Source organism: Magnolia sinica, chromosome 6 (assembly GCF_029962835.1).
Source record: "Magnolia sinica isolate HGM2019 chromosome 6, MsV1, whole genome shotgun sequence".
In the NCBI taxonomy this organism is placed as follows: domain Eukaryota; kingdom Viridiplantae; phylum Streptophyta; class Magnoliopsida; order Magnoliales; family Magnoliaceae; genus Magnolia; species Magnolia sinica.
In genome coordinates, this window is record NC_080578.1 from 16,998,674 (window position 1) to 17,070,762 (window position 72,089).

Consider the following 72,089-nt stretch of genomic DNA (forward strand, 5'->3'; position numbering starts at 1 on the left):
TTCAAGTACTAAAATTATTTGTTAAAATGAATGGACGGAGTGGATAAAATAAATAAATCATGGTCGACCTCACAGAGTTTAGTCAGTACGACTAAGCGTATCATGAGTTACTCACCACGCAATCCGCGTCCTAACACCGGACCTCACTCTACGGAGGGGACGTCACCAAGTTCTGTGGACCCCATTATGATGTATGTGTTGTATCCACAACGTCCACCTATTTGGAGATATTATTTTAAGCCCTTATCTAGAGAATGAGACGGATCCAAAGCTTTAGTGGACCCCACCACAAAAAATGGGAAGATTGATGCCCACCGTTGAAAACTTTCTAAGGCCCACCATGATGTTTTTTCAAAATCCAACCTGTTCAAAAGTTAACAAAGACATTAAAGAAGGGAAAATATAAATATAGGCTTGATCGAAAACTTTTTGTGGCTTTTAGAAGTTTTTAACGGTGACCTCTTCCCCACTGTTTTCTGTAGTGGGGTCCACTGGAGCTTTGGATGTGAGTCATTCTTTGAATTTCACCTTAAAATGATCTGTCCAGATGGATGGACGGCGTGGATATAAAACATATATCATGGTGGGGCCACATATTCAGTAGCAGTCTCCCTACTCAACTCGTCAGTAGCCAATCGGCACCCAGGACGGAGATTTCTTGCGAACCGAGCTCTCATTTAAGGTCGGTGCGGCCTTGTGCGCAGGAGACTGGGACTCTATATATATATATATATATATATATATATATATATATATATATATATATATATATATATATATATATATATGCTCGACATTGCATCACTTTGTGTGAAACTTGTGTGAACTTTTTGAGAACTCATCATATGTGATGTGAGTTCAAAATCTGAACAGTCCACATGATGCAGAATCCCAAGAAAGCTCATATGACACGTGTGCAAAGGTGCACACGTGCGCAGGTGAGCATGCTTCTCTCTCTCTCTCTCTCTCTCTCTCTCTCTCTCTATATATATATATATATATATATATATATATATATATATGGATTGTACTTTATGTGGCCTATATTCACTAATTAAAAACTTGGTCTACTTCTCGCATGATGTGGACTATTGTGCTATTATACACCGTTGAAGGAATGCATATTGAAATGCTATTATATATGAATTGTATCTTTATTATGATTTATGAGATTATTAGAATTAAAAAAATCTAATGCAAGTCAATATGGTTGGCTTTTCACTAAGCAAGATTGTGAAAGCTTATATATTGCAGCAGGAATGAAGTCCGTTTGATGATTGCGTGGACAACGAGCTAATGATCGTCAATGTATGAATTGTGCCACATGTACTTGGAAATGAACCACGAACAAGTGGGGAATTAATTTCAATCCAATTACTATGGTAAAATGTTAGTCTTGTGGGCGTGGTTCTTACATCATTGTTATTTTAAGCTATGTGACAAAGTCACGATCAAGTAACACTGTTTTAGCATCCATTCTCAAATTCATGCACAAAATCAGCCAGGTGAAAAGCATGCAAGGAAAGCAGCCAAATCAAAATCAGGTCACAAAGATAAGCGAAGAGAGTGTCGTAGATGTTCACGTAGTGGTGATAACGCACATGAAACTTATCTAAGGTATAGAAAAAATAGTTTGATTTTATTATCAGCTATTAAATTTTTTTTTTTATACATATTATTATATTAATATTAACTTTTGATATATCAAGTTCGTAAAGATAAAATCTTTTTAATTTCAAAAGTAGATAAATGTGATTCATAATTAATTTAATTGAGTTCGATCATATTAATAATCTAATCAAGCAGTTAGAGATTAAAACAAATAATTTAAGAACCAGTTGTAAATTTGGAGAAACGTCATCCCTAGAAAGGATTATAATCCTAAAAGTCTTAGGTTGGATCTAGTTAATTAAAGAATGGAAGTTAGATTTTTTTATTAGAAGGGTGGTAAATTGGTACACCTCATTATCATTATAATATACAAGATATTGAAGTATGAATGGCCATTAACAATCTAGCCATTGGATCTACGAACAGAAAATATATCATGGTCAACATTTTACATTCAAGTCCATTATTAAATTAAATTAATTTGCCCTAAAAGAGGACGGTCCACAACCTATCTATAGTGGGGCCCACTCCTTGAGGCCGATCCTACATTGATATATACAGGGAAAAGGTACTATGCGCTCGACCTCACCGAGTCATTCACATGAGGTCGAACTGTGTGGGCCCCACCGTGATGCGTTTCAAACATCTACCCCATCAGTCAGATGTACCATTCCATCGTGGGCCTAGGTCTCAAAAATAAAGTCAATCCGTGACTTGTGTGGGCCACACCACATACAAAAGTGGGGAGGGGCCATGCACCATCAAAACATTCATAATCATTTTTTGGGCCCACCGAGATATGGTTTGCAAATCCAGACCATCCATTATGTGTGTCCCATTGGATGAGGGTTCAGACTAAGTTTCAGCAGCATTAAAAACTCAAGTCGGCCTCACCAAATGCTTTTATATGTTTTTGGCATGTCTTCACATGATTTTAGATGGTATGGCCCACCTGAGTTCCGTATATGTCTGATTATTGGGATATCCCATAATTTAGAGGGGACCCATCAAATGCACGATGTTGATGGTAGACACACATCATGGTGGGGCCCACACAGCTCGACCTCACGGGAGCTTATCGTGAGGTCGAGCGCATAGTACCTTTTTCCATATATATATATATATATATATCGTGAGGTCGAGCTGTGTGGGTCCCAACATGATGCGTGTCGACCATCAACACTGTGAATTTGATGGGTCCCCTCTAAATTATGGGATATCCCAAAAATCATCCGTATACGAAACTTAGGTGGGCCATACCATCTAAAATCACGTGAAGACATGCCAAAAACATATAAAAGCACTTGGTGGGGCCCACCTGAGTTTTTAATTCTGCTGAAACTTGGTCTGAACCCTCATCCAAGTGAGACACACATAATGGATGGGCTGGATTTGCAAACCACATCTCGGTGGGCCCAAAAAATGATTATGAATGTTTTAATGGTGCACGGCCCCTCCCCACTTTTGTATGTGGTGTGGCCCACACAAGTCACGGATTGACTTGATTTTTGAGACCTAGGCCCACGATGGAATGGTGCATCTGACTGATGGGGTAACTGCCCCAGTTTTGGTGATCAAAACCAACAAAATGTATCATACCACGGATGGCGGACACTCCTACGGCATTCTAGATTAGGAAATTCTACTCGTCAATATGCTTCGTTTCTTCTGCACAGTTGTTGTATTTCTTACGTAATGTCGAACAGTGATCAAAGGCTGATATCTTAGGTGAATCATCGTTCACGAAGGACCCATCTTTTCAACGGTTTAGATCACCTAAGGTACACGTGCACTGGCTGGCGCATCAGTACACTATTCGGGAGCGGATTGGCTGGTGTACCACACACCAGCTATGTAGCTGATGTAGGTACGTGTCGTGCGCAGACGAGCGCTGACGCTCCTCGAGTTCCGAGTTGTACGAACGGTTCAAAGGAGATTAAAGTTTCATGGGCCAACGATGATGTATTTATTATATCCACACCGTTCATCCATTTTTAGAGATCATTTTATAGTATTAGCCAAAAAATGAATCATATCTAAAGATCAACTGGACCACACCACAATAGCAGTGGAGATAATTATTTTCACTATTAAAAATTTCCTAGGGCGCATCATAACGTTTAGTTTCCATCACAAATACCTGGATGAAGAGGAAAAAACAAATTTCATATTGATCCAAAACTCATTTGAACCCCATTCTACTTTTTTCAGTGTGGTCCACTTGATCGTTAGATCTGTCTTATTTTTTGTCATAATCCTTATGATGAGCTGGAAATATGGATGGACGGTTTGGATATAACATATACCTCATTCTGGGACCCACATAACTTGCTGACGTCAATACACAAGATTTATAGCTGACGTGTGGTACACCAGCCAATCCGCTTTCACACTATTCACCTTCCGGTCAAATATTACTGCGAATTTCCTAATGCCACGTTTTTTGTTTTTCCACGTTCACACTATCTTATTCCACTCTCTAGATGGAGGAATGCTCACCTACAGCCAGTTGTAGGTTATCTTAAGCTGCAACCTTCAAACAGGCCAACCTGTCGACTATGCAAAACATCACGGCCGTGCAAAAGGTGGGCCCATGAAGATCAGTGTTACCAAGTTGGGCTGGTCCAATCAACGGTTGGACCGGATTTGTTCGTTGAAATAGGCTTTTGGAACGTCTGATTTAAGCCGCCTAAGTAAGCTGGTCTGCATGAGTATTGAAAGAACCTGATTTTTACTTGTGGGATTCACCTTTTTGCACGGCTGGATTCAGTATGCATTTCATACATTGGCATGTGTAGCGGCACGTATCTCAATCTAACTTACAGCCGGTTGTACGAGTTCATTTCTCAATCCTCGAAGTCGTTCCCTCGTATGATATGTGGCATATGTCCCTCGTCTCACGTTTTCCGGGACGCGGATTAGCTACTGACAGGTTTAGTAGCGAGACTCGCTACTGAAGTGACGCCACTAAGTTCTGTGGGCCCTATCATGATGTATGTGCTGTATCCACACCGTTCATCCATTTGGAGATATCATTTTAGGATATGGTCCAAAGAATGAGGCGGATCCAAATCTGGTGTGGACCCCACAATAGAAAACAGTGGGAAGAGTGATATGCACCATTGAAATCCTCCTAAGGTCCACCATGATGTTTATTTGAGATCGAACCTGTTCATGTGTTAACACAGACATGAAAGATGAGAAAACACAAATATCAGCTTGGTTGAAGACTTTCACGTCCTTTAGAAGTTTTTAATGGTGGGCGTCACTCTCCTCGCTGTTTTCTGTGGTAGGGTCCACTCGAGCTTAGGACATGACTCATTCCCTGGATCTTACCCTAATATGATCTCTCCAAATGGGCGAAAGTGTAGGTACAAAACATACATCATGGTGAGAGCTACAGAACTTGTGATGTCACTTCCATAGCGAGTCTGGCTACTCAACTTGTCACTATCTAATCCACGTCCCGTTTTCGCTCCGTATACAATTATGTATTTATGTGAGCCGATGGGACTCGGATTGCAAAGTACAGAACATAGCACCGACTCCAGTATTGTGAATACGTGCAAAAACTCTTCGGGCCCACGATGATGTATGTGATTTATCCATGCCGTCCATTTATTTCTCCAAGTTCAAAATCTCTAAGTCCAAAATCGAGCAAATCTAAAGCTCAACTGGACCACACTATAAGGAAGCAGTGTGAATTGATTGCCTACCATTCAAAACTTCTGGGGAGAAGTTTCGGAATAGGCTTAGGTTTGTGTTTTCCTCCATCCATGCCACTAGAAACAATGATGGCCCTACCAAGTGGGTGTCATTATCCCCACTTCTTAGGATTTGAACTTTAGATCTATTTATTTTTTAGCTCAGGCCTTAAAATGAATGCACAGGGGATTAGGTATTGTTAGAGTAACACCTTATGAGGCATTTGGTGTAAGGTATTAGATGAGATTAGGTAGGATAAAATTGCATTTGGTTTAGTGCAATTCTTTACCCTTTTGAAGAGGATGAGAAAGGTTGAGATAGGTGGGATGAAATTACATTTAGTCTTGTGAAATTACATTTGACTTGGGATTTTCGTGGATTTTGAAATCCACTACACATGTGGCCTCCATATAGATGCATGTGTTTGCACCATTTATCCATATACGCTAGTTACATGTGACATTCTGGTTACATATATGTTGTGAATGTACATGTGACATTTTGGTTATATATAAACGTTGTGAATTTGATTCATTGATTACAATTCCATGCTCTACCAAAATGATTTTGCATCATATATATATATAGCAAAAATTTTATCCCATGCATGGAATTGGATGGCTACAATAGTTTGATATTTCTAGACATGTAATCATTATGCAATATTGATATTAGATTCATCCTATACAATTCAATACCATTCAATTCCAAGGGCCAAACATGCCCTTAGTGGGTGTTATCCGTACTGTGAGGCCACCTTGATTATGTAATGTATGTGTATACTTTTCATCTGTTTCTATAGACCATTTTAGGATGGGGTCGCAAAATTTAAGGAGAAACAAATCTCAGGTGGAATAAGTAACAGGAAACAGTGAAAATTGAGTGCCTCACCGTTAAAGATACTGAAGAGCTTGTAGTAAAGTTTTTGCAATGCTTATTTACCATCCAACGCTGATAATATTAAAAAGACCTAGACGCAGAGAAAATACAAATATCAACTTGATTTAAAACTGGTGTTGCACATGAAAGTTTTGAATGGTTGTATGAATATACCAAAAAAATAAATGAATTGTATGAATATACCATAAAAATAAATAAATCAAGTTGGGCCCACACAGTTAGAGCAACACCCATTAAGCTCTTTCTTAAGTATATATAATAAGGTACTGTATTGCATATCAGGCGAGGAAATACAAAGTAGAGCTTTGCTAACCGCTAGTGTACATGCCACACGTGTGCCTGCAGGATGGGATATACTTGCTGGATCTAATCCATCAAACAGGTTGTACATGTTTTGTCAGAAATAAAATTAGGTCCAATCATCATGTGGGCCCCAATATTGGAAACACGTGGATTAATTAGAATTTTTATTTTCAGAGTCAGTAAATTTTTTTATTTTTTATTTTTGGTTTTGTTTTTACAAACTGTGGCCTATCTGACCAGTGGGTCAACCTGACTGTTGGCTTAGGTTACCAATACAGTGGTGCGGTTCTGATGGTTGATTGACGTAGCGTGACATGCTGGCACACGTGGCGTGTACATGAGCTTTAGTGCACGTGCGTACGAGCTTAGCAAAGCTCTGCAAAATATACTCGAGTTTCTGTTCGTGCAGCACGGTCATGGTCCAGTGATCCAGACCGTTGGTCTGTTGGGACCATTGCTAAATCTCCGGACAGAAGATTAATTGTACTCATCAATCTCGGGTCTTTCTCATATGAATGTGGACCTGTTCTCTTCTTAGCCATCAATTTCAGGCCACAGATTGAAAGGTTAGGATTGACCCCTCCAAGAGATTTTAGGTGCATGTGCACAGGGGGCCCTAAAGACCAACGGTGGATCATCTTCTATTACACAATTTACAAACAAAAAAGATCCAAAAAAAAAAAAAAAAAACCCCGTAAAACGTGGGTATTTATGTCATTTCATTATTTAAGTCCCCTTTGACATTTTCAGCAAAACCAGGGGCTTTTTCATTATATGTACAGAAGACGATTTAATTGATACCCCTGGCATATGTGTACCTCAAAACGAACCGTCCAAATAGTGGGACCGCTGTTGATTTGGCAAATAACCCAAATCAGATTGATTATACGATTCAGATCTTAGATCAGTGCACATCTGTTTATTGAACTCATATCAATAGTTACTCCCATTTCTAACCGTCCATCAGATACGCACCAACTATCTATTCACTACATTTAATGAAGTTGACATTTGATCTCCAATCCATCTAATTATCCAGTCCTCTTTTGGACAATTTTGATTAGAGGAAAATAATTCTACATGTAGGATTTCTATGTAAATGTGTATGAAGTATCACACTCCGTCAGAGTAACAGATTCTTCTGTAATAAAAAACCAGAATTAAAAGCGAGGTTAGAAGGTGGCGTCTTTTGCCCTCTACGCACCTGAAAACACGCACACATATATACACAGACCTCTCCACGTTTTCAACCTCTGTAAATAAGAGAGAGAGAGAGAGAGAGAGAGAATCACGTGAGGGGAGGCAAGGGAAGGAGGGGAAGGAGAGAAGGGGCGGTTGGAAGTTGCTAGTGCTATCGCATGTTTGCTTCACGCAAGCTGCTAAAGGGTTAGCTGACTGCCGTGGCTTTAAAGATTTCAATCCAAATATCTCAAAAAACAAAACAACCAAACGCTACCCAACCCCAATCTTAGAAAAATAAAAACACCCCACTTGGGTCTTTTCCCTTCTCTCTCTCTCACTCTCTCTATCAAAACCCCACAAACCCAATTCAATCAAAGCAATGGTGTAAAAAAAGGAAAAGAATCAAACACAAAGCGTGCAAACAAGATGAGTGGGAATTCCAGCACCAGTAGCAGTTCCGGTAGCGGTGGTGGGCCATGTGGCGCGTGCAAGTTCCTGCGCCGCAAGTGCGTCAACGGTTGCATTTTCGCACCCTACTTCGATTCCGAGCAAGGCGCAGCCCACTTCGCTGCTGTCCACAAGGTGTTTGGCGCCAGCAACGTGTCTAAGCTGCTCCTGCACATACCAGCTCATAAGCGGCTCGACGCCGTCGTCACCATCTGTTACGAGGCCCAGGCCCGACTCAGGGACCCGGTCTACGGTTGCGTGGCGCACGTTTTTGCTCTGCAGCAACAGGTACGTGGGATTTTTTTGAGGGAAATCGGTTTCCCGCTAACATGCGCGTGGGGTGTTGGGTTCTTTTCCTGCACCCTATTCCGGGATGTCTGCTACCCTGCTTGCTATAAGCATGGTTGAAAATTCAGTTGTCGAGGATTTAGGGGTGGCTTAGTATAATATAACGATAATTTGACTAACGTGCACAGGGGTATGGGTGTCTTAACCTGCCCATAGCACGTGATTTTCCACCGTTTTCAATTGCCATGTTTGCTGCTGGATATAAACGTAGGTAGAGTAAATCTATCAGAATATTTTGACGAAGGGATTTATATCGACACCCACCCCTTTTGATAAACGCACCCTTTTCTTTCTACTTTTGGGTATGAGTTAATACAACTCTATAACGTCTATATGACCAAAGGTACGAAAAAGGGTGCATTTATGAATTGTAGAATTGGGTGTCCAAAGTGGCTCCTTTTGTGATTGTGAAAATCACGGGCCTTGGTTTTTGAGGAAACATGGGGTTTGCACTAACGTGCGCCTGATGTTAATATATAGTATGAAGCTACGATGGTATTCTCAATTTAATTAATTGGACTGGAATTAGGGGTGGAAATAGGCTAGGATGGCCCACGGGTCAAGTGGCCTGACCTGCTTTTGATGCAGCTCAGGTTTGGGAAAGGGGCCCATTTATGTAGATGGGCTGGGCTTGGGTTGGAACCTATCGAACCTGACCCGCCCATATAATAACAGGTTGGGCCAGGTGATCCAACCGTCCCAAATAAGTATAAATACATAAACATGATGTAGGTGTTTTTGGACCCCTTGATCCTTATAGGCTGTTCATATAGGTTCGTGAAACCGAGTGTAGTCATGCGGGTTGAATCTGGATCCTTTGCTTGTCACAAGCCGTGATTTTTATTTATGTATTGTTGCATTGTGGTTGGACCTCATCATCAATGCTGGCATGCAGTAGTGACGCTGCGGATTTATTACTAAAGCCTTTTTAAGAAAGTTCAGGGGCGGAATACACCGTCCATTTTGTGAGCTCATTTTAGCCCGTATAGCAAAAAATTGAGCCGAATCCAATACTCAAGTAGGCTGAAAATGTGAGGATTGAACTCCATGGTTAAAATATTCGCGGGGCCAAAAGAAGTTTTGAATTAGGATAATATTTGTGTTTTCAGTTCATCCCAAAAATGACGTTATGAACAGTATGAATGGCATGTGAACATCCATGTGGACCCTAGGGGGTTTCAACAGTAGGAATTTCCCCAACCACCCTTTCCTTTAGTACGGCCCACTTGAGTATTGGATCCTGATCATTTTTGGGCTCAAGTTCTAAAATGAGTTCACAAAACGGATGGACGGGATGAATGTCTCACAAACATCACGGTAGGCCCCACCTAGGTCTCTAGCGCAGTAACTTCCCGCTCAAGGCTTTCCCAGTAAATCCGCGTCTTGGTGACAACATCAGTGATCACAACACATTACAATAAGCAGAAAATCCCTACTTATGGCAAGCAAGGATCCAAATTCCACACGGGTTTGAACTTATTACATTGGTGTGGGTTGGGTGGTGCTGGTTGGATCAATTGGTTGAGCCTGACCTTACTACATTTAAGTGGGTCAGGTCGTGTCTTGGCAGAGGGGGTCATGGGTTGGGGGTCTGGTATGGGCCAATATTCTTGGTCTATTTAGTAAATAGGTGGGGCTCGGCCTGAAATGACCGAACCCAAACCCGACTCGTGGTGGACCTGTTTGTTGATTTGTGGCTTGTTTGGTCTTTTTAAAAAAGCGTCCATTTGCAAACCATGGATGCCCCATCGATCATCCAAAGATGGGGCCAGTCAAACGATTGATATGGACACAAGTCTAAAAAGCAGCAGGAATGGGCTGATTCAGTTGAATCATTGACAGATGAATCCGAGTCAAGATAGGAGTCCAACGACTGCACACGTGTGCTAGATCCAAACCCACCATCCTATAGGGCCCATTATGGATGGCTGGGTCGTAGCCTAAAATTCATGTTGAGTCGAAAATCCTAGCCATTTGATGTGTGGATTCAAACCCTTCCGTTAAAGTTTAAGCTGTCTGATTCAAACGAATGGTTCTGATCTCGTGCACGTGTGCCACGTGTAGCTTTGAGAAAGAAACCTGACTCCAGTGAAGGTGGTTTCCGTCTCTACATGCGAAATACGCTCGCGCGCGTGTGGCAGGTGAGTCCCACCAGGAGGAAGAGCTGGCCCAAGAATCAGAACGGTCAGTGCATCTGGCAGGTCGCACGTGTGCATTAAACATCGAGAACTGGCATTTTGTCGTGAGCCGTCATTTTCTTCGTAAAAGCTTGGCCTGGCTGATGATCTGGCCAGCTTGATTTCTTGCGCCACATCATCTTGAGAACTGGGGTCCACCTGATAAAAGGTGGAGTTGCTTTCTTAACTAGTTATTGGGTTTTCCCTTTGGAGGAAAAAAACAGAGGAGGAAGTGAGGGAAAGCAGCTGTTTTGCACTTTGGCCTCAGATATATCAGAGATTTTTAGCAACTGCTTTTGTTTTCTTGTAAAAAAAGCACAGTCTCTCTGGTAACATTCTCGTGAGGTGCCCACCATTCGGATTGTTGTTAGCATCTTCCGAACTGTCTATCTTGGGCTGGGCCCCACCATGGTGGGCCATGGTTTTGAATGAACTGTATTTACGTTCATGCATGACTCGTGTCTCATTGGGTGCAAATTGACGGTTTCTAAAGGTTGATAGAGCCGCGGTCTCCATTCAGTGATGGGTCAGATTGGACAGATAGGATTGTCCAATCACCACGATTTTTGGGCCATGGCCCTTGAATGTGGTGATTGGCTAGATCAATGGTTTTGATCACTTGCTAACCATCTTTGCCGTTGGATTAGAGCATCCAATCAAGGGCTGCCATAGCTTAAGAAGTCAATGATCAAGTGATCCAAACCGTCTAATCAATAGTTTATTTTATTTTTCATGGATTAATGTTCATAATCATAGCCTTTGATAATACTCATGGAACGGTTATAAATATTCGTTTGGTGCATTTTCTAAGCTGTTATCCATCAATCAGGTGTGGGGTACAAATCATTCACATTAGACGTGGTTTCTATATCAAGTTTGCTATATGGGCAAGACTCCTATGTTAATGTTGCGCAGTTTAAAAAATGGTGGTGACTCTTGCAGCACACATTGGTGCAGCGATCCACACCGTCCAAATCGCTGACCAAACTGTGGAAGGAGTGCACTGAAAAGATAGTCTTAACCATCTGATTTTCCCTTCGAATTTGCACCACTCACTATTATACTTTCAACCATCCATTTGATAGCTATTAATTGGATGGTAAGGATGAGTCCCCACCAATTTTCAATGGTGCAAAACTAACATAGAATCTTGTCCTGGGTATATACTATATAGATGTGCAGGTGAAAATTATTCTTATACAGTGGTCCAAATCTGCATACACCTTACTTTAGTGGACCTCTCATCATGTGGGTCCCTCAGTCTCTAGTAATTAAAATGGATAGTAGAAAGGAATATTATCAACTAAATAACTGAACCTGAAAAGGCCCACCAATCGGATGGACAGGATGGTCCAATCTGCATGACTTGAGGGTAAAAAAAGTGGACCCTTACGATGAACGGTTCAGATTGTGTCACATGTTCAAATCGACTGCACAAACTTATCTCTTAACTCAAGTGTTTTTGTAAATTTGCAACTGCAGGTAGTGAATTTACAAGCCGAACTGGCCTACATGCAAGCTCACCTATCGACATTAGAACTCCCATCGCCGCCGCTGCCGCCTCCGCCTCCGACATTGCTATCCCCACCGCCCCTTTCAATATCCGACCTTCCATCTGCTTCCAACTTGCCGACCACCTTCGACCTGTCGACGCTCTTTGACCCTCTAGCACAACCACCATGGTCACTTCAGCAGCGACAGATGGAGCTCCGGCAGCAGCTCGGTGGGGGGCGAAACATGCCTGAGAATTCCATCGGTGGTGGCGATCTCCAGACGCTGGCACGGGAGCTCCTTGACAGACGTAGGTCTGGATCGGTTCCTACATCGGAGCCACCGATATCAAAATGACATGGATACAAACACTTGTGTTTGATGGTTACAAGGACCAGAACCCGGCAAGTATGAAATATAGTTATAATTATCAGGTTTTGGGCCGATTTTCTCTGGTTTTTGTTGTAATCATGAAGTGCAAGTATTTTTAATTGATAATTGTGTCGACTAGTTAAGCTCATTAGTCCATATTTATTTCAAAGAATGCATAAACTACGTTAGAAAATGGAAATCGATGAAGACGTATTCATCAAAGTTCCTTGTTATTTATTTGTTTGTTTATGATTTAGGCTAATGGTTATTGGAATGTATACAATGTTACTTAGTAGTTCGAATATGAGCAAGGTAACGTTGGCACAAGTTATCTAGGTCATACTGTCTTGGATAAGTTATTTAGGTTAAAGTCATATAGTCTTGGCTCTTGGGTTTTATTTTTTGTTTGTCAAACACTCTTAAAATAAAGAGTAAACAAGACTATAGTATATGTCGGAGAAACTTAACATAGATGGTGGCGGATGTGGATTGCGTCCACGATAATCCGTTCGGGTAGGGCTCTGTGAGGCCTATCATGATGTATGGGTTTTATCCATGTGATTCATTCATTTTGTCTGATCATTTTAAGGCATGAATAAAAAATTTAGGCAGATCCAAGGCTCAAGTGGACCACACGGTGCGGGTTGAACACCTACCATTAAATGCTTCTTGGGAGCGGCTGACATTTTGGATCAAGCTGATATTTGTTTTTTTCCCATCGTCCATATCTATATTACCTTATGAATAGGTTGTATGGAAAATTAACATTGCGATAGTGAGTGCCAGCACCACTACTGCTTCTTGTTGTGTGGTTCACTTTAGCTTTGGATCTGTCTCATTTTTTATCGAATAACTTTAAAATGATTTGGGAAAATAGATGGATGGTATGAATAAAATTTATACAATAGGCATAGCCCCGGAAATCCCTTAGATGGGTTTTTGGTGGCATCCGATGATGGTACATGTAGCATTTATAGTACATATGCCCGGCGATATAGATGACACTTTTTTAGAGTTTGAAGCTTGATAATGATATGTGTGTAGGGGTGTACACGAACCGAGCTAGCTCGGTTAGCTCGCTCGACTCGACTCGAAAAAGCTCGATTCGACTCGGTTCAAAGTTGAGTTCGAGCTTATTTTTTGAGCTCGAAAATGAATTCGAGCCAAGTTCGATTAGGCCGCAGCTCGACTCGACTTGGATCGAATCTAGCTCGGATCGAACTCGGATCGATCCAGTTCGGTGACTTAGTTACTTTGCCATTGATGTTGCTCACCAAGTGTTTGATAAAACGACTCAACGAAGTGTGGCTGGTGACAGTGCCATCAATATGGGCCATCAAGTACTTTCATGTATGTTGGCTGGTGACAGTGCCATCAACGAAGGTGTGGTCATTATCTCCACCTTCCTTTCATGTATGTTGCTCACCAAGTACTTTACATATGCTGATGGTGCCATGAATATGGGCCCTAGGAAGGTATGTACATGAATCAAATACCATTTTTTCTTGGTTTTTATGTTGCTTAGAAGGTGTTCGATAAAATATTTGTAAAAAACCATTGCTTTTGTTTCACATTAAGATGGGTTTTAAAGGTGCAGTCCGGGTGCTCGAACTTTGCCTGAGCTGGCCCAAGTTGCTGACCGAACCAAGCCGAGCTGGCTAGTCAAGCTCGAGGACCGAGCTGAGCCGAGTTTGAGCTGAGGTCAGCCAGTGGCCGAGCCGAGTCAAGCAGACGCCAGCTCGACTTGGTTCGACTCGATGCACACCCCTATATGTGTATAGGGTTGAACTTGGATAGTTGCACATGTTACGCAATGTTAGCCGTTCTCACATACACCTAATTAGGCACGAGAGATTGTAATTATAATTACATTTTTTGTTTTGCAAACACATGTTACTAATTTTTGTTAATGGTCAAAATTTAAAAATAAATTATCCTTAATTTATAAGTTTTTGTGTATAAACGGTTTTAACGGACCATAGACAAACTCTTTATCCTAAACAGCTTATGGCAACACAATAGTGTTTGCATCCAAACAGTCGTATACGGATAGAATGCTTATGCTCATTGACTGTTGGGACTATTCCATCAATGGGCCATTTGTTTGATCGAACAGCCCTGAAAATTACTTTGGTTGAATCTTGTTGGTCATCTTTCTAGTCTGCTTTGGGATGATTTGTGGTACATGCAATGATGTTAAAATTGAATAGCTTGATCAAATGGCTAGGATCATTTGATCATGACAATTTTGGGCAATTGGTATCCACCAAATGATCCTGCACATCCAGTCAGTGGACATCTTTGTGGACGGTTATCCATGATTTTTATTGACCATCCAAAGTCAGGGTCTTAATCAATATTTTAGGAACGCCGGATTGGTGAGGTCTTTAACGACTAAGGGAGGTAATGGCCGATGGGTGGGGTTAGCCCATGGGTCAGTTGTCTAGACCCGCTCTTGGGCCAAGCTAAATGAATTTTGGGTTGGGTTTGAGTTAGAAAATAAGATGTTTAAGCAAATGGGTGGGGCTCGGCTCGAAGTAGTGGATACATTCAGTATATCCATGTGTCTATATGTTCTTATCTTTTATTAGCTTGTTTTGGGTTCTGGGCTCGGTCAGGTTGGGCATCTGGCCCAGCCCAATGACAACCCATATGGGCAGGTTGGGTTGGGTGGTGCTTAACCCAATTCATGAGGGCCCACCTAGTGGACAACCCACGTGGAGAAACGGCCATATATACCATATTCCGTTTCTTCAGGTTCTTCCCTGTTGCCTCCCTAGGTAGAGGCATTTCAAGTGCACTAACTGGTGCTTAGGTTCAAAATGCACTTGCCTTAAATGTGAAAACGAGGAACATGTTTGTAAGATAATTGGACAGGTGATAAGCAGTTAAGAGAATTTGAATAAAGGCCCAAAGAACTCCCTCAACAATCCTAACGGCATGTTTTTGATACGTTATAACTGAGAAACTAGACATGTCTGGTCAAATTATAGGTCCCACTATGGGATGGGATTGTATGGAAGCTTGCATTTGATATGCATGCAATTACCATGAAATTCATGTGAATTTTAATCACCTATTTATATGGCAACATGTAATCGGAATTCATTAAAATTCATGTAAATGCATTTAGCAACATGTTTTTGGAATACATTAGCAAAGAAAGAGAGAAAAAGAAAGAAAGAAACACCGTTACTTGTGAATCGGTGATAACCCTGTGAAATGGAATTACATAGTTTTACTATGATTTCAAAAAAAAAGTTTTTTGCCTATTTGATATGACTTGAATTTACATCAAATACACTCTTCCAAATACACTAATTACCATTGGTTACACGCTCATTGACCATACAACCATCAAAGTCAGCCGAGTTGACTTGACTCCATCTCATCAACCTCTAAAAAAACTCAATTTGGTCATGACTTGGTCTTATACCCCTCAAGACTCCATCTCATTGACTCAGCAAAACTTAAGAAAATCTCAAAGAAAAAAAAAGAAAATTCAAGAAAACTCATCAAAACTATGATTTTATGTTTTAGATGTGGAAACATCATCTAGTCTTGGTGTTCAACACTAGAAAAAAAATCAACGTGAGTTACTGACTCAAATACAAGCTTATGAGTCCAGTGAATTTGTAAACTATGATTGAAATCTACACTACTAGTAAAAGTCAAGTCTCTCAGAGATTACTAAATTTTCTATACTGCTTCTAAAAGCCAAGTCTCCCTGTTTTTATCGCCACTGTCAAATTACATAACTGACCTTATAAACTAACAAAAATATCCTCATGAATTGATTTGCCCTTAAAATGTTAAGAGCATTAAAGTAACTTTGTCTTGCACTCATGAAATTATATATAGGCCCTCTGTAGACCACAATTCCAAACGGTGGTTGGAGTAGGGGTTGCTGTATATCTACTAGAAAGACCTTACGTTTAAAGAGTTGAGACAGTGATGTAAATGCATTTTCATTGTGATATGATAAATGGTCACTGCCTTAACAACTTTGACCTCACTATTAAAAGGGTAGACGTCTTCGGAAAGAAAACTTACAAGGACAAATGAGACTAGAAGAAATCATCCACGCAGGGAACGATAGGGATGGGATGGTTGCATGCATTTGGATTGGGCCACCATGGTCTGTATATTTCATCCCAACCATTAATCTGACGTGACTCATTAGTGGTGTGGCCTATATCAATGTTTTATTGGGCTGATCTTTTGTATATATAGTGAACTTAAAAAAGTTTCCACAAGATTAATGGATCAGATGTCAAACATATAACATGGTGCCTAGGGAAGAAAGTCACCCACAGCCTGGGATAAGGGATAGAAGATCTTCCTGAGCAAAGGGAGAAAGTAACTCATAAAGAAGATCTTCTAGAAAAGTCTGAAAAATAGTGAAGAGTAACAGTGCGTAAATGGATGGTGTGAGGAATAGTGGAGGGTAAGTCTCAGTGAGTAACAATAGTAGGTGACATCACAACTGTACTACTAAACTGCATATATAAAGAGGACTCACACTCTGATATCCTTAACAATAGCCCTAAAAAAAGTCTTATTACTAATTTCATTTTGGGAGAAAATACGAGTATTTCTTATCTCCACACATGCCAAACAAACGTAGGAAAATATAGTTTTGCAATAAGAGAATAGACCTAGTTAGAATGCACTTTACAATATTCACAAGAAAGATAATAATATCAAGCACGTTAGTGACTGTTGGATTATCATCATCAAGCTTGACATGCAATTTTTTCTAGAGTCAAAGTTCCACTAGATCATTTAGTCACTCCAGTTGATTGATTTGAACTCTTTTAGTTAAGTCTATAACACATGTCATGGCTATCATGAGAAAAATCTCACCAATTAGATGATCCACATCAATCCTTAATTTGGTCCAATTTTATAGCCTTCTTTTTCCCAAGTCATTGGATTTGATGGTTATGAACTTAGCATTGCCTGAAAGTGATTCTTTATGATAATAAGCAATCCATGATGGGCAATGAAATGCAAGGATCACATTTGTTGATTGAACTTGTTTTTGTATGAACGTTTCTGACTATTAATATTAAAGGCTACTGATAAGATGGTTAAGATAGTGATGCTTGCATAGTAGCCCATTAAATGAGCTTTGACCCTAATCAATAATCTAAGTCAGCAAATTAGATTGTCTAAGGGCCCGTTTGGAAACCAAGGAATAAGTTACTTTTTAACTTATATTAAGTAATTAAGTTACTTGTTCCCTTAAGTTAGTTTGTGAAGCATCATAACTTACGTGCCAAAAGTTACTTATCTTAATAAGTAATTTCTTTTAGCTTTTTAACATATCACTTTTCTACTTCTCTCTCTCTAGGTCCATGTCAAAGGAAGCTCTCTCTCACCCTCCATATTAAAGGAGGCCCCACATGGTGCATTGTCCACATTGAAGGTGAGGCTACATGGTGGACGGTCTACATAAAAGGTGGGCCCCACATGATGGATGAGCTCGTATAAATGTGAGCCCACATATGGATGGTCCACATTAAAGGTTAGACCATAATGATAAAAAGTCCACATTTAAAGTGGGCTGGTACGATGGATGACCCACTTTAAAGGTGGGGGGCCTACATGATGGACAATCTACATCAAAGGTGGGCTCTACATGATGGGCATTGGACATTGAAGCTGGGCCTTGCATGATGGGTGGCCAATATTGAGGTGGTCCCACATGATGGATGATCCACATAAAAGGTCGGCCCTAATTATGAGTGGCCCATATCCAAGGTGGCCTTGCATGATGGACAACCCACATTAGAGGTGGGGCCCACATGATGGACAGTCCACATCAAAGGTGGGCTCCACATGATGGGCCGTGCAGATTGAAGGTGGGCCCCACATGATTGACAATAACATCGATGGTGGGCCCCACTTGATGGATGACTAGCATTACAGTGGGCCTACATAATGAATAGTGTACATTAAAGGTTGGGCCATAGTGATGAATATCCCACATCCAAGGTGGGCCCCACAGGATCGATGATCCACATCAAAAGTAGGCCTACGGAATGAACGACCCACATAAGAGGTTGGCCCCACATGATGGATGATGGATGTGAGGGGATCAGATTTAACAGATAATTGCTTATGATGTTAAAAGGCCAAATATACTTTTTTTACTTTTTGGTTGATATTCACGTTGGTTACCAAACATGCTTATATATTGGCTGACTAAGTGGAAACCAAAATAAGCTACTTATGGGATAAGTAGCTTATCCAAAGTAACTTAAGATCCAAATGCCCCCTAAGTATCCCAATACAACTAGGAGCACCATAACTTGTAGTTCTCCAAGAGCATTGGTGCATTTCTCTAGGAAGAATATCTAGGGATCGAATCTCTCTCTCTGGATGGTGCACACTAAAGAGTTTAAGAAAATACAATGTATTTATGTGAAAGGAAATTCTCACTCATACAATTTTATGATAGGATGCATTTATTTAGTGTTAAAAGAGATATTCATAAATTAGAATCCTATACTTTGAAGGATATGAGAAAACCCAACATATTGCAAACTCTATCAGGATGGAGCTCTGTAGTTGATTTGATGAAGGATATAATAGTTCAACACATTCAAGACTCCACCAGAATGGAACCTCTTGTGATGTTGATTTGATAGTCTCCTTGATGCTCCCCCTTAAATTAGGCCAAGGAATAAGACCTAGCTCGAATAAGTACTACGAAAGATGTTGTGGAGTAAAAGTTTGGTAAAGATGTTGGCAAGTTGACAAGAGAAGGTACAAACCACGTTATAAAAATATCCAAGGCAATGTGCTCACTAACAAAGTAATAGTCAAGTTCTATGTACTTGATGCGGGCATGAAACACATGATTGACAGTCATGTAGAAAGCATAAGTTGGTGCAGAAAAGATTAGTTCGAGAATAAAGGTACACACCATATATAGTTAAGTTCTATGTGATTTGATGAATTATATGATAAAGTCCAACACATTGCAAACTCTATCAAGATAGAACCTTTGACTGTGTAGCTGATTTGATAATCTCCTTGATATACATCAAAAGCAAAAGTGGGCATGGGATGCTATTAAGATCCTAACCAATGTATTAAAAGCCTTATGAGTGATGGAGTACATATGTAGACACCCCACCCAAGGTCGACAAGCTTATCAAAAACAACTCAACTCTGTCAACCCAACTCACCCAATCAAACCCAATCAACCCAACTTAACCCATTCAACCCAACTCAACCTAGTCAGTACAACCCAGAAACAAGCCCAAAACTAGGCCCTTACCTTAGGCACATCAGCATCCGAAATTACAGAGACACTGCTCCATAGGACCCAAGGCTAGCATGCCATCATGCGAACCTACCTACGAAAGCAAGGGGCTCCCATGCTTTTGGTGACACCCTAGGCATCACCCGCCACATCACGACTCTCTTGCTTTGGCAGGAGAGGGTGGACAATATGTGGGGTGCTCCTGTTTTACTAGCAAGCATGTGGGAGGGGGAAAAGACCATGCGGTCTTCCCCTTTGGCCTAAATTACCTCCTTACATATCAATCTAATTGATGAGATTTTGCCATATGGAAATTTCAAATCTCAACCTTTGAAGCCTTTTCACCTTTATACTTTCCAGTAATTACAGAAAAATTGGTCTAAAGGGCTATAAATAGCTCACTTCTCCCCATTCTAAGCATCCATTCAAACTTCCAAATCCCTAACACATCTCCACCAAGCTCTTCATCTATAGCCCATCTCATCCCTCTATAAAGGAGAAGTGAGAGGTGAATGAGAGGAGTCCAGCCTAGGTCAGTCTAGCCTAGTCTAACTTTTAGCCACCTGAGCAACCAAAACCCCGATCCAAGTCACTCGATCCAACCCTTGTAACAAAATCATTCACCCTTCCATCCAACCATGATAAGCTTCATTCAAACTTGCATTAGCACTGTGTAACATCCACTATTGAGGATTTGTGCTGCGGAATCACACAGATCTAGATCTAAGATAGTAATCCAATAACGTCAAACAATCAAAAGAGAATACAAAGATTTAACGTGGAAAACCCTTGCGGGAAAAAAACCATGGTACAAAGTGACATAAATCCACTATGAAAAGAAATTACAAAGAGAGAGGACTTACCTGATTCGAACAATCTCGAATCTCACCCTTGCTACACTCTTTAGAAACCCTAAAACCCTTTTAGAAACCCTTAGAACCCCTTTAGAAAGCCTTAGAATAGCCCCAGGGATCCCTATTTATAGTTTATGAAACACCACTTATGCACCCCTTTTGGAATAGTCCGGAAATCGCCTCAAATTTACGTAGTCCGCGCGTGGGCTGTGTAACCCTCGACTAGTCGAGACAGGGCCTCGACTGGTCGAAGGACCCCTTTGACCGGTCGAGCCTAACCCTCGACTGGTCGATACTAAAAAAATATAGTACGCCGGACTTCTTCACCATGTCTTCAATCTTCAGTCCTTTAGCTTCTTGACCTCTTCTCTTATCTCGCATCACATCATAGCTTCAATCAACGCTTCTCGTGTACACTCCGTCATTCTTTTATGCCATCGCCAAGCCTAGAGAAGTTGCACAAAACCTGAACTTCTATATAGGAACGACCTTGGTGAGCATGTCTGCTGGTTGCATGCTGGTGTGAATCTTTTTCAGTGTTACGTCTCATTCCTCAAGGACCTGTCGGATAAAGTGGTGATGAACATCAATGTGTTTAGTACGTGAGTGATAAAAAGAATTTTTAGCCAAATGGATAGCGTTCTCGCTATCATAGTTAGTCAGCATGGCCTCCTGCTGAAGTCCCAACTGATTTATCATGCCTCTGAGCCAAACGCCTTCTTTAAATGCTTCCGTCACTGCCATATATTCTACTTCGGTCATGAAAAGAGCCACCACGGATTGAAGCTTTGACATCCAACTGATTGCTCCATCTGATAGTACAAATGAGTATCCTGAAGTAGACTTCTTGGAATTTATACTGCTTACGTAGTCGAAATCAATATACCCTACCAACTTTATCCCTGTTTTCTCAAAAGTTAAGACGTAGTCTTTCGTACCTCGAATGTATCGAAGTAGCCATTTCACCACTTGCCAATATTGCTTGCCGATGTTTGACATGTATCTGCTCACAATACCAACTGCATATGAAATATCTGGTCTCGTACAAACCATGACATATATTAAACTGCTAACCGCATTCGAATAAGGCACATGGGACATAACCTGTTTTTCCTCATCTGATTTAGGACATTGTTATGAGGAAAGTTTAAAGTAAGCCGCGTGGGGAACGCTCACCAGCTTTATTTGATCCATCCCATACTTGATCAACACCATTTTAAGGTATTCTACCTGTGATAGCTAAAGCTTGCTCTTTTTCCTATCTCTATGAATATCTGTTCACTCCCCAAGTATAGAGTTATGATGTAGTAATAAACTCGGTGAGACCGAGGTCGAATCCCAAGGGACTGAAACCTGTACGTTATCTGAAACTAGGTAGAAATAGAACTAGCTTAAGATGAAATCTAAATCAAATATAAATTGATGAATAATGGTGAAATACTAATCTAAAACTTAAGGAATTCAGAAGAAGGAAACTAGGGATTCAGAGGATCCACTTGTAGAGATCAGGGAGATCTTATGCCTGCATCAAGAATCATGGAAATCGAACTGAACTTCCTCTGATATAATTTTAAAGAGATGAAAAGTATATGAATTAGAATGGATTCCATCACCAAACCATGCCCAGGAGACAAAGTCAACAACAGAATTAAACTAATTACCAACCAATCAGATGATTATGAAGGTTAGGAAGGATACCGCCATCCAACCATGCCCAGGAGACAATGGCGAACAACAGGCTTCCTGACGTCATAATCAAAATAAGGAAAAAGAAATACTCAAAACCATTACAAACCTATTGTAATTTCAGTTGTTGAGGATCAAATATTACATATTAGACCTCACTTATTAGCTGGATTTACGAGCATGATACTGTTTAATGCCTTATTTTAATCATGTTGTGATGTAAGGTGAATCTACGAGCGTGGACTGGAAAGGACGTTAAAAACATGGATTTAACACTCTGACATCACCAAGGCATTGGACGGGACTCCACGGGACCAAGATCGATGGAATTACATGACAGGAATCCGCGAAAATCGAGAAACTGAAGCTCAAGTGGCCTGAAAGTCAGCCAGAATGCAAGATCACTGGGTTTCCATTATCTGTTCGGCTCGAAACTTTATACATGGCTCGAGGATCAAAAACTAACCGTACACGTCAAATTTCAGCCATTGGATCCCTCTGGAAGTGGCCCAACGGACAGATCAACCCATAAATCAGTGATTTGGGGCCCGCCTGGTATCTGAAAATGCTTCAATCTTGGGCTCAACTCATTAAATGAGCTGACAAAACAAATGGATGGATCGGATCTTACATATACATCATAGTGGACCCCATCTATTCTTTGCAAGTGCACGGTACTGTGCACTCTCGCGCCGCACCAAAACATCAAGGCAACTTTGATTCCCTTGACTCGATCCGTCTCATGCAAGGAGACGGTGTCTTCACCGCTGGACCGCCGGACGATGATTGTGGGCCCCACCTATCATCCATTCGGATGATCTGGACCGTCTATTGGAGTTCCACGGGCCCTCTAACCAAATCCTAGCGGACGGAATTTTAAGAAACAACTCATATCGGATTTCAGCCATCCAAATGGGGGACGGACGATAGTATGAAAAACTCTGTGGGCCACATCGAATCCGATCCAAAACGAACCACGTCCGATTGGTTTTTCGATGTGAATCAAATGGTCCGAGTGGATTTCCATAAAGACACCGAAAATGGGCCCACCGACTTTCACAGCGCATGACTGCGCAAGCTCTGTTTCGCAATAGAGCTGCGGTTGATCCAGGTGGGCCACATCGTACATCAGGTACTTGATCCAAACCGTCTATTGTGTAGAGGGGCCAAAACTGTCCGTAGGGACGCCTTCATTTACGTCGTTTGTGGATATCACAAATACCAGCAAAGGGGCAGAAATTTCGAGCCCTCACGTGTAGCTGCGCACGTTCTGCGAAAGGAGTGCGTAACTCCTTTCACAATGACCGACCTCAGCAAGGACTCTGGCCAGCGTTTCTCGACCGTCTTTTACAGCTACAAAAGAAAAAGAAGGGAGAGAAAATAAAGGGAGGAGAATCAGAGGAGGCGAGAAGCTTGGACGTGGAGCAGAGAGATAGGGAGATAGAAGTTTATTTTTTTTCTCTCTTTCTTTTTCTTTTTATTTGTTTTGTTTAAAGGGTCCAGCCCATTCATGTGTGGCTAAACCTCTTAGCTAGGGCTAAGAGGTGAAGCTCGTAGTCTGATGGGAGAGACTTTGCTTGTGCCACTTGTTTAGACTGATTGATGTTGATTTTAGTTCAAATTAAAAGGAATACTTTCAGTTTTTTTTTTATGGTTTGTTGGGACTGCAATTACAATAGATCTGCGATGGTTTTGAGTATTTTTTTCTCCTTTTAATGTTTATGATGTCAGGAAGCCCTATTGTTCACCATAGTCTCATGGGCATGGTCGGATGACGGTACCCTTCCTAGCCTTCATGCATTGTTGATTAATTGGGAATTAGTTTAATTCTATTGTTTGCTTTGTCTCCTGGGCATGGTTTGATGATGGAATCCATTCTAATTCATATACCTTTCATCTCGTGAAAACTAGATCAAGTAAGTTTAATTTAATTTCCATAATTCTTGACCCAGGCATAAGATCTCCCTGATCTCTACAAGTGGATCCTCTGAATCCCTAGTTTCTTATCTCTGATTTCTCTCAAGTTTTAGATTAATATTTCACCATTATTCCCTCAAATTCATTCGATTTAGATTTCATCTCATTCTAGTTCTAGTTTTATTTAGTTTCAGATTACGTACAAGTATCAGTCCCTTGGGATTCGACCTCGGTCTCACCGAGTTTATTACTACATCACAACCCTATACTTGGGGAGTGAACATTAGCCACAATAGGCCATTAAAAATTAAAAATATTCCCATAATACAATTAAATCAAAAATTCCTTCAATCTAAACAAAAGGCACACGCATAAATTTTTCCATCACTTTACAAGCTTCACCTCTTAGCCCTAGCTAAGAGGTTTAGCCAACCATAGACATGATTAGCAAATCTCTAAAAAAAGAAAAACATACAATCAAAGCAAAAGGAAAAAAATACTCCGTAAGAAAAACTGCCCCACGTTCCCAGCCTCCCCTCCTACTGCTTCACGCTTCACGTCTCCCCCCTCCCTCAGAATTCAATTCTCTGTTTTATAGTTGAGAAGGACGGTGCATGTGTGTAAATCATTACGCAGCAACGTCTTGCGTATCACAACAGAACTTCTTTTAGATGAAGAGCTCGTCCACCTTGGAGTTCGTCTCTTCATTCAATAGGTCGGGTTTAAGACAATTTTGTCTGGGCTTCCTGATGGACGGTGTGGATCGGAGAGATGGCTCATCATGGTGGCCCACAGGCGCCCGCAAAACACGGACAACTTCCGATTTCCGCGAACAGAGCCGTAGGAAACAGAAATTTTCGTTTTCGTGGCTGAGGTCGGTGGGGTCCACTTAGCGACTTCACACCTCATCAGAGCCGGCCATTGGCTCTGTGGGGTTGATTAAGCACATAATTCAAATTTTGAAGAGGATCTGAGCTTTTGGTGGGCCACCACGTGAATCAACGTCCGGTGAAAGCTCCAGCACTAGCGATCTTATCTGTATGAATGATTGCAAGAAAGGCAGGGGTTTTGGTTAGAATTCTTGTCTGGATACAATGGACAGTCCGGATTGTCTGTCTGATCACGATAAAGAAGGTCGTATGGCCCACGGTGATCGGTCATCCGTTACGCACGTATGTGCGTATGGAGTTATGCTGGGATGCTCGGACGGCCCCTGATCATCTCTAGAGAAGAGATCCACTCCGTCCAATAGACTCATGTCAAAAAACCGTTCGACCATGGGTGTTTTTGTATTGGATTCGATATGACCCACCGAGTTTTCAGTAAACCATCCGAATTGTGTTTGCACGGTGAAAAATCGATCATGTTGCTCTCTTCAAATTCTCTCTCCTAGGTCCGCATTATCTGCACTGTTGGAGTCTACTGAATGGTCCAGATTAGCCCGAAGACCTCAGATGGTGGCCCACTACAAGATCACAGCTGCCCGTTTTATGAAACAGAGCCTTCTCTGTTGCGTGTAGCTGTTTGACCGCTCGTGTTAGTTCAGTGCACAGCGCGTGCACAGTCGCCTGTGCACTCCTGACTTGCAAAGTGGGTCCCATATTGATGTATATGTGAAATTTGATCCATCCATCTGTTGTCCCATCTCAGTTAAGGGATTGAGACCAAACGTGAAGTATATCCAGATGTCATGTGGGCCTAAAATCGACGGTTTATGGGCTGATCTATCCGTTGGGCCACTTCTACTGGGATCCAATGGCTGAAATTTGACGTGTATGGTTCATTTATGGTCCTCAGGCCATGTATGAAGTTTCGAGCTGAACGAATGGTGGGAACCCTGTGATCTTGCATTCTGGACAATTTTTTGGGTCACTTGAGCTTCAGTTTTCCGATTTTCTCAGATCTTTGGTGTGTAATTCCGTCAATCTTAGTCCCCTGGAGTCCGTCCCTTGCCTTTAGTGTCATTAGAGCGTTAAATCCATGCTTTAAGCTCCCTTTTTAGTCCATGCTCGTAAATACACTCTGCATCACAAACATGATTAAAGCGGGCCATTAAACGGTATTAGGTTCGTAAATCCAAGCAATAACTGGGTCTAATATGCAATATTTGACCCTCAACACAACCCCCAACCAGCATTTTGCTAGTCTCGAGCAAAGTATGCGAAAGATAAGTTGAGAATTACAGAACAATTTTTATAAACTCGAGTGAATTTAAAAAAAAACAATCCAGATATACTAGAATTCTAAGATTCATGAATATTGGGCATTATTTTCTCCTGGACTCAAGCGCACGGTAAACTTCATAATCAAGTTCAAAGTATTAATCCATCAATTAGAACAATTCTAAACATTGAGTTCCATGGGTGTATAGTATAATCTCGGCTTATCAACATGAAACTTACTTCTCAATTTCAGGATATCATTGGTAACCAATAAGATAATTCATGATAACCAAAACTTTCCTCACAGATCGTTCTTTCATTCTTCCAGTTATATATATATATATATATATATAATTAAAAGTAACGCCAATGAGGGGAATCAAATCTTCACCTATAGGGAGCAAACCTATGGTGAAAACTAGTCACCCATCCCTTTCCGATTGTCAACCTCGGGGAACTGAACCTTCACCTGTAGGGAGCAAACCTATGGTGAAGACCATTTGCCCAATCCTTTCAATTTCTCAGGTTGGTTCCTTTCATGCTTAATGATCACCAAGTTATTCCTTCAATGTCGAACTGAAATCTTAATGTGTAAGCGAGATGTGTCCTGTGAAATCATGACTCAATCAATGTTTGAAACTTCTAATTATGGAGTAACAATTCGAACTTAATTGTGAACTCTAATAGATAACTGAATCCTAGAGTCACAAATTTCCAGCATCACTTATCTTGTAATTCTAAATCTAAGATGGCCGTCAAAATCACTTCAAATTCACAAGAAATTTCAGAAAAATTAAAATTTTTTCATAATTTTTGCTCAAGACCAAGAAAACACTGATTAGGAAACCTAATCTCCCTAACCCCCAACCAAAAATCTACATTGTCCTCAATGTAAAAGAAATAAGCTGCAATGCACATGGGACAACGAAAATATAAAAGGAGTGATGGAAATATAGTACCTGGACGAAAGAATCAAGAGGCTTTCCAAAGATATCTACGTAAGAGCGGGTCAGCACAAGAGAGAAACCAACAGAAGTAAAATAAAAATAACAAAAATAAAATCCTACTTACACCACTTTTGCAGGTGCTCTCGATTGCATTTAGCGTATACAACAAGCCTTTAAATCCTTAGGTTGCCCTTAGTGGACGAGTTATAGTCTCGTGAGAGTTTGCAGCAATGTTACCCACAAACATTGAACTAACTAACTAGGAAAATGAAACAAAATGAAAAGCTGGGTTGGCTCCCAGGATCGCTAAGTTTACCGTCTATCCTAAAACAGCATAAAGGAAACTATCCTAGTCCTATGAAAACAGGAAACCTACCTATACCTCCATCAGACTAGAGATCAATCCTGGTAAACAGGATCAGTCAGAGGTATGGATATATCCTCTGAATCAAATTTCTTGACAAATGGCTTTAAGTGATGTCCATTCACTTTAAAGTTCTTGCCATTGTCAGGATCTCTTATCTCAACGGCCCCATGAGGATACACAGTGATCACAATTTAAGGGCCGGTCTAACGAGATCGAAGCTTACCTAGAAAGAGATGTAATCGAGAATTATACAAAAGGACTTTCTGACCAGGTGTGATGATTTCCGTAGAATACGTTGGTCATGAAACGCCTTCATTCTGTCTCTGTAAATTCTCGAATTCTCGTACGCATCATTTCAAATTTTTTCAAGTTCATTTAATTGAAGTTTATGTAGCGAGCCAGCGTTGTCCAGATTGAAATTCAGATTTTTGATCGCCCAGTATGCTTTATGTTCCAACTCCACAGGCAAGTGGCAAGCCTTCCCATACACAAGTCTAAAGGGAGACATTCCAATAGGGATTTTAAACGCAGTACGATAAGCCCATAAGGCATTAGTCAATTGGATTGACCAATCCTTATGGTCAGGGTTAACCGTTTTCTCCAAAATGTGTTTGATCTCCCTATTAGAAATCTCAACTTGCCCACTTGTCTGTGGGTGATATGGGGTGCTCACCTTATGAGAGATATTATATTTCTTCATTAAACTCTCGAATGGCCTATCACAAAAGTGTGAGCCCCCATCACTAAAGATAGCTCGAGGCGTTCCGAATTGGGAAAGGATGTTCTCTTTTAGGAATTTAATAACCGTGCGATGGTCATTATTCTGACATGGAATCGCTTCAATCTATTTAGTGACATAGTCTACAACGAGCAAAATATATGGATTTTTAAAAGATTGGGGAAATGGTCCCATGAAATCAATGCCCCAGCAATCAAATGCCTCGATGATAAGAATGAGATTCAAGGGCATCATATTTCGACGGGACAACGCTCTCAATTTCTGACAACGCTCACAAGCTTTGCAAAACTCATGAGTATCCTTGAACATAGTGGGCCAGTAAAAGCCACACTGTAAAATCTTGGCCGTGGTCTTTTTAGCAGAAAAGTGACCACCACAGGCCTGTGAGTGACAAAAGGAGATGACACTCTGATGCTCATCGTCTGGCACACATCTCCTCAGGATTTGGTCTGGGCAATATTTAAACAAGTAAGGATCATCCCAGAAAAAGTTACGTACCTTGGTGAAAAATTTCTTCTTATCTTGCGCGGTCCAATGTGTCGGTATGGAACCTGTGGCAAGATAATTAGCAATATCAGCGAACCAAGGTGAATGGGAGACTCTGAACAATTGTTCATTAGGGAACATGTCATTGATATGTGTCGTTTCAAGGGAATCAGAGGGATTAAGGTGAGAAAGATGGTCAGCCACTACGTTCTCTACTCCCTTTTTATCTTTTATTTATAGGTCAAATTCCTGGAGTAGGAGGATCTGTCATATCATGCGGGGCTTAGCATCATTCTTAGACAAAAGATACTTGAGCGCCGCGTGATCAGTGTATATAATGATCTTGGATCCAATCAAGTAGGACTGAAATTTGTCCAAAGCGAACACTACGACCAAGAGTTCTTTTTCCGTAGTCGAGTAGTTCACTTGGGCAGGATTTAGAGTCTTACTCGCATAATGAATAACGTAAGGTTTTTTATCTTTTCGCTGGCCTAGAACCGCCCCAAGAGCATAATCAGACGCGTCACACATAAGTTCAAAAGGAATGCCCTAGTCGGGTGGTTGTATGATGGGTGCACTAATCAACATGCCCTTAAGCTTAGTGAAAGCTTCCTGACATGTCTCAGTCCACTCGTATGGTGCATCCTTTTGAAGTAGATTACATAAAGGAAGAGAGAGGATGCTAAAGTTCTTTATGAATTGCCTGTAAAATCCTGCGTGTCCTAAGAAGGATCGCACGTATCTAATGTTCTTGGGTGGAGATAGGTTAGAGATAAGATCGATTTTTGCCTTATCCACCTCGATTCCTTTGGACAAGATAATATGTCCTAGGACAATTCCCTTATGAACCATGAAATGACACTTCTCCCAATTAAGTACCAAGTTCTTTTCTTCACATCTTCTCAGCACACATTTAAGACTTTCTAAACACTTGCTGAAAGATGAACCGAAATTAGAGAAATCGTCCATGAAGACCTCTAAATATTTCCCCACCATGTCAGAAAAGATACTTATCATGCATCGCTGAAAGGTGGCAGGGGCATTACATAATCCAAATGACATCCTTCTTAGGCAAAGGTGCCGTAGGGACATGTAAATGTGGTCTTTTCCTGATCCTCAGGGGCGATTTCAATCTGATTGTAGCCCGAATACCCGTCAAGGAAACAGTAATAGGAATGACCAGCTAGCCTTTCCAAGATTTGATCAATGAAGGGCAAAGGAAAGTGGTCTTTCCTCGTGACGGTATTCAGCTTCCTATAGTCAATGCACATTCTCCAACCAGTAGTAACTCTAATTGGCACGAGTTCATTATTGGCATTAGCTACGATGGTGATCCCGGACTTCTTAGGAACCACCTGAGTTGGACTCACCCATTGACTATCGGATATGGGTATATGATACACACATCCAATAGTTTAAGAACCTCGGCCCTAACCACTTTCCTCATGTTTGGATTTAGTCTACATTGTGATTGCCGAGCAGTTTTCGCATTATCCTCAAGATAAATGCGGTGAGTACAAATCGAGGGGTCGATTCCCTTGAGGTCCACTATCGTTCATCCAAGGGCTTCCTTATGCTCAATGAGAGTAGATATAAGCATACTCTCTCTTATTCTTTCTCCAGGTGGGCAGAGATCACCACCGGGTATGTCTCATCTTGACCTAAATAGACATATTCAAAATCAGAGGGCAAAGGTTTTAAGTTAAGCTTTGGGGCCTTAAGGTTAAACGGCAGAGGCACTTCTTCAGTTTGGGATAAGTCTTCAAATTATGGCCTCCATCAGTTAACTTCAAGTACTGGTGCAGTATCAAGCAAGGCACACGTCTCCTTAATCATGTCATCATCAAAATCATGGGAGTGGGCCAGGTACGTCTCTAGAGGGTCAGAGGATAAGGTCAGAAGTGTCGTATCTTCCACTAAAGAGTCAATCATGTTAATGTCGTGGAAATCGTCATCATCCTCTAAGTTTCTGCCGTTATTGAAAAAGATGTTTGACTTCAATGTCATATTTTCAAAGGACATAGTCATGACACCATTCCTGCAATTGATAATTGCGTTTGAAGTAGCAAGGAATGGGCGACCAAGAATGACGGGAATCTGAGTGCTCATGTTATTGATGGGTTCAGTGTCCAGGATGATAAAATCTACAGGGTAGTAAAATCTATCAACTTGGACCAACACATCTTCAATTATCCCTCTTGGTACACGAACAGAGCGATCAGCAAGTTGTAGTGTGGTTAGGGTGGGTTTTAATTCACCCAAACCTAACTGTTTGTATACCGAGTAGGGAATCAAATTGACGCTCGCTCCTAAGTCAAGAAGTGTATGATCAATTCGATGGTCCCCGATTACACATGATATGGTTGGGCTACCGGGATCTTTGAATTTCTGTAGCACGTCTTGCTTTAGGATGACACTCACTTTCTCGGTCAAGAAGATCTTCTTTTGAATACTCTGTCGTCGTTTGGTCATGCATAATCTTTCAGAAATTTAGCATATGAAGGTATCTGTTTTATGACATCAAGTAGAGGAATGTTGACTTTCACTTGTTTCAACACCTCTAGGATATCCTGAGAGTTAGAGAGAGGTTTTGGAGCGACTAACCGTTGGAAAAATGGAGCAACTGGCTTTTTTATAAGTTTCGGTTCTAATTTTTGTGGGGCATCACTAGATCCATCATTGTTGTCCTCTTCCGGTTCTTGAGGCTTTTCGGGCCTAACCAGAAGGGTTTTATCAATGATCTTCCCACTTCTAAGAGTGGTGATGGATTTAGCATGCCCCATTTGATTTGAAGAGCTGAGATCACTTATCTCGTATTGTGGTTTAGGATTGGGGAGCAGTTGTGCAGGAAGCATCCCCTTTTCTATAATCGTCATACGTGAATCCATCTTTTGCATAAAGTCTCGCATTGCATGAGTCAGCTCTTGCATGAAATTTTGAACCGGTTCTTCTTGAGGTTTCCCTTGATTTGGATTTTGATTGAAGAAACTTTGAGGGGTAGCAGTTTGTCCATTTCTCCAACTAAAGTTTGGATGATTTTTCCAACCAGGATTGTACGTATTAGAGGTCGGTCCATTGAAAGGTCTTTGATAATTATTTACGGCATTGGATTGTTCATTCAACACTTCTCGAAAAGCAGGTATCGTAGTACAATTTTCAGTTGTATGAATGTTGCAATCACAAATGCCGCAAACACTTTCATTAACCTTATCCTTCTTTCCTTCCATGGCCTCAACTTTTCTTATGAGCGTAGTTACTTTACATTTGAGATCATCCTCTTCTTTCAAGAGATACAATCCACCTTTCTCCTTTAATTGAGTCGGCCTAGACGTGGTGTTCGATTTTGGGTAATAATCCCATGATTGTGTTTTTTCAGCAAGACCATCAAGGTAATCCCATACCTCGTCGACATTTTTATTAATGCATTCTCCATTACACATTGTCTCGACCATTTGGCGCATAGAAGATGTCAGTCCATCATAGAAAAAAATTGTAATGCGCCACGTTTCAAAGCCGTGTTGTGGGCATGAACTAACCAAATCCTTGAACCTTTCCCAACATTGGTAAAATGTTTCATCCTCGTTTTGGGTGAAGTTCATGATTGCTTTTCTAAGGGTAATCGTTTTATGATGTGAAAAAAAATTCTTTATAAATTCCCTTTGCATATCATTCCATGTGCCAATGGATCTAGGACGTAGTGAATGTAACCACGTCTTAGCCTTCTCCTTTAAGGAAAAAGGAAAGAGTCTCACCTTGATTGTGTCCTCAGACACATTTTGAAAATATAAAGTGGCTATGATCTCATCAAACTCTTTTAAATGTAAATATGGTTCTTTAGATTCAAGCCCATGAAACTTAGGAAGGAGTTGGATAACCCCTCGCTTGATGTCCATATGTCCTGTATTTTTAAGAAAAATCATGCATGAGGGCGTACTCACCCCCGCTGGTTGTAAATAATCTCGTAAAGTACTTGGCGGGGGTGCTTGATGCACCTCATTCTCATCCTGAATGTCCTCCACCCTAGGTTGGGGTAGAAGAGGTTGGTTTTCAGCTATCACTTCAATTAACTCAGGGGATTTCGAGTGGTGTCTAGTCCTGCGATGGATAGTCAACCCCTCAACCAATCCTCCTTCAGTCAAGAGACGTCGAGTATTGTCACGGGCCCACTTGGGCATGAAACACTCGCAGCCCTCAATCAAATTTGAAATCTAATCCTAAGAAAGGAAAAGAAAATCTAGAAAGAAAGAGAGGGTTGGAAAGAAGTTGCCAAATTGGAGTCCCTAAGTTAAAAACCTGCAAAAGAAAACAAAACAAGTCAGTTTCTAAAGAGAAGGTCTAAAATTAGAAAATCCTTAAAAAGAAGGATAGAAGTAAATTAGTTTCTAAAAGAAGAAATTCCTAAAAGAAAGTGGAAATTTGAAATAAATTAGGAAAGTCCTAAACTAGTAAGTAAGTTACTAAAAGAGATCTGAAAAATAAAAAGTAGAGAAAGAGCTTACCGAATTAAAAATTTCTATCTTAAAAGCCTACAAAATAGGAAAGTTAGTTTCTAAAAAAATCTATAAGTAGAAAATTTCTAAAAATAAATTAGGAAACAAAGTTAGATTCTAAAAGAGTTAGAATTAGAAAGTTACTAAAAATAAAAATAGAAAGTTAGTTTCTAAAAATAAAATAAAGGAAAGATGAGTTAGTTTCTAAAATTAGAAAGAATTTCTAAAAGAGGAAATACTAACCTAGTTTCTAAAAACAAAAGAGGAAAGTTTCTAAAAATAAACTATTTCCTAAAAATAGAAAAAGTAGAGGAATTAGAAAGGGATTACCAATTTACAAGTTTATGTCAGGATCCTACAAAACAGGAAAACAGGTTAGTTTCTAAAAATCAGAAAAATCTAAACCTAAAGTTAGAAAAATCCTAATTTTAAACTAATCCTAAAACTAGTTAATTTCAGAAAAATGTAACCGTCAATCCCCGGCAACGGTGCCAAAAACTTGTTCACTCCCCAAGTATAGGGTTGTGATGTAGTAATAAACTCGGTGAGACCGAGGTCGAATCCCAAGGGACTGAAACCTGTACGTTATCTGAAACTAGGTAGAAATAGAACTAGCCTAAGATGAAATCTAAATCAAATATAAATTGATGAATAATGGTGAAATACTCATTTAAAACTTAAGGAATTCAGAAGAAGGAAACTAGGGATTCAGAGGATCCACTTGTAGAGATCAGGGAGATCTTATGCCTGCATCAAGAATCATGGAAATCGAATAAAACTTCCTCTGATATAATTTTAAAGAGATGAAAAGTATATGAATTAGAATGGATTCCATCACCAAACCATGCTTAGGAGACAAAGTCAACAACAGAATTAAACTAATTACCAACCAATCAGATGATTATAAAGGTTAGGAAGGATACTGCCATCCAACCATGCCCAGGAGACAATGGCGAACAACAGGGCTTCCTGACATCATAATCAAAATAAGGAAAAAGAAATACTTAAAGCCATTACAAACCCATTGTAATTTCAGTCACAACAGGCCATTAAAAACTAAAAATATTCCCATAATACAATTAAATCAAAAATTCCTTCAATCTAAACAAAAGGCACACGCATAAATTTTCCCATCACTCTACAAGCTTCACCTCTTAGCCCTGGCTAAGAGGTTTAGCCAACCATAGACATGATTAGCAAATCTCTAAAAAAAGAAAAACATACAATCAAAGCAAAAGGAAAAAAATACTCCGTAAGAAAAACTGCCCCGTGTTCCCAGCCTCCCCTCCTGCTACGTCACGCTTCACGTCTCCCCCCTCCCTCGGAATTCAATTCTCTGTTTTATAACTGAGAAGGACGGTGCATGTGTGTAAATCATTATGCAGCAATGTCTTGTGTATCACAACAGAGCTTCTTTCAGATGAAGAGCTCGTCCACCTTGGAGTTCGTCTCTTCATTTAACAGGTCGGGTCTAAGACGATTTTATCTGGGCTTCCTGATGGACGGTGTGGATCGGAGAGATGGCTCATCATGGTGGCCCACAACCGCCCACAAAATGCGGACAGCTTCCGGTTTCCGCGAACAGAGCCGTAGGAAACGGAAATTTTCGTTTTCGTGGCTGAGGTCGGTGGGGTCCACTTAGCAACTTCACACCTCATCAGAGCCGGCCATTGGCTCTGTGGGGTTGATTAAGCACATAATTCCGATTTTGAAGAGGATCTGAGCTTTTGGTGGGCCACCACGTGAATCAACGTCCGGTGAAAGCTCCAGCACTAGCGATCTTATCTGTATGCATGATTGCAAGAAAGGTAGGGGTTTTGGTTAGAATTCTTGTCTGGATATAATGGACAGTCCGGATTGTTCGTCCGATCACGATAAAGAAGGTCGTATGGCCCATGGTGATCGGTCATCCGTTACGCACGTATGTGCGTATGGAGTTACGCTGGGATGCTTAGACGGCCCCTGATCATCTCTAGAGAAGAGATCCACTCCGTCCAATAGACTCATGTCGAAAAACCGTTTGACCATGGGTGTTTTTGTATTGGATTCGGTGTGACCCACCGAGTTTTCAGTAAACCATCCGAATTGTGTTTGCACGGTGAAAAATCGATCATGTTGCTCTCTTCAAATTCTCTCTCCTAGGTCCGCATTATCTGCGCTGTTGGAGTCTACTGAATGGTCCAGATCGGCCTGAAGACCTCAGATGGTGGCCCACTACAAGATCACAGCTGCCCATTTTATGAAACAGAACCTTCTCTGTTGCGTGCAGCTGTTTGACCGCTCGTGTTAGTTCAGTGCACAGCGCGTGCACAGTCGCCTGTGCACTCCTGGCATGCAAAGTGGGTCCCATATTGATGTATATGTGAAATCTGATCCATCCATCTGTTGTCCCATCTCAGTTAAGCGATTGAGACCAAACATGAAGTATATCCAGTTGTTATATGGGCCGTAAATCGACGATTTCTGGGCGGATCTGTCTATTAGACTACTTCCACAAGGATCCAATGGCTAAAATTTGACGTGTATAGTTAATTTATGGTCCTCAGGCCATGTATGAAGTTTCGAGTTGAACGAATGGTGGGAACCCTGTGATCTTGCATTCTGGACAATTTTTTGGGTCACTTGAGCTTCAGTTTCCCGATTTTCTCAGATTTTTGGTGTGTAATTCTATCAATCTTGGTCCCTTGGAGTTCGTCCCTTGCCTTTAGTGTCATCAGAGCGTTAAATCCATGCTTTAAGCTCCCTTTTCAGTCCATGCTCGTAAATACACTCTGCATCACAAACATGATTAAAGTGGGCTGTTAAACGGTATTATGTTTGTAAATCCAAGCAATAACTGGGGTCTAATATGCAATATTTGACCCTCAACAATATTTATGCCGAGAACCCTCTTTACAGTCCCCAAATCTTTTATCTCGAATGTCCTTAATAACTGAGTCTTCAGTACGTTGATTTCAGACATATCATCACAGACGATCAATATATCATCAACATACAATACTAGGATGATGAATTTTTCATAACTTAGTATCTTGTAATAGACATAATGATCGTATTCACTCCGAGCAAATTTCTGACTCACCATGAAAGAATCAAATTTTTTATACCACTGCCTAGGCGACTATTTCAGGCCGTACAATGACCTCATTAACCTACAAACCTTTTTCTCTGCCCCTTTAATTTCATAGCCCTCTGATTGCTTCATGTAGATCTGCTCTTCTAATTCCCTGTACAGGAATGAAGTCTTAACATCTATCTGTTCCAGCTCGAGATTGTATTCGGCAACCAGCGCCAACACGAATTTGATAGACACTTGCTTAACCACTGGCATGAATATCTTTGTGAAGTTGATTCCTTTTCTTTGAGCATAACCCTTCGCTACCAACCTTGCTTTGTATTTATCCTATTTCTTTTTTAATAACCACTTGCATTCGATCACTTTTCGGTCCACTTGAAGCTTCACCAGCTCCCATGTGTGATTTTTGTGTAACGAGTCCATCTCATCGTCCATAGCCGCCTTCCACTTTTCTGCATCAGGCTCATCAAGAGCTTCCTGAATAGTAGATGGGTCCCCCTCATCTGTAACGAGGACGTATGCAATATTAAAGTCGTCCCTATATCTTTCCGGTAACCTTCGATCACGCAGTGGATTCTTTCTCACAGGTGGCTGCTCCACCTGATCCTATAACTCTGTCTTCACATATGTCTTTGCTTGTGTATCATCTGTGTGAATCTGGACGTCTACGATCACCCTTTCTGGTTCCTCTTGCTACTCCTGATCATTCTTGTGAAATATGGAGCTTTCATCGAATATGACGTCACGACTAGTGATGACCTTACGGAATAACTTGTTGTTCACTCCCCAAGTATAGGGTTGTGATGTAGTAATAAACTCGGTGAGACCGAGGTCGAATCCCAAGGGACTGATACCTGTATGTAATCTGAAACTAACTAGAACTAGAACTAGAATGAGATGAAATCTAAATCGAGTGTAATTTGAGGAATAATGATGGAATAATTATTTAAAACTTTAAGAATTCAGGGAAAGGAACTAGGGATTCAGAGGATCCACTTGTAGAGATCAGGGCAGTCTACGCTTGATTCACGAACTCAACTGGACTTTAAGTCCTATCTTCATCAAGTTGGAAGATATATCACTAGAATCGAATCTAAACTATTGTTGATCTAGTTTTCAAGAGACAAGACGGATGTAAATTAGAATGGATTCCATCACAAAACCATGCCCATGAGACAAAGCAAACAACAGAATTAAACCAATTCACAGCCAATCTGAGTGAGGTATGAATGTTAGGAAGGGTTCCGTCATCCAACCATGTCCAAGGGACGATGGTGAACAACAAAGTTTCCTAACTGCATAATCACAATAATGAAAAGGAAATACTCAAAGCCATCGCAGATCTATTGTAATTTCAGTCACAACAAACCATTAAAAACTAAAGGTATTCCTTAAAATCAAACCAATATCAGCATCAGTTTAGTAATGAATCAAAGCCATAGAGTCTTCCCATCATGCCACAAGCTTCACCTCTTAGCCATAGCTAAGAGGTTTAGCCAGCCATAAATGGGCTAGAACTTGAACAAAAACAAAATAATAAAATAAGAACAAACTCTAACTACTACTCCCTCTTGTGCTCACGTCCCCAAAGAATTGAATCCTCCTCAGATCCCCCACCTGTTCTCTTTCTCTTCTTTCTTATAGGTTAGGACGTCCTGGAGAGGGAGTTCCGCACTCCTCTTTACGCAGAAAAGGCTTCCGGCGCCAACTCTGTTTCTCGCAGTAAGCAACGCACAAAAGGCTGCATTTGGACTGAAGATCAGGACGTTGATTGTCCCGATTATTGCATCTTCCAACATGGATAGGGTCAAACCTGGCTGGGGCTTCAATTGGACAGTTCGGATCGCTGATCCGATCACGTTCAGTGGGCCCCATAATGATGTCTTCAGAGAAATCCACTTCGTTTATTGGATTCCTGACGAAAAACTGGTCAGGAAGGGTGAGTTTTTTTTAAATTCGGCATGGCCCATTGTACCAGATCCATTCGCCGTCCATCTTGCTTTTGGACAATCAAAAACGGATCTCCGGGACCTTTTGAAAATTTGCCACCTAGGCATGAGTGATATGGTCCTCGTGAATCTCATGGACGATCCAGATCAGTCATTTGGACCATGATGGTGGCTCACAGAGATCACGCTCCCTCTTTGTTTTCATGCCGCTGGAAACGGAAGTTTTCGTTTTACAAGAGGAGTCGGGTCAGCGCCTGTTGACCGACTTGGTCCATTCTGTGCATAGCGAGTGCACGACTTCTGTGCACTCCACTTTTCTTAAAGTGGGCCCTTCTTGATTTATATGCAAAATCCAATCCATCTATCCATCTTTTCATCTCATTTAATCCGTTGAGATCAAAATTGAAGCACATCCACATAGCATGTGGGCCCCAATTTGATAATTTGTGGGCTGATCTGACTGTTGGGCCATTTTCACAAGGATCCAGGTGCTGAAATTTTACGTGTATGGTTCATTTATGGTCTTCAGGTCATGTATGAAGTTTGGAGTCGATCAAATGGTGAGAACCCTGTGATCTTGCATTATGGACGTATTTCAGGCCTGTTTAAAGTGAGTGGCTGGAATTTCTCTGATCTCCAGTGTGTAAATCCTCTATCTTGGTCCTATGGAGTCCCGTCCAATGCCTTGGTGATGCTTGAGCGTTAAATCCATGCCTTCAACATCCTTTTCAATCCATGCTCGTCAATTCTCCTTGCATCACAAACATGGTTAAAATAGCCCGTTAAAACATTATCATGTTCGTAATTCAGGTAACAACTGGGGTGTAATATGCAATATTTGACCCTCAACACAACCCCCAACCAGTATTTTGCTAGTCCTGAGCAAAGTATGCGAAAAATAAATTGAGAATTACAGGACAATTTCTATAAACTCGAGTGATTTTTGAAAACAATCCAGAACTAGAAGTCTAAGATTCATAGTTGTTGGCATTACCTTCTCCTGGAATCAAGCTCATGGTAAACTTCATAATCAAGTTCAAATATTAATCCATTAATTAAAATAATTCTAAACATTGAGTTCCATGAGTGTATAGTGTAATCTCGGCTTAACACTATTAAGATTCACTTCTCTATTTCAGGATATCATTGGTAAGTAACAAGAGCATTTAGAACACCTAAAAACTAAACGTACCACACAGACCATTCTTTCGTCTTTCAAGTCTCTATTTTTTATTTTTTTTATTTTTTTTATTTATATATAACGTCGAGGGGAATCAGATCTTCACCTATAGGGAGCAAACCTATGGTGAAGACTGTACACCCAACCCTTTTTTTAAAATGGCCCTTATATTGTAAACAATACAAAACGAACAATTTTGATCATAGGAAAACACATTGTGTGGGCCCTAGTTGAAAGACCCGTGTCCTACTCCGTACCATTCCGTTAGCTACCGCGGTCCTTCCGGTCAAATTCGGCAACCTTCGCACCATATTCGATGTTTGCGCACGATCCTAAGCCAGTCCCGCGCACCGACGGCGGCTCGATCCGAAACTTATGTCTTGGTGATCGCGTCGTCGCCCCCGGTTCCAACGCCGTGACTTGCGCACCGAACCGATACCTGTGCCAGATGGGCTCGCGTTTATTCCGAAGAAACACCGCGTTGCGGATTTCGAGGGAATCTCTACACAATTAGTCCCATTAATCAACCATAAATGCAACCATACCTCAAAGTACTACACCCATTCCCTCTTTTTCAAAAGTCCACCATTCTTTCCACCTCACCATTCCTCTTTTTCTCATTTTCAACCACAACCATCTCTCTTCTCCACCAATTTCAAACTAAACCATACCTCTCATCACTCCTTTCTTACAACCATCACTCCACCCATCCCTCCACCCATTATTTCTATCTCTCTCTCTCTCATTCTCTAGCAAATATCCAAATCCCATGAGAAATTTCACACATCCAACACTCCCTCTCAACTTCAAGTGTGGCCCACCCTCTCATCTCTAATCTCAACCATTCATCTTTCATCAACCTCCATTAAAAGTGAAGGTAAGGAGCTAAGGAGTCCAAGGGAGCATGGAGAAGGAAGATAAGGTGGGTGATTTGCCATTATTTTAAACTTTAGGGCCCCCATATGTTGGTGGGACCCAATTAGATGTATGTGATTTAATCTAGAGAGCCCATAATGGCGGGGTTCCTCTATCTCACCGTATATCTCTCTCTCTTTCTTTCTTTGTGATGGTGTAGATCCCACCAATATGTGTTATATCTACCCGTCCATCTACATCAGGCGGTGTGGCCCACTCTATTACAGGTGATGATCCACACCATCCACTGTTTGGATGGGCACAATGCATTTTTTTATATATATGTGTATATATATGTTATATTTTATATAATATAATATATATATATAATATAAAATATATTATGTGTATATGTACATATATTGGTGGGCCACGTCCACGTGGGACCCACCACGAGGCATGTTTTTATCCACAGCGTCCAGCGTCAGTGGACGCTGGACGGGCGAGCCCCCTTGTCTATAAAAAAAAAAAAAGGGAAGGGAGATGTGGGCCACTCATGCAGGCCCCACCTTGATGTTTCTATACAATCCAAACCGTCCATTCTCTTCCTCGGGTCACTTAAGGCGTTGAACCGAAAAATGAGATTGATTTGGTTTTCTGGCGGGCCGTACCATAGGAAACAGTGTTCCTACCCTTGATTGGCTCCCTAATGCTCCTGTACATCTGAAAAAGCTCAATATTGGACTCTATGGGTTGGTATCAAGCCACAGAGACCAATGGATGGAGTGGATCTTACTGAAGCGGGGCCCGTCTATGAAAAACCGTAGAAAATCCATTTAAAAAAAAAAAAAAAAACTAACAGCAGCAGCAACTGCTGCCACTGACGCCAGGCGCAGGCAGCGCCTGCGCTGGACGCTCCTGACGGGCGGACGAGGCAGGGCCTCACGGCCCAATTGCGGGCCCCACCTTGATGCATTTCGATGATCGACACCGTGCATTTGCTGGGTCTCCATGAACCAGCCGTCCACCCCAAAAATCAGCAGTAAATGGAACTTAGGTGGGCCACACCATCTGAAATCATATGAAGACATGTCTAAACATATAAAAGCACTTGGTGGGGCCTACCTGAGTTTTGGATGCAAGTGAAACTTGATTTGGACCCTTAAAATTGTGGGACACACACAATGAATGGGCTGGATTGTGAATCACATCTCGGTGGGCCCCAAAATTAAAAAAAAAACATATATAATAATAAAATTGTTTTTTTTAAAAAGCAGCAGCGCTGCTGCTGCTGAGTGACGAGCGGACGGATTGGCTGGGGGTCACGGCCCCAGCTGTGGGCCCCACCTTGATGCATATCTCCCATCCAAACCGTGCATTTGATGGGTCCCCACAAACCGTACGTCCAACTCAAAAATTAGCCTTTTACGGAACTTAGGTAGGCCACACCATCTAAAATCATGTGAAGACATGCCTAAAACATATAAAATCACTTGGTGGGGCCTACCCAAAAATTGAATGCGGCTGGAACTTGGTCTGAACCCTCAGCCAGGTGGGACTCACACAATGATTGGGCTGGATTTGTGAAACACATTTCAGTGGGCCCCACATCCGCCCCAAGGTCCAATGACCTTATAACAGGTTGGACGCCAAATATCGCCACGGTGGGCTCCCTGCCTACGTGAACCCATCCACGGGTTAGGATGGAAATAAACATCATCGGTGGGCCTTTGGTCCACACCACCCTATCAACGGGGTGTGTGGAAAATAAACAATACAGTGGGCCCTATCCAGGCCCACGTGACTTTATGAATAGATTGGATGAAAATAAACATTATGTTGGGCCTTAATTTAGGTGAAAAATAAACATTATGTTGGGCCTTAATTTGGGTGAAAAATAAACATTATGTTGGACCTTAAGTTGGGTGGAAAATAAACATTATATTGGGCCTTAAGCTGGGTAGAAAATGAGCATTTTGGTGGGCCCCACTTAGGTAAGTATTGTAAACCGCACCCTCTATTAGTGTGGGCTCCATCATAATGTATGTGTTTCATCCAACTGTCCAACTGTTTTGAAGATAATTTAAGGCCCATTTTATGAGGCCCATTGTGATGTATGCAGGCCCATGTGACTAGGACCATGTGGATGCATTTGTGGCCCGTCATTGAGGCCTACCTTGATATATGTATACGAGACCCATGCATGAGGCCCATTTGATGTATTAGAGGCCCAATGGGATGTACATGAGGCCCATTTCATGGTTTATGTGTTGACCCTTATAGCGACAGTGCCTTGGGAGCAATGTTGGTTTGATGTCCACATTGAATGGATAATGTTGGTTAAATGTCCGCATTATAACTATCCCTAAGGCCCACTGATAGGCCCAAAATTATGGTAAGTAGGCCGTCTATGCCCATCTCCATTATACCTAGAACCCATCTCTTATTACATGTTTAATATAGATGCATGATTCATGATCATTCGCACCATATGTATGCCTGATGTGAGGAATGACCGATCATAGCATTTACCTTTGGATAGACTGTTTATGGGCTCCCTGATAGGCGGGGTTGCCTCATATAAGTGCATGGTATATTCAGGACTATTGCATGACTGATAGTATGATTCATGCACTTGCATTTGTGTGATTGTAGTTACGTATGCCCTAGCGACATCAGTGCCATAGCCTCCACAGACACATCGTGGATGGCGGGATTGGATACCGAAAATTTGGTTCTAGGATACGGGCGCCATAGACGTCCTTAGGTGAAAATTTCTAAACCCGATGGTACCAAAGGATGACTCCAATGTCGAGACCGAGTAGATAAATGAGCACACGAGGATCGAATACCAGGAGGACCGCGTCTCCCACCGTGTCGTGGTCGGTTGGAAAGGGGTGTGGCCTTACTCGCCCAAGAGTAAGGGCCAATACTAGGCTGAGTTTGACCAGCTCGTGAATGAGTCCATTATCGACGTGCCGGATAGGTATTGGAAGACTATTGGCCAGGTGGATAGTGAGGTTTCTTAAGCTCACTGGGATTGTGTGGCTAGGAGAGTGGCAGTGCCATTTGGAGTGTACTAAACCCCGGTGATTATCCGAATGAGAACTGCACTAATACATGATGAGGATTGGCATGCTTGAGTTGCATCTAGCATCGCATGGTCGTGTTATGGCCGATAGCATTCATATCTTGCACCGCATAGCCTTGTACGGTGATTGCATTCATGTGCTCATCACCATGATTCCGCATCACTCGACCTTGTATTTTAAGCACGTTTATATTGCGCACACACTTACACCACCCTCTAAGCTTTCCATAAGCTTATGCACGATTGATGCGTGCAGGTGACGCCAGGACGCAGTCGTAGCCATAGTCTCGCTGTAGTTGGAGCGTGCAGCCGAGCTTCCGGAGTTTTGTTTCTTTTATTACATTGTATTTTCCCCTTCCAGTCGCATTGTACTCAAAATGTTTTTGATCATAGTGGATTTTGTGGTGGTGTTCTTGTGCTTATTGTTTGTGAGTTATGCTTTTGTTATGCTCATTATGAATCGGATTAATGATTTGAAACCCTCCTTGTAGTATCCCAGGATCGGAACCTGGTAAATGGGTGTCGGGATCCGAGAATGGGGTTCTACGGAGGCCGTCGGCACCGGATTCGGTGATCGGGAATTTTGTGAGCCCGGTTCAATTTTCTCAGGTTGGTTCCTTTCATGTTTAGTGATTACCAAGTTAATCCTTCAATATCGACTGAAACCTTAATGTGTAAGCGAGATGTGACATGTAAAATTATGATTCAATCAATTTTTAAAACTTCTAATCATGGATTAATAAGTCGCTCTTAACTGTGAAATCTATCAAACAACTAAATCCAAGAGACATAAATCACCAACATCATGTATCTTGTAAGTCTAAATCCAAGATGGTCGTCAAAATCACTTTGAATTCATACGAAATTCTAGAAAAATTTAAAATTTTTCACAATTTCTGCTCAAGACTAAGAAAACATTGATTAGGTAGCCTAATCTCCCACCCCCAACTAAAAATCTACATTGTCCTCAATGTAAAAGATATGCTTGCAATTGACATGAGACAATGAAAGTAAATGAGAAGTGATGGGAAGATTGTACCTAGACGAGGGATTCAAGAAGTTTTTACACAAAGATCTCAGCATAAAAGCAAGTCAGCATAAGAGAGAAACCAACAAAAGAAAACTATCCTAAAACAGTGTAGAAAGCAAATTAACCTAGAACAGCATAAAACAAACTACCCTAGTCCTATGAAAATAGGAAACCTACCTATACCTACATCAGACTAGGAGATCAATCCTGGTAAACAACATCAGTCAGAGGTATGGACATGTCCTCTGAATCAAATTTCTCGACAAATGGCTTTAAGCGATGTCCATTTATTTTAAACTCCTTGCCATTGTCAGGATCTCTTATCTCAACGGCCCCATGAGGATACGCAGTGACCACAATGTAAGGGCCAGTCCAACGAGATCGAAGTTTACCTGGAAAGAGATGTAATCGAGAATTATACAAAAGGACTTTCTGACCAGGTGTGAATGATTTTCGTAGAATACGTTAGTCATGAAACGCCTTCATTCTGTCCTTATAAATTCTCGAGTTCTCATATGCATCGTTCCAGATTTCTTCGAGTTCATTCAACTGAAGTTTGTGTTGCTAGCCAGTGTTGTCCAGATTGAAATTCAATTTTTTGATTGTCCAGTAGGCTCTATGTTCCAACTCCATAAGCAAGTGACAAGCCTTCCCATAGACAAGTCCAAAGAGAGACATTCCAATAGGGGTTTTAAACGCAGTACGGTAAGCCCATAAGGCTACGGTCAGGGTTAACCGTTTTCTTTAAAAAGTGTTTGATCTCCCTATTGGAAATCTCAACTTGCCCACTTGTCTGTGGGTGATATGGGGTGCTCACCTTATGAGAGATATCGTATTTCTTCATTAAACTCTCGAATGGCCTATTACAAAAGTGTGAGCCCCCATCACAAATGATAGCTCGAGACGTTCCGAATCGGGAAAGGATGTTCTCTTTTAGGAATTTAATGACTGTGCGATGGTCATTATTCCAACACAGAATCGCTTCAACCCATTTAGTGACATAGTTTACAGCGAGCAAAATATATAGATTTTCAAAAGATTGAGGGAATGGTCCCATGAAATCAATACCCCAGCAATCAAATGCCTCGATGATAAGAATGGAATTCAATGACATCATATTTCAACGGGACAACATTCTCAATTTCTGACAACGCTCACAAGTTTTGCAAAACTCATGAGTGTCCCTGAACATAGTGGGCCAGTAAAAGCCACACTACAAAATCTTGGCTGTGGTCTTTTTGGCAGAAAAGTGACCACCACAGGCCTGTGAGTGACAAAAGGAGATGATACTCTGATGCTCATTGTCTGGCACACATCTCCTCAGGATTTGGTCTGGGCAATATTTAAACAAATATGGATCATCCCAGAAAAAGTTGCGTACCTTGGTAAAAAATTTCTTCTTATCTTGTGCAATCCAATGTGTCGATATGGAACCTGTGGCAAGATAATTAGTGATATCAGCAAACCAAGGTGAATGGGAGACTCTGAACAGTTGTTCATTAGGGAACATATCATTGATATGGGTCGCCTCAAGGGAATCAGAGATATTAAGGCGAGAAAGGTGATCGGCCACTACGTTCTCTACTCCCTTTTTATCTTTAATTTCTAAATCAAATTCTTGGAGTAGAAGGATCCATCTTATCAGGTGGGGCTTAGAATCATTCTTAGAAAGAAGATACTTGAGTGCCGTATGATCTGTGTATATAATGATCTTGGATCCGATCAGGTAGGACCTAAATTTGTCCAAGGCGAACACTACGACTATGAGTTCCTTTTCCGTAGTCGAGTAGTTCACTTAGGTAGGATTTAGAGTCCTACTCACATAATGAATGACGTAAGGCCTCTTATCTTTTCTTTGACCTAGAACCGCTCCAAGAGCATAATCAGAAGCGTCGCACATAAACTCAAAAGGAAGGCTCCAGTCGGGTGGTTGTATGATGGGCGCACTAGTAAACATGCCCTTAAGCTTAGTGAAAGCTTCCTTACATGGCTTAGTCCACTCGTATGGTGCATCCTTTTGAAGTAGATTACATAAAGGATGAGAGATGAGACTAAAGTCCTTTATGAATCTTCTGTAAAACCCAGCGTGTCCTAAGAAGGATCGCATGTCCCGTATGCTCTTGGGTGGAGGTAAGTTAGAGATAAGATCAATTTTTACCTTATCCACCTCGATTCCTTTGGACGAGATAATATGTCTAAGGACAATTCCCTTATAAACCATGAAATGACACTTCTCCTAATTAAGTACCAAGTTCTTCTCTTCACATCTTTTCAGCACACATTTAAGACTTTCTAAACACTTGCTGAAAGATGAACCGAAAACAGAGAAATCATCCATGAAGACCTCTAGATATTTCCCCACCATGTCAGAAAAGATACTCATCATACATCATTGAAAGGTGGCAGGGGCATTACATAATCTAAATGACATCCTTCTGTAGGCAAAGGTGCCGTAGGGACATGTAAATGTGGTCTTTTCCTGATCCTCAGGGGCGATTTCAATCTGATTGTAGCCCGAATACCCATCAAGGAAACAGTAATAGGAATGACCATCTAGCCTTTCCAAGATTTGATTAATGAAGGGCAAAGGAAAGTGGTCTTTCCTCATGACGGTATTCAGCTTCCTATAGTCAATGCACATTCTCCAACCAGTAGTAACTCTAGTTGGCACGAGTTCATTATTGACATTGACTACGATGGTGATTCTGGACTTCTTAGGAACTACCTGAGTTGGACTCACCCATTAACTATCGGATATGGGGTATATAATACCCACATCCAATAGTTTAAGAACCTCGGCCTTAACCACTTCCCTTATGTTTGGATTTAGTCTACGTTTTGATTGTCGAGCAGTTTTCGCATTATCCTCAAGATATATGCGGTGAGTATAAATCGAGGGGTCGAGTCCCTTGAGGTCCGCTATCGTCCATCCAAGGGCTCCCTTATGCTCAATGAGAGTAGATGTAAGCATACTCTCCTATTCTTTCTCCAGGTGGGCAGAGATCACCACTAGGTATGTCTCATCTTGACCTAAATAGACATATTTAAAATCAGAGGGCAAAAGTTTTAGGTCAAGCTTCGGCCACTTGAGGTTAGACGGTAGAGACACTACATCAGTTTGGGGTAACTCTTCAAATTGTAGCCTCCACCGGTTAACTTCAAGTACCGGTGCAGTATCAAGTAAGACACACGTCTCTCTAATTATGTCATCATCAAAATCATGGGAGTGGGCCAGACACGTATCTAGAGGGTCAGAGGATAAGGTCAGAGGTGTCGTATCTTCCACGAAAGAGTCAAGCATATTAATGTCATGGAAATCGTCATCATCCTCTAAGTTCCTGCCGTTATTGAAAAAGATGTTTGACTTCAATGTCATATTCCTAAAAGACAGTCATGATACCATTCCTGCAATTGATAATTGCGTTTGAAGTGATAAGGAATGGGTGACCAAGAATGACAGGAATCTAAGTGTTCATGTTATTGATGGGTTCGGTGTCCAGGATGATAAAATCTACAGGGTAGTAAAATCTATCAATTTGGACCAACACATCCTCAATTATCCCTCTTGGTACACGAACAGAGCGATCAGCAAGTTGTAGTGTAGTTAGGGTGGGTTTTAATTCACCCAAACCTAACTATTTGTATACCGAGTAGGGAATCAGATTGACGCTTGCTCCTAAGTCAAGAAGTGCGTGATCAATTCGATGGTCCCCGATTACACATGATATGGTTGGGGTACTGGGATCTTTGAATTTCTGTGGCACGTCTTGCTTTAGGATGACACTCACTTTCTCGGTCAAGAAGATCTTCTTTTGAATACTCTGTCGTCGTTTGGTTGTGCATAAGTCTTTCAGGAATTTGGCATATGAAGGTATCTGTTTTACGACATCAAGTAGATGAATGTTGACTTTTACTTATTTCAACACCTCTAGGATATCCTGAGAGTTAGAGAGAGGTTTTAGTGTGACCAACCGTTGGGAAAATAAAGCAACTGGCTTTTCTAGAAGTTTCGGTTCTAATTTTTGTGGGGCATCACTAGATCCATCATTGTTGTCCTCTTTTGGTTCTTGAGGCTTTTCGGGCCTCACCGGAAGGGTTTTATCAATGATCTTCCCACTTCTAAGAGTGATGATGGATTTAGCGTGCTCTATTTGATTTGAAGAGCTGAGATTACTTATCCGTATTGTGGTTTAGGATTGGGGAGCAGTTGTGTAGGAAGCATCCCCTTTTCTATAACCGTCATACGTGAATCCATCTTTTGCATAAAATCTCGCATTGCCTGGGTCAGCTCTTGCATGAAATTTTGAACCGGTTCTTCTTGAGGTTTCCCCTGATTTGGATTTTGATTGAAGAAACTTTAAGGGGTAACAGTTTGTCCATTTCTCCAACTAAAGTTTGGATGATTTTTCTAGCCAGGATTGTACGTATTAGAGGTCGGTCCATTGAAAGGTCTTTGATAATTATTTACGGCATTGGATTGTTCATTCAACACTTCTCGAAAAGCAGGTATCGTAGTACAATTTTCAGTTGTATGAATGTTGCAATCACAAATGCCGCAAACACTTTCATTAACCTTATCCTTCTTTCCTTCCATGGCCTCAACTTTTCTTATGAGCGTAGTTACTTTACATTTGAGATCATCCTCTTCTTTCAAGAGATACAATCCACCTTTCTCCTTTAATTGAGTCGGCCTAGACGTGGTGTTCGATTTTGGGTAATAATCCCATGATTGTGTTTTTTCAGCAAAACCATCAAGGTAATCTCATACCTCGTCGACATTTTTATTAATGCATTCTCCATTACACATTGTCTCGACCATTTGGCGCATAGAAGATGTCAGTCCATCATAGAAAAAAATTGTAATGCGCCACGTTTCAAAGCCGTGTTGTGGGCATGAACTGACCAAATCCTTGAACCTTTCCCAACATTGGTAAAATGTTTCATCCTCGTTTTGGGTGAAGTTCATGATTACTTTTCTAAGGGTAATCGTTTTATGATGTGAAAAAAATTTCTTTATAAATTCCCTCTGCATATCATTCCATGTGCCAATGGATCTAGGACGTAGTGAATGTAACCACGTCTTAGCCTTCTCCTTTAAGGAAAAAGGAAAGAGTTTCAACCTGACTGTGTCCTCAGACACATTTTGAAAATATAAAGTGGCTATGATCTCACTCTTTCAAATGTAAATATGGTTCTTTAGATTCAAGCCCATGGAACTGAGGAAGGAGTTGGATAACCCCTGGCTTGAGGGCATACTTAGCCCCGCTGGTTGTAAATAATCTCGTAAAGTACGAGGCGGAGGTGCTTGATGCACCTCATTCTCATCCTGAATGTCCTCCACCCTGAGTTGAGGTAGAAGAGGTTGGTTCTCAGCCATCACTTCAATTAACTCAGGGAATTTCGAGTAGTGTTTAGTCCTGCGATGGATAGTTAACCCTCAACCAATCCTCATTCAGTCAAGAGACGTCGAGTATTGTCACGGGCCCACTTGGGCATGAAACACTCACAACCCTCAATCAAATTCGAAACCTAATCCTAAGAAAGGAAAAGAAAATCTAGAAAGAAAGAGAGGGTTGGAAAGAAGTTACCAAATTGGAGTCCCTAAGTTAAAGACCTGCAAAAGAAAACAAAACAAGTCAGCTTCTAAAGAGAAGGTCTAAAATTAGAAAATCCTTAAAAAGAAAGATAGAAGTAAACTAGTTTCTAAAAGAAGAAATTCCTAAAAGAAAGTGAAAATTTAAAATAAATTAGGAAAGTCCTAAACTAGAAAGTAAGTTACTAAAAGAGATCTGAAAAATAGAAAGTAGAGAAAGAGCTTACCGAATTAGAAATTTCTATCTTAAAAGCCTATAAAATAGGAAGGTTAGTTTCTAAAAAAGATCTATAAGTAAAAAAAAAATTTCTAAAAATAAATTAGGAAACAAAGTTAGATTCTAAAAGAGTTAGAATTAGAAACTTGCTAAAAAAAAATAAATCCTAATTTAGAAATAGCAAGGAAGAAATTAAGAAAGAAATTACCAATTTAGAAACCTATCTCAGAATCCTACAAAACAGGAAAGTTGGGTTAGTTTCTAAAAAGGTAAAAAAAACTTTCTAAAATAAATGAAAGCCTAAAAATAGAAAAATTTCTAAAAATAGAAAGTTAGTTTCCAAAAAGGAAATCTAGAATAAGAAAGTTTCTAAAACTAAAATTCTAATTCTAAAAATAAAAAAAATAGAGAAATTAGAAATGAATTACCAAATTAGAAGCTGATGTCAGGATCCTACAAAATAGTAAATAAGTTAGTTCTAGAATAGAAATAGAAATCTAAAACTAACGTTAGTAAAATCCTAATCTTAATCTAATTCTAAAACCAATTAATTTCAGAGAATCGTAGCCGTCAGTCCCCGGCAACGGTGCCAAAAACTTGTTCACTCCCCAAGTATAGGGTTGTGATGTAGTAATAAACTCGGTGAGATCGAGGTCGAATCCCAAGGGACTGATACCTGTATGTAATCTGAAACTAACTAGAACTAGAACTAGAATGAGATGAAATCTAAATCGAGTGTAATTTGAGGAATAATGATGGAATAATTATCTAAAACTTTAACAATTCAGGGAAAGGAACTAGGGATTCAAAGGATCCACTTGTAGAGATCAGGGCAGTCTACGCTTGATTCATGAACTCAACTGGACTTCGAGTCCCATCTTCATCCAGTTGGAAGATATATCACTAGAATCGAATCTGAACTGTTGTTGATCTAGTTTTCAAGAGATAAGACGGATGTAAATTAGAATGGATTCCATCACAAAGCCATGCCCATGAGACAAAGCAAACAACAGAATTAAACTAATTCACAGCCAATCTGAGTGAGGTATGAATGTTAGGAAGGGTTCCGTCATCCAACCATGTCCAAGGGACGATGGTGAACAACAAGGTTTCCTAACTGCATAATCACAATAATGAAAAGGAAATACTCAAAGCCATCGCAGATCTATTGTAATTTCAGTCACAACAAACCATTAAAAACTAAAGGTATTCCTTAAAATCAAACCAATATCAACATCAGTTTAGTAATGAATCAAAGCCATAGAGTCTTCCCATCATGCCACAAGCTTCACCTCTTAGCCCTAGCTAAGAGGTTTAGCCAGCCATGAATGAGCTAGAACTTGAACAAAAACAAAACAATAAAATAAGAACAAACTCTAACTACTACTCCCTGTTGTGCTCACGTCCCCAAAGAATTGAATCCTCCTTAGATCCCCCACCCGTTCTCTTTCTCTTCTTTCTTATAGGCTAGGACGTCTTGGAGAGGGAGTTCCGCACTCCTCTTTACGCAGAAAAGGCTTCCGACGCCAACTCTGTTTCTCGCAGCAAGCAACGCACAAAAGGCTGCATTTGGATTGAAGATCAGGACGTTGATCGTCCCGATTATTGCATCTTCCATCATGGATAGGGTCAAACCTGGCTGGGGCTTCAATTGGACGGTTCGGATCGCTGATCCGATCACGTTCTGGGTCACGTAACTCCACGGAAGATCCGGATTTTTCAGACCCACGTAAACCTTACGCAGGTTGCGCTGATCTGTTTGGTGGGCCCCATAATGATGTCTTCAGAGAAATCTTGGTTCATAAATACAACTGGAATCAGAATCCAAATCTAAATCTAAACTTCATTTGATCTAGTTTTCAATAGAAGATAGGTACAAGAATTAGAATAGATTCCATCACAAAACTATGCCCATGAGACAAAGCAAACAACAGAATTTAACCAATCCACAACCACTCTAAGAGAACTATGAAAGTTAAGAAGGATTCCATCATCCAACCATGCCCAAGAGACGATGGTGAACAATAGAGTTCCCAAGTACACAATCCTTATAATGAAAAGAACATACTCCAAGCTATCATAGATTTATTGTAATTTAAGTCACAACAAACTATTAAAAACTAAAAGTATATATTATAATCAACCTTAAATCAATGAAAGTTCAACACATGAATCAAAGCCATAGAAAACAACCCATCACACTACAAGTTTCACCTCTTAGCCCTAGCTAAGATGTTTAGCCTATCATAAACATGATTAGAATAAAATCTCTTAGGAAAAAATATTCATAAACAAAAATAGAAAACAAAAGGGAAGAAGGAAAACTCTTAGCCGGTCTCCACGTCCTCTACTCGTCAGATGCCTCCACATCCAAGGTTTTCCACATCTTAGATGATGGATTGCACGTCCTCTCTCTCTCTCTCTCTCTCTCTCTCTCTCTCTCTCTCTTTTATATGCATAAGAGAGTCGGTCGGCTGGGAGGCGTGCGTAGGCTTTTTACGCAGCATGAAGTTATGCAGTGGAAAAACGCAAATCGGCTTGCGTTTTGACGAAGTTTGCAAGACATGATCGGTCTGTCCTTGGAATTTGACAGCATGGTTAGGGTCGATCCTGGCCTTTGAAGCTTGTGGACGGTTCAGATTAGGCATTCGCTCACAGAAGGTGGGCCACAACCGAAAATCCTGGATTTTCAAGACACATGATTCTGCGCCTTTTCTTGCGCCGAGATGCTCGGTGGGCCTCACAGTGATGTTTTCAATGAAATCCACCCCGTTCATTGGATTCCTGGCGAAATTTTAGTTGGAAAAGAGTGATTTTGGTCTTGTTTTGGTGCGGCCCACTGTGTCAAATCACCCCGCCGTTCATCCTACATTTGATAACGATCTGCGTCTATACAAGTGCATGAGACCAAAAGGAGAGCATGGATAGGGTCGTGGCCACCCCCAGGAGCGAATGAATGGTCCCGATCACCCATCGGGACCATGATGGTGGCCCACTACATGTGCCCAGTGAGTAGCATGTGAACGCTACTTGCTTTGGAAAGAAATTGGTTGGGTCTTCACTCGTTAACCGGACTGTCCGGTCCGGTGCACTGTTGGATTACATGCGCAAGGTGTGCACGCACCGCAAGTTGGGGTCCATTGTGATGTTTATGAAAAATCCGCTTCGTCCATATGTTTTGCCATCTAATTTAAGGGGTTGAGACCAAAATTGAAGCATATCCGGATATCAGGTGGGCCCCAGATCAGTGATTTGTGAGCGGATCTGTCCTTTGGGCCACTTCCACAAGAATCCAACGGTTGAATTTCAACATGTACGGTTAATTTAGGATCCTTAGGCCAGATATAAAGTTTCGAGTCAAATGGATGGTGGGAACCCTGTGATCTTGCATTTAGGACAACTTTCAGGCCACTTGAACTTCAATCACTTGATTTTCTCAGATCTTTGGCATGTAAATTCTTTGATCTCGGTCTCTTAGGATCCGTCCCTTACCTTGGTGATTTCTGAGCATTAAATCCATGCTTTTATTACCCATTTTCAATCCAAGCTCCTACATTCACCTTGCAACATAAACACGATTAAAATAGGACGTTAAACAGTATCATGTTCATAAAATCAGGTAATAATTGGGGTCTAATATGTAATATTTGACCCTCAACATTCATCTTTCATGGTAGATTTTTGCTCCTCAAGAGTCGTAATCTCGCATCGCTTGGTTAATAGACTAATCATCTTAACCTTCCATAACTCAAAATTATTTTTGCTTGAATATTTCTCAATATCAAACTTGCCGTTTCCCATTATTATTAATCCTGCAAATTCAGATCTGTGCCCCAATGATTGCTCTGATACTACTTGTTGGGGATTTGTGCTGTGGAATCACACAGATTTAAATCTAGGATAGCAATCCAATAACGTCAAGCAATCACAAGAGAATACAAAGATTTAACGTGGAAAACCTTTGCAGAAAAAAACCATGGTACAAAGAGATAAAAATTCACTATGAAAAGAAATTACAAAGAGAGAGGACTCACCCGATTCGAACAATCTCGAATCTCACCCTTGCTACACCCTTTAGAAACCCTAAAACCCTTTTAATAACCCTTGGAACTCCTTTAGAAAGCTTTAGAATACCTTATAATAGCTCTAAAGACCCCCTATTTATAGTTTAGGAAACACCACTTACGCACCCCCTTTGGAATAATCCAGAAACCGCCTCAAATTTACACAGTCTGCACGTGGGCTGCGTAACCCTCGACTAGTCGAGCCAGGGCCTCGACTGGTCGAAGGACCCCTTCGACCGGTCGAGCCTAAGCCTCAACTGGTCGAGACTAAAAAATGTAGTACACTGGACTTCGAGTCGAGTAGCTCCCTCGACCGGTCAAGTCAGGCCCTCGACTGGTCGAGCAGACAATGAATTTACAGATTTAAGACATTCTGATAACATCCACTGTAACATCCCGAATTTTCACGACCAGATTATGTACTCATGCCCAAGGAAACCAGGTGTTAATATTGTAAAGTGAGAATGTCCTAAGGACTTGCCCTGAGATTTTCCCTTATCGATATCATATTTAAATACACCTTAGATGGAAACCAGCCATAGGAATGATATTAACTGTCTTCCTTATCCCAAAAGAAAATAATCAAATTGTCAAAGGCCCTCATAATAGGAGCACAACATAAATTCCATGAATAGCAGAAACGCACGTAAAACTAAATTCCTATCCTCTACTTTATTCGTCGTGTTCTTACTCGAGTTGGTGATCCTTAGGTTCTTCTATCTGTTCGTCACCTGCATCATCTATATGATTGGGAGAGGGTCAATGCCCTACTCATAGTGATGGTCATCCTTTAAGATTAACAATAATTCAAAAGATTCAAGAAAAGAACGTAACGTAATGATACGTCTCGTACTCCACTAATACATGAGATATCAGCATGCGCAATCTGCCTACAAGGGTTGCACTGCCTAGTATAGTGTGTACGGCTCGTCATACATAGCGATCATTACGATGTGAAGTATAATTCATAGAACACCCGGCTCGACCCGCATCCCATAACTACGAATATTCGCCGGCATGGCCAACACTAACGTGGATTTATGCGAACATCTCAAGGCAGCACAACACGCGATTGGGGGATTTACGCAACACGATATGTTCATGGAGCGACTATTTGCGACATCCAATCCCGAAAAGTTGATGTAATACATATACCGATTTACATACATCGATTTGTGCACCACGCCAGCCAACCCACAGAATTACGTGCCGACCAAGAGGGCCGCTACCCGTAATGCATTACGTCCATGATAAGATAATCAAATCACTAGTCATGATACCTTACATCATTTGCTCATTTCAGAGAATATAGCTGAATCATTAAGAGTAAAATTGTATCATGAAGGTTCTGGAATAACAGGACCCATACCTGTGCCTTAAAGATAGACGACACAAGGCCAATAAAATAAGAGAAGAGTGACAATGGTCAACTCAAGTAAAAAGATGCGTAGCAGAGCCAACTCAAATATAAAGATGAGTGGCAGGGCCAACTCAATAATGGATGAGGCAGGGGCAAGGCTTGTACCCATGGCCTCACATAGATTCAAAGAACTTCTCTTATATTTGACATCATGTCATAATCCTGAAAGGGCCAATAAATCTATTGATAGGACAATTCCCAGAGGACATGTAAACATGAAATACATGATAATTCATATCGTAGGAGGCATGAAAGAGCCCCATAATTGATGTGAAACATATAATAGTATGAAAGATTTAAAGTGGTATGTAAAGAACCGATAAGATACATGTAAAGACAAATTCAAATTCATGAAGACAAGAAAAAAAAACAGAATTCAATTATCAACTTAAATTAGAGTAAGCCTAAAGGATAAAACCCTCACCTGATCTGATTATCTGAGTGCCTAATACCAGATTATAGATTTGGTTATAGATTTTAAGACCCGCCTGCACCTAAAAGGGGACTGAAAGCTCTCAGCCGACGTCAGATGCGGACTGGAATCTCTCAGCCGAGATTCTTCCTTGCTGAAAATCCGGAAATACCTTCTTTCCTCTTCTTTCCTTTCTTTTCTTCCCTTCTTCTTTATTCTTTTCTTTCTTCTTCTCTTTCTTTCTCTTTCTTTCTTTCTTGCTGGACGGCAGCAAGCCTGGGGCGAACAGAGCTGCCGCTCGGCTGAAATCTCCCTCTCGGTTTCTCACTTTCCCTCTCTTCTTTTGCTGTTTCTCTTTCCTTTCTTTCCCTTCCACGGTCGGACGACAGTCCCTTTTATAGACCGGGAGAGAACTTTCCAGGTCCCTACGTCGGTTCTCAGCTGCCCTGCATAACTATTACGCAGGGAACCTCGGAAATCCTCTGCGAAATCTTCTTGTTGCACAGCGGAGACTGAACGCAATACGGCGATCATTTGTTGTCTCATCAGCCAGATTTTCTGGAGGTTCGGTCCGGTCGTGGCCATTCCGTCCGACGAATGGTCCAGATCTGCTTCATCACCATGACAGTGGGGCCCACCGAATCCTCTCATGGTGCCAGATTGCGTACCCGAACGCGGAAGGAGGTGCGAAACAGGGCTTCGGCCGGACCTAGCTACGGACCAGATCGTGCGTGCGTGCAGGACTTTCCAGTTAGGAAACTGGTTTCTGTGTGGTCGGATTTTTCATCCGGATGTGATGGACGGTCTGGATTAGCTTCATGGGCCATGATGGTGGCCCACAGCATCTCTCGAAACGGACAGGGTGCGTCCGTTACGTGCGGCGGAAACAGGGGCTCGGTTTTGATCGGGTCAGCGCTCGCTGACCGATCCTCTTGAGACAGTGCACAGCGGGTGTACCATGGTGGTGTACGCGTACGTACATGTGGGGTCTACTATGACCACTGTATGAGAGATCTACTCCATCCATCCATTTCTCCATGTAATTTAGGGCGTTGATCCTAATATTGTAGTATATCCAAGAGTCAGGTGGCCCCAAAAGTTGATGGTTAGTGGTTGATCTATCGATCAAGCCACTTATGAAATGATTTAAGAGATGAAATTTGGCATGAATGGCTAATTCATGATTCCTAGGCATGCTATAAGACTACACGCTGATCGGACGATGGAGAATTTCATGGCTTGGGATTCAGTGGCCTAGGTCAATGGCAATTAGGTAATTATTGCTGATCTACGTGCATTATGAAATCTAATAGGTCTTCATAGTAGTAGGCACGTTCCCAAGTAATTCTTAAAAATAATTTTTGTCTAATTTACTATTGATAAGGAGTTATTTACTGATTTAGTCAAAAGAAGGTACATGTTATGTTGAATCTTATGGTAACGTTCGAGGACTTTCGATGCTCGAGTATTGAAAAGTTCGGGGCGTTACAATCTACCCCTCTTAAAGAAAATTTCGTCTCCAAAATTCCTTTCCTCTTGTTGTGGAATAGGGGATAGGTTGTTCTGTAATACTTTACCCTTTACCCTTTAATTAGTGTGTATACTTCTCTATGATGTTTATAAGAAAGTATTGAACTTATTACTATCTACCCCTCTTAAAGGAAGAACAATTAACAAAAAATTTAATCTTACCTCCCGCACTAGTCCTTGTAGAAGAGGCTGGGGTGTTTTTCCTTCATTTCTTCCTCGCGCTCCCATGTTGCTTCTTCTTGGTTGTGATGTGTCCACAGAACCTTGACCAAAGGAATAACTTTGGTTCGAAGAATTTGATCCCTGCGATCGAGGACCTGTATGGGTTCTTCTACGTAGGTGGCATTATCCCACAGCTCTATTTGTTCCCAGTTGATAATGTGAGAGGCGTCCGGTTCATACTTCCTCAGCATGGAGATATGAAAGACATTATGAACATTGGCCAACTGTGGGGGTAGTGCAATACGGTAAGCTACCTCTCCCACTCTTTCTAATATCTCAAACGGGCCAATGTACCTGGGTGCTAGTTTGCCCTTTTTCCCGAATCGCATCATGCCCTTCATAGGAGAGACTTTGAGGAATACCTTGTCCCCTTCGAAGAATTCAAGATTACGTCGTCGAATGTCCGCGTAACTTTTCTGTCTGCTTTGTGCCGTCTGTTAGCGTTCCCTTATCAAATCGATTTTCTCAGAAGTAATTTGAACAATTTCGGGCCCTAGTGTGCTCTTCTCTTCTACTTCTGCCCAACAATGCAGGGTGCGGCAAGGTCACCCATATAGAGCCTCGAATGGGGCCATGCCAATACTTGCTTGGAAGCTGTTGTTGTAAGCGAATTCAGCGAGGTGAAGATAGTCATCCCAGCTGCCCTTGAAATCCAAAATACATGTTCTTAACATGTCCTCGAGTACTTGATTCACTCTTTTTGTTTGTCTGTCCGACTGGGGGTGGAAAGCGGTACTGTGATTCAGGGAAGTCCCTAGTACCGTTTGTAGTTTAGTCCAGAGATTTGAGGTAAAACGGGAGTCCCTGTCTGATATGATCGTAGATGGAATTTCGTGAAGTCGTACCACATTTTTGATGTACAATTCTGCCAATTCGTTCATTGAGGCAGTGATTTTCATGGGTATAAAGTGAGCTGACTTAGTCAGTCGGTCCACTATTACCCATATTGAGTCGTGGCTTCTTTTTGTTTTTGGGAGTCCTACTATGAAGTCCATTGATATAGAGTCCCATTTCCATAAGGGTATCTCGAGCGGTTGTAGCAGCCCAACTAGTTTTTGATGTTCGGCCTTTACCTATTGGCAAGTGAGGCATTTAGCCACATAAGCGGCGATTTCTCGTTTCATATTATTCCACCAATAATCATGTTTTACGTCTTGGTACATTTTGGTGCTCCCAGGATGGATGGTTAATCTGGATCGATGGGCTTCGTCCAATACAACTAATCTTTTCTCTGGCTTGTTGGGTACGCATAACCTATCCCGACATCTAAGTCCACCATCCGAGCCCACATGCCATCGTGAATCCCGGTTCTCTATTGCTTTCAAATAACGCTCCTGCAGCTCTTCGTCCTGTCTCTGCACTTCAATGATTTGACGAAGCAGTGAGGGTTCCATGGATAGATTTTTCGAGTAGTACGTTCCCTTCTCCTAGGTCTAGCTGGATATTAAAGTCCTTTATAAATTCCAGCATTTTCCATTCTTCGAGTGCAATTGTGGCTGCTGAAGTGTGAGATTTCCTGCGACTGAGTGTGTCAGCCACTACGTTTGCCTTCCCTGGGTGATATTGTATTTCAAACTTGTAGTCCTTTAGTGTTTCCATCCATCGGCGTTGCCGCATATTTAAGTCCTTTTAGTCGAACAAGTATTTAAGGCTCTTGTGGTCTGTGTTAAGCTTGAATTGTTCCCCATATAAATAATGTCTCCACATTTTGAGAGCAAACACCACGGCCGCTAGTTCCAGGTCATGTGTTGGATAATTTTGTTCGTGTACTTTCAACTGTTTGGACGCATACGCGATCACCTTATTGTTCTGCATAAGCACGCATCCCAAGCCTTCAAGGGAGGCATCCGTATATACCGTAAATTCTACCCCTTCCTCGGGTAGGGTGAGTATAGGGAAGGAAGTTAGCCTTTTCTTGAGTTCTTGGAAGGCTTCTTCATCTTTCCCATCCCATTGGAAACGTACATTTTTCTTCGTTAGATTGGTTAGTGGCCGGGCTATTTTGGAAAACTTCTTGATGAATCGCCGATAGTACCCTGCTAACCCCAGAAAACTTCTAATCTTAGTGACGGTATCCGGTCTGGCCCATTGGAGGACAGCCTCCACCTTGGCCGGGTCTACTGCGACGCCTGGACGATTCACCACGTGTCCTAGGAATCTGACTTCTTCCTTCCAGAACTCACATTTCGAGAGTTTAGCGTATAGTTGATTTTCCTTCAGCAAGTTCAAGACCTTTCGTAAGTGAACCTCGTGTTCTTCTTTGCTTCGTGAGTAGATTAAGATGTCATCGATGAAGACTATGACAAATTGGTCGAGGAACGGTCTGAAAATACGGTTAATGAGATCCATAAAAACGGCTGGGGCATTCGTGAGACTGAAGGGCATTACCAGAAATTCGAAATGTACGTACCTTGTTCTAAATGCGGTCTTAGGTATATCCTCGTCCTTAATTCTCAATTGATGGTACCCCGATCTCAGATCAATCTTTGAAAAGAATTGAGCTCCCTTTAGTTGGTCGAATAGGTCGTCGATACGGGGGAGAGGATACTTGTTCTTCACTGTTGCTTGATTTAGGCGACGATAATCAATGCACAATCTCAGGGATCCGTCTTTCTTCTTGACGAATAGCACTGGTGCGCCCCAAGGAGAAACACTTGGTCGAATAAACCCCTGATTCAAGAGCTCCTCTAACTGCTTCTTAAGTTCTGCCAATTTGACCGGTGCCATACGAAAGGCGGCCAGGGCAATTGGGGCGGTTCTAGGCATTAGGTCGATACTGAAGTCCACCTCCCTCCTGGGAGGCAGTCCAAGTATCTCCTGGAATACCCTGGTGAATTCTTTGACCACTGGAATTTGTTCTACGAATACTTCTCCCAAGCTCATTATTCGTTTTACGGGTTCTTCCCTCTTTCTTCCTTGTATTGTGATGGGGGATTGCCTTGCTGCGGTGAAGGTGATCCTTCTGGCCCTAATCTCTATGGTTGCCCTAGTTTCGTCCATCCAGTCCGTCCCATGGATCACGTCAAAGCATTTCATGTTTATTATCACTAGGTTAACAGGTATTACGAGGCCTGCGATAGTGATGGGGCAGCCCTCGCAATATTTGTTTAATTCCACCACCTTCCCTAAAGGCGACGCCACAGTGATTGTCTCCTTTGTGCGCTTTAATTCCAAATTTAACCATTCTACAATCGAACTTGAGATAAAAGACATGGTAGCTCCGCAATCAAACAAAAGTAAAATGGGGGTGTCTTGGATAGTAGCCGTACCTTCTATTAGTCCTGAGGTAGTGTCTGCGTCTTCCAGTGACCTCATGGCGTACAGACGCCCTTGGGATTTTTGAGGCGCGCTTGGCCCAAACGGTTGCTTCTGCGATGGAACAGGGCGCCCTTCGTCCCTCATTTTCTTGTAGCAGTTCTTCATATCGTGTCCCAACTTCTGGCAGTAGCCGCATCCCGGGCGACCGTCTCGCGGCTTCTTATCTTCGGTGGTTCCTGCTTGTTGCGAGACAATCCTCGGTCTTTTGTCCGATATTGGTAGCATCCCAGGGTTTGTTCTGAGCCTCTTCTCGGCCTCATGTTGTTGTAACCTGGCCCATGATCTACGATCGTCGTCATTTTCAGCTTGAGTCGCCTTGTCGATTGCGTCGGCATAGCTTTCCAGGTTTAGGCAGCATATCTTGGAGTGGATCGAGGGTCGAAGACCATCTTTAAATCGCTTGATTTTAAAGTCTTCATCTTCGACTAATTTCGGCGCATAGTGCGATAACTCAGTGAACCTAGTCTCATACTGCGCGATAGTCATCTCGCCTTGAGTGAGCTTCAGGAACTTAGACATCTTTTTGTCTCGGTACGATCTTGAAAAGTACTTCTCGAAGAACCTCCTCTCGAATTCTTCCCAGTGCCAGGCACGGTCCTCAGGGATTGCCCTTTCTGTTGTCTCCCACCAATTGACTGCCTCTCCTTCGAATTTGAATGTAGCTAAAGAGACTTTGAGGTGGTCCGGGCATCTCATGGTCCTTAGTATTCTCTTGGTCTGCTTTACCCAATGTTCGGCCGTCTCTGGGTTTGTTGTACCTGAGAACGCTGGGGGCCTTAACTTTAAGAATTTTTCTAACATGAAGGTTTCGTCGTGCCGCTCCGTGCGAGGGGGGGTTGATGCAGGGGCGTGAGTAGGCGAAGGCAGAGATGTTGTGGCTCTTGGGGAGTTGTCGTCAGCTTGTTGTTGTAGTCTGTCCATGGTCCGCTGGGTCCTTTCCATAAACGTCTCTATCCGACCCAGGATGGAGTAGAATGGTGCCTATGCTTGGGTATCTGGTGGTACCTGCCCTAGGGGTGGCCCTGGGAGCGTGGCCCCTCGGTGGGTTGCTGATAGCGAGGGCGTGGACTCCCCCATGGCTGCTTCCTGAGGGATGTCTCCCTGCGTTGGGAGTAGGGAGTTGGATTGGGTAGTTTTCTTCTTAGGCGCCATCTCCCCTGTGGATGGGAAAATATGTTAGAGTTGTGAACATTGTCCAAGAGTCCCTTAAGGCACTCAAAATATGTCTTGCTTGGTCCTGTCTCTATCTCAGGGTGCCCCTTAGTCTAGGTCAGTTTCATTTGCGATTCTCTAGATTTATTATAGGGGTCCTAGAGTCTATAGTTGCTAAAATTTCTCATCTTTCTTATGGGGAACCTAAATGTGGGTTTTTTTTTCTACCCTAGCTACATAATTCCTTTGTGGATCAAATTTTCATGTATGTGTTTACTTCACGATCCTTTCTTAGACATCTTATGACGGTCTATCCCCTTAGGCCCAGTTAGTCTCATTCTTGGGCTCTGATACCAACTGTAACATCCCGAATTTTCACGACCAGAGTATGTACTCGTGCCCAAGGAAACCAGGTGTTAATATTGTAAAGTGAGAATGTCCCAAGGACTTGCCCTGAGATTTTCCCTTATTGATATCACATTCAAATACACCTTAGATGGAAACCAGCCATAGGAATGATATTAACTATCTTCCTTATCACAAAAGAAAATAATCAAATTGTCAAAGGCCCTCATAATAGGAGCACAACATAAATTCCATGAATAGCAGAAACGCAAGTAAAACTAAATTCCTATCATCTACTTTATTCGTTGTGTTCTTCCTCGAGTTGGTGATCCTTAGGTTCTCCCATCTATTTGTCACCTGCATCATCTATACGGTTGGGAGAGGGTCAATGCCCTACTCATAGTGATGGTCATCCTTCAAGATTAACAATAATTCAAAAGATTCAAGAAAAGAACGTAACGTAATGATATGTCTCGTACTCCACTAATACATGAGATATCAGCATGCGCAATCTGCCTACAAGGGTTGCACTGCCTAGTATAGTGTGTACGGCTCGTCATACATAGCGATCATCACGATGTGAAGTATAATTCATAGAACACCCGGCTCGACCCGCATCCCATAACTACGGATATTCGCCGGCATTGCCAACACTAACGTGGATTTATGCGAACATCTCAAGGCAGCACAACACGCGGTTGAGGGATTTACGTAACACGATATGTTCATGGAGCGACTATTTGCGACATCCAATCCTGAAAAGTTGATGTAACACATATACCGATTTACATACATCAATTTGTGCACCACGCCAGCCAACCCACAGAATTACGTGCCGACCAAGAGGGCCGCTACCCATAATGCATTACGTCCATGATAAGATAATCAAATCACTAGTCATGATACCTTACATCACTTGCTCATTTCAGAGAATATAGCTGAATCATCAAGAGTAAAATTGTATCATGAAGGTTCTGGAATAACAGGACCCATGCCCGTGCCTTAAAGATAGACGACACAAGGCCAATAAAATAAGAGAAGAGTGACAATGGTCAACTCAAGTAAAAAGATGCGTAGCAGAGCCAACTCAAATATAAAGATGAGTGGCAGGGCCAACTCAATAATGGATGAGGCAGGGGCAAGGCTTGTACCCATGGCCTCACATAGATTCAAAGAACTTCTCTTATATTTGACATCATGTCATAATCCCGAAAGGGCCAATAAATCAATTGATAGGACAATTCCCAGAGGACATGTAAACATGAAATACATGATAATTCATATCGTAGGAGGCATGAAAGAGCCCCATAATTGATGTGAAACATATAATAGTATGAAAGATTTAAAGTGGCATGTAAAGAACCGATAAGATACATGTAAAGACAAATTCAAATTCATGAAGACAGGAAAAAAAAACAGAATTCAATTATCAACTTAAATTAGAGTAAGCCTAAAGGATAAAACCCTCACCTGATCTGATTATCTGAGTGCCTAATACCAGATTATAGATTTGGTTATAGATTTTAAGACCCGCTTGCACCCAAAAGGGGACTGAAAGCTCTCAGCCGACGTCAGATGCGGACTGGAATCTCTCAGCCGAGACTCTTCCTTGCTGAAAATCCGGAACTACCTTCTTTCCTCTTCTTTCCTTTCTTTTCTTCCCTTCTTCTTTATTCTTTTCTTTCTTCTTCTCTTTCTTTCTCTTTCTTTCTTTCTTGCTGGACGACAGCAAGCCTGGGGCGAACAGAGCTGCCGCTCGGCTGAAATCTCCCTCTCGGTTTCTCACTTTCCCTCTCTTCTTTTGTTGTTTCTCTTTCCTTTCTTTCCCTTCCACGGTCGGACGACAGTCCCTTTTATAGACCGGGAGAGAACTTTCCAGGTCCCTACGTCGGTTCTCAGCTGCCCTGCGTAACTATTACGCAGGGAACCTCGGAAATCCTCTGCGAAATCTTCTTGTTGCACAGCGGAGACCGAACGCAATACGACGATCGTTTGTTGTCTCATCAGCCAGATTTTCTGGAGGTTCGGTCCGGTCGTGGCCATTCCGTCCAACGAATGGTCCAGATCTGCTTCATCACCATGACAGTGGGGCCCACCGAATCCTCGCATGGTGCCAGATTGCGTACCCGAACGCGGAAGGAGGTGCGAAACAGGGCTTCGGCCGGACCTAGCTATGGACCAGATCGTGCGTGCGTGTAGGATTTTCCAGTTAGGAAACCGGTTTCTGTGTGGTCGGATTTTCTGTCCGGATGTGATGGAGGTCTGGATTAGCTTCATAGGCCATGATGGTGGCCCACAACATCTCTCGAAATGGACAGGGTGCGTCCGTTACGTGCGGCGGAAACAGGGGCTCGGTTTTGATCGGGTCAGCGCTCGCTGACCGATCCTCTTGAGACAGTGCACAGCGGGTGCACCATGGTGGTGTACGCGTACGTACATGTGGGGTCTACTATGACCACTATATGAGAGATCTATTCCGTCCATCCATTTCTCCATGTAATTTAGGGCGTTGATCCTAATATTGAAGTATATCCAAGAGTCAGGTGGCCCCAAAAGTTGATGGTTAGTGGTTGATCTGTCGATCAAGCCACTTATGAAATGATTTAAGAGATGAAATTTGGCATGAATGGCTAATTCATGATTCCTAGGCATGCTATAAGACTACACGCTGATCGGACGATGGAGAATTTCATGGCTTGGGATTCAGTGGCCTAGGTCAATGGCAATTAGGTAATTATTGCTGATCTACGTGCATTATGAAATCTAATAGGTCTTCATGGTAGTAGGCACGTTCCCAAGTAATTCTTAAAAATAATTTTCGTCTAATTTACTATTGATAAGGAGTTATTTACTGATTTAGTCAAAAGAAGGTACATGTTATGTTGAATCTTATAGTAACGTTCGAGGACTTTCGATGCTCGAGTATTGAAAAGTTCGGGGCGTTACATTCACTCCCTTCTTAAACCCCCTGTTTACCTCATCCATCAACATTACATTGCATACATTGCATTGGAGCACCCAGTCTACTTGACCGTTTGCTTTGTAACTTATCGAGATATCGGATCCTGCCCATCAAAAAATCAGGTTGACTGATTATTCGAGTGCTTTATGAAGTGGCACTATAAGAAAAAGGGCTTTTACCAACGAAATTTTTGCCGAAGAAAATTTTTTCATCTGTAAAAGTAGTGTTTTACCGATGATTTTTTTTTCATCGGTAAAACAGTACTTTTACCGACAAAAAAAAAAATTCGGCGGTAAAACACTACTTTTATTAACGATTTTTTTTTTCGTCAGCAAATGTTTTATCTGACCGGGCCATTGCTTTCCATCGGTATCGCATTATCATTGTATGATGTAGAGCGGGTCGTGGATGATTTCATGGCCAAGATGGACTAGAAAAGGCCCGATTGGAGACAAAAGTGATCCGGACAGTTACAACCTTAAAATGAACGTATCTCCAAACCGGAATGAGTTATTCGATGTGCCACATATGATTTTAGGGTAGGATGAGCTACTTTAGCTACCCAACCCCACTATGCCGAGTTTCCCACACCGAATTTGAGAGATTCCATCAGATTGATGGTTGAATTTCCATTTTATTTTCGTTTCTACTATTTATAGTAAGTTTTATTTTAATTGTAACTCTTCATCCGTTGGGCTTTAAAAGTTGCGTCCAGCATGAAAAGTGCTTAGAATAATTAGGAGAATCACATGGTTGGTCCAAATTGGACGCTTACTATTTTTGGCTGAAAATCATGATGACTAGTAGGAATCACGATCGTCTATAAATAGTAAGTTTACTATTTATAGTAAGTTATGATTTCTAGGAGTTTTAGTTGTAGTTTAATTCTGAAACTTCTTCCAAAGTTTAATATCCCTACTTAAAGGGTTGTAAACTCGTTTATTTCAATTATCAATCAATTTACGAATTTTTAGAAATTATTTCTATTTTCTACTTTTCCTTTTGGATTCAAGGTATCTCCATGAGGAGTCCAGAGAAGCTTCATGGATTCGGAGTAGTTATCCCCCTGAGGAAGACTGTGCTCGACCTCATCACGTTCATCCTTGTGTTCTTGTATTACACACATACACACTACTATATACACTGGTACGTAAGAAAAGACCATACAACCGTATGAGTAAAGAGGGTGCCTAATACCTTCCCTATTTGTAATCGTGGTCCCTTACCCCAAATCTTTATTTGCAGATGAAGGAGTCATTTTAGGACAGAGAACCTTTAGATTCTCTCTTAATGTTTGTATAGGGTTTAGCCGACTGTGAAAGTAAAGTAACTGGATAATGACGACTCCAATTAAATAAACTACCCCCATGCCTCAAACAGATCCACACACCCTTAAAAAGGCACACATGAGCTCGATTAACCCATGATCCAATGTCTACAGCTTCAAGTTAGGCCATTAAACCATTGAGATCGTAACATTCTACCCACTACACAGCTGATGTCCGCGGTGGCCCACTCCGAAGTAGTACTTACTCTAGCTTCTTTTCTAGGTAGCCCTTTCTACTCACAACAGCTACACTGGTAAAAATATTGAGATTTTATCTCAATTAAGTTTGGTTAATTAAAAATAATAGAAATGTTATAGTCTTACACTTGCACATTTTTTATTCAAATTCAAAAACATTTTGAATTTTATTTTCCCTCCAAAATCTTGTTTAAAAAAGTAAAAATCCTTTAAAAATCTTTAGTCCTACATTGTTTAGAGAGAGAGAGAGAGCTAGATGAGTTTATAAGCTTTGAGTTATTTAGTATTCTTACTTAGAGAATGGAGAGAAGAAGGCTAGCCTGCATGTTTTAGTGTAGCATCAGAACACACGCAGACATTTGTGTGCTAGTGCACGCGCACATGTGGCATGGGCAGTAGGTTGTGAGGTAGTATGGTTGTAGAGGCACTAGTGGCGCACTTTGCACTTCACACTTCCCACATGCGCATCGTAGCACTTCCTCACAACCTATTATGGACCAACATGATTTAGTGCAATTAAGCTAAGCTGTTGTTAAAACGGCCATAACGATTAAATCCATCGCAAGATTGACCATTTCTATAATCGAGTGATAAAAATCAACCATTGTGAAAATTAGTCAGCCGTTAATAGCCGTTATGCCAATCGGTTGGAAGAGAGCGATCACTTTACTTATTGTTCGATAGATACAACTTTCTCGTCAATCGGCTAATGGATTTATACTGTTATTCCAATTGATCGATAGAGAATGACTGTTGTGTCCAACAACCAATGGATTTCGACCGTTGCACTAATCGGCTAACAAACATCAATCGTTATGCATATCAGCATGCAAAAAATGGTCGCGTTGCCAATCAGTTGATAGATTTTGATAGTTTTAATGTTTCAGCCAACTGAATCTTGCCGTTGCACCTTTTGACCATGAGAAATGGTTGTTTTTACTTTTTTGAGTTAACTCGTGTCTCTTCGTAAAAGACATGACCATTGAGTCACACATCCTCTTAAAAGATAGTAACATTTTAAATGATTTTAGATGCGCCTTTAAGAAATACCTCTTTGTAAAAATGTATGAATCTTTATTCTCTACAAAATCCCTTATAAATTGAGGATTAAACATAATACATCTATTCTCTATCATTTTTCCTTTGTAAGCGCATGAAGTGGGTTCTTTATTTTCATAATACATAGAGTCTACTAGAATTGTAAATTGCATATTGAGTTTCGATTGTGGTATATTTGTGATTGCCAAACGTAGAACCATCAAGGCTTGTTGTGTCCGGAAAGCGGTTCGCTACAAACCTACCAATGATCTTAAAAAATTATTCTATAAAAACCTAAACCAACATTACTTTCATTAAGTTGATAAACCAGGATTTGGTCAAATTTTATCGATTCCATTTAATGAATTTTACTCATTGACAAGACAAACTTAAATTCTTATTGACAACGTTGAGGCTATACTATGTGTTGGATTTGAATCCACCGGCAATTCCTCCACCAACATATTCAAATTCATAAGAATAAATTGCTAAAAAAAAGGAAAAGAGAAGATGATGAATTGATCTATTGAGGACACATCCTCAATGGCCTTTCCGACTGTTCGTATGATTTGTATACAAATACAACTTCGGCCAAAGACATTTAGAATATCCTTGAAATCAAATATAAAGCTAAAGAAGAAGGTACTGATAATATTCCTCATTGCCTGGTATTTTGATTTTGTTGATTATCAATAAAATTAAGGTTGTGAAGATTCAAATCCATAAATCTTTCTAAGTTGGTGCAATAATCACCAACCTGCTTCCATCATTAAAAGATTACAGGAAAAATATTCTGCATAAATTCAAAGACTTTACCTTGGAACAGATTTAGAAGTATCTTCGATTTGAAAAAGAATCTCATTTAAGAAATAAGAAAGATGACGCCACCTTCAATAGTACATTTAAGAATAATAAGGTTAAAAAGTCGTTTCAAAACAAGAGTAATCTAGAAAAGAACAATTCTCTGAAACCTACTAATGATTAAGAGAAGTTCAACAAGTCCAAAAAAGAAAAATGAGAACTAGTCCAAAGGTTTGTGCTACGTCTGTGGTAAGAATGGACATTTCGCTCGTATTGGCAGCTTTTACAAGAAACTTAAAAAAGAGACTAAGGTAATAGATGAAGACATAGTTGTCATGATAATTGAAGTGAACATGGTTCAAGGAAAGATACTTGGATGGTGGTCTATGACACTGGAACCACGATCCATGTTTTCTACGATAAATCAGCCTTCAAAATGTATGAAGATATTACCAATGGACATGAGGTTGAAATGAAAAATGATGGTCGATTTAAAGTTGTCAGCAAAAGAACCATGGAAATCTTCTTAATTATCTCTAGAAAAAAGATTACCTTGACCAATGTATTGCTTGTCCTTTATATGAGAAGAAACTTAGTTTCTAAAGATCTCTTGAGTAAACGTGGAATCCGAGTTATGTTTGAGTTGGACAATTAATTTTATTTAAGAATGAAAACTTTATTGGAAAATGATATATATTTTTGTAATGGAATGATAAAATTATCTATCAATAAAAATAATACTTCTGCTCATATGATTGAGTATATTTCATTATGGTATAGTAGATTAACACATGTAGGCTATAACACCATTAAATTAATGATGAAGAATAGTTTAATCTCATATAATGTAAATAAGAATGATAAATGTGAAGTGTGTATAAGATTCAAGATAACTAAAAAGCCATTTCCAAGCGTTGAGAGACGCTCTTAAGTTTTGGACTTAATGCATACAGATATATGTGAAGTAAAAGACATCGTTACTAGATGAGGAAAAAAGTACTTCATTACATTTATAGATGGTAGTCTAAATATGTATATATGTACCTGTTAGGATTTCAAAATGAGGCCTTGTTATATTTCATTATGGTATAGTAGATTAACACAGGTAGGCTATAATACCATTAAATTAATGATGAAGAATAGTTTAATCTCATATAATGTAAATAAGAATGATAAATGTGAAGTGTGTATAAGATTCAAGATAACTAAAAAGTCATTTCCAAGCGTTGAGAGACGCTCTTAAGTTTTGAACTTAATGCATACTGATGTATGTGAAGTAAAAGACATCGTTACTAGATGAGAAAAAAAGTACTTCATTACATTTATAGATGGTAGTCTAAATATGTATATACGTACCTGTTAGGATTTAAAAATGAGGCCTTGTATGCTTTTAAATGTTATAAAACCGAATTAGAAAATTAGTCAGAGAAGAAGATCAAAATTCTCCATAATGACCAAGAATGAGAATACTTTTCTAATATTTTTTTTTGATTTCTGTGAAAAGCATGGCATAGGAGAAGAACATCAAAATTGTCCTTCAAAACTCTATTTTACAAAGTGAAAATTCTTTAAAAATCTTTACTCTCACATTTCTTAGACAGAAAAAGCTAGAAGGGTTTATAAGTTTTGCGTTCTATAATATTTTTACTTGGAGAATTGAGAGAGGAGGCTAGCTTGCGTGTTCCAATGTGAACTAGAACATATGCTAGCATGCATGTGCACATGTGGCGGGGGGCAATGGGCTATGAGACTGTGGCTGTAGAGGTGCTTGTGATGTACTTTGCACTTTGCACGTGCACATCGTGGTGCTTCCTCGTGACCTATCAAGGACCGATGCAATCTGATGTGATTCGTAGTGCGACTAGGATAAGTTGTTACTAAAACAACCATAATGAGTAAGTCTATCCCAAGATGGACCGTTTCTATAATCGATCGATAGAAATCATCCATTATGGAAATTGGTCAAGCGTCAACGGCCGTTGTGCCATTCGATCGGAAGAGAGTATTGATCGTTTTACCTATCGATCGGTGGATTTTGACCATTATGCCTATTGGTAGACAAATAACAGCCATTGAACCGAATGGATGAGTGGATTGCGAGCATTGCATCGATCGGCTGACAAACGTTAATTGTTATGAAGATCTGCTAACCGAAAATTTCCATGTCATTAATTAGTCGATGGTTTTAATGTTTCGACTGATCGGATCTTATCGTTGTGCCTTAATTTCAGGCGTGAGAAACAATTGTTTCCACTCTAAGTTAAGTCACGTCTCTTCATAAAATACATGACCATTGAGTTGCTCTTATTCTTAAAAGACAATACCGTTTTGAATGGTTTCAAATATATCGTTAAGAAATGCCTTTTTACGAAAATGCATGGCTCTTTATTCTTAATAAAACCCATTATTAATAGAGGATTAAACACAACAACACATCTCTTCTTTATATTCTCTCTGTTGTAAGTGTGTGAAGTTGGTTCTTTGTTTTCATAATACACAAAGTCTGTCAAAATTGCAAATTGCGTATCGAGTTTTGACTATGGTATCTTTGTGATTGTTGCACACAAAATCATCAAGGCTTGTTGTATTTTAGAAGCGGTTCACTAGAAACCCGAAAATGATCTCATACCGACAAGAGGGGGCCAATAACACTTTAAGAAAAGCATATCTAATATGTGCTTTGAGCCTGGTTTGATTTTCTGTTGTTTGATTTCAGTTTCTGTCGTTATTATATATGTTCTCAAAAAGAAAAGAAAAGCCGCCCGTTGGTTGTCTAGGTAGCCTTCTCCACTAATGACAACTACACTATGGTTATCCTGATAGCCTTCTCTACATTATGATGGCTTTTA

The 72,089-nt window shown here is 41.0% G+C and overlaps 2 protein-coding genes and 2 non-coding genes across 4 annotated transcripts; 3 read left to right on the top strand and 1 right to left on the bottom strand.

Annotated features, from left to right (window-relative positions):
- The first annotated feature begins 7,704 nt into the window (after window positions 1–7,704).
- LOC131248415 (LOB domain-containing protein 18-like) lies at window positions 7,705–12,771 on the top strand. Its single transcript, XM_058248692.1, has 2 exons — window positions 7,705–8,436; window positions 12,156–12,771. Exons 1-2 carry the CDS (start codon window positions 8,128–8,130, stop codon window positions 12,519–12,521), a joined length of 675 nt encoding a protein of 224 aa, XP_058104675.1. The 5' UTR covers window positions 7,705–8,127; the 3' UTR covers window positions 12,522–12,771.
- A 19,709-nt stretch (window positions 12,772–32,480) lies between these two features.
- Window positions 32,481–32,587, top strand: LOC131250347 (small nucleolar RNA R71). Its single transcript, XR_009173267.1, has one exon. It is a non-coding gene; the product is annotated as a small nucleolar RNA R71 (small nucleolar RNA).
- A 16,931-nt stretch (window positions 32,588–49,518) lies between these two features.
- Window positions 49,519–49,625, top strand: LOC131250318 (small nucleolar RNA R71). The gene has a single exon (XR_009173241.1). It is a non-coding gene; the product is annotated as a small nucleolar RNA R71 (small nucleolar RNA).
- Window positions 49,626–58,047: 8,422 nt separating this feature from the next.
- Window positions 58,048–58,428, bottom strand: LOC131249521 (uncharacterized). The gene has a single exon (XM_058250328.1). The coding sequence runs from the start codon at window positions 58,426–58,428 to the stop codon at window positions 58,048–58,050; it is 381 nt and encodes a 126-aa protein (XP_058106311.1).
- Between the last annotated feature and the right edge of the window lie 13,661 nt (window positions 58,429–72,089).

What these genes read in the sequence shown, in the direction of transcription:
- LOC131248415 (XM_058248692.1), top strand. Translation starts at nt 8,128, where the DNA reads ATGAGTGGGAATTCCAGCACCAGTAGCAGTTCCGGTAGCGGTGGTGGG. An exon ending in TTTTTGCTCTGCAGCAACAG is followed by an intron (nt 8,437 to 12,155) that starts GTACGTGGGATT and finishes TTGCAACTGCAG; the next exon opens with GTAGTGAATTTACAAGCCGA.
- LOC131249521 (XM_058250328.1), bottom strand. Translation starts at nt 58,428, where the DNA reads ATGCGATTCGGGAAAAAGGGCAAACTAGCACCCAGGTACATTGGCCCG.